The 68835-nt window shown below is 35.1% G+C and overlaps 9 protein-coding genes, 1 long non-coding RNA gene, 2 other non-coding genes and 1 pseudogene across 17 annotated transcripts; 7 read left to right on the plus strand and 6 right to left on the minus strand.

Moving 5' to 3' along the window:
* Positions 1–7052: 7052 nt before the first annotated feature.
* LOC125208023 (rRNA 2'-O-methyltransferase fibrillarin 1-like) lies at positions 7053–9466 on the minus strand. Its single transcript, XM_048107566.2, has 7 exons — positions 9315–9466; positions 8880–9223; positions 8687–8782; positions 8520–8597; positions 8254–8430; positions 7519–7587; positions 7053–7444 (listed from the first exon to the last, which is right to left on the minus strand). The coding sequence occupies exons 1-7, from the start codon at positions 9340–9342 to the stop codon at positions 7268–7270; spliced, it is 969 nt and encodes a 322-aa protein (XP_047963523.1). The 5' UTR covers positions 9343–9466; the 3' UTR covers positions 7053–7267.
* On the minus strand, positions 7963–8033 carry LOC125208690 (small nucleolar RNA snoR60). The gene has a single exon (XR_007174172.1). It is a non-coding gene; the product is annotated as a small nucleolar RNA snoR60 (small nucleolar RNA).
* Positions 9467–15019: 5553 nt separating the features above from the next.
* Positions 15020–15718, plus strand: LOC148923359 (uncharacterized). Of its 2 annotated transcripts, none has more exons than XR_016132337.1 (2): positions 15020–15319; positions 15481–15718. XR_016132337.1 is itself a non-coding variant. In XM_089060004.1 (2 exons), the coding sequence occupies exons 1-2, from the start codon at positions 15199–15201 to the stop codon at positions 15606–15608; spliced, it is 330 nt and encodes a 109-aa protein (XP_088916130.1). In that variant the 5' UTR covers positions 15020–15198; the 3' UTR covers positions 15609–15718. The 2 variants fall into 2 exon arrangements, 1 of the variants encoding a protein (XP_088916130.1); XM_089060004.1 differs by having other exon boundaries at positions 15400–15718.
* A 7707-nt stretch (positions 15719–23425) lies between these two features.
* On the plus strand, positions 23426–26883 carry LOC125207235 (uncharacterized). The gene is made up of 2 exons (XM_048106491.2): positions 23426–23710; positions 25184–26883. The coding sequence occupies exons 1-2, from the start codon at positions 23618–23620 to the stop codon at positions 26492–26494; spliced, it is 1404 nt and encodes a 467-aa protein (XP_047962448.1). The 5' UTR covers positions 23426–23617; the 3' UTR covers positions 26495–26883.
* Positions 26884–29456: 2573 nt separating this feature from the next.
* Positions 29457–30021, plus strand: LOC148923360 (uncharacterized; annotated as a pseudogene).
* Positions 30022–30606: 585 nt separating this feature from the next.
* Positions 30607–31976, minus strand: LOC125203145 (uncharacterized). The gene is made up of 2 exons (XM_048101440.2): positions 31410–31976; positions 30607–31322 (listed from the first exon to the last, which is right to left on the minus strand). Exons 1-2 carry the CDS (start codon positions 31803–31805, stop codon positions 30816–30818), a joined length of 903 nt encoding a protein of 300 aa, XP_047957397.1. The 5' UTR covers positions 31806–31976; the 3' UTR covers positions 30607–30815.
* A 10329-nt stretch (positions 31977–42305) lies between these two features.
* LOC125206386 (mitogen-activated protein kinase kinase kinase YODA-like) lies at positions 42306–48327 on the plus strand. 2 transcript variants are annotated; one of them, XM_089060456.1, is made up of 13 exons: positions 42306–42521; positions 43236–43797; positions 43914–44651; positions 44786–44873; positions 44948–45010; positions 45317–45477; positions 45579–45654; positions 45825–45884; positions 45985–46092; positions 46175–46411; positions 46545–46589; positions 47069–47160; positions 47356–48327. In XM_089060456.1, the coding sequence occupies exons 2-13, from the start codon at positions 43241–43243 to the stop codon at positions 47852–47854; spliced, it is 2724 nt and encodes a 907-aa protein (XP_088916582.1). In that variant the 5' UTR covers positions 42306–42521; positions 43236–43240; the 3' UTR covers positions 47855–48327. The 2 variants fall into 2 exon arrangements, with proteins under 2 accessions (XP_088916582.1, XP_088916583.1); XM_089060457.1 differs by lacking the exon at positions 46545–46589.
* A 32-nt stretch (positions 48328–48359) lies between these two features.
* LOC148923361 (short-chain dehydrogenase TIC 32, chloroplastic-like) lies at positions 48360–50634 on the minus strand. Of its 2 annotated transcripts, none has more exons than XM_089060458.1 (8): positions 50369–50634; positions 49964–50195; positions 49801–49880; positions 49559–49712; positions 49398–49476; positions 48982–49087; positions 48788–48834; positions 48360–48672 (listed from the first exon to the last, which is right to left on the minus strand). In XM_089060458.1, the coding sequence occupies exons 1-8, from the start codon at positions 50484–50486 to the stop codon at positions 48511–48513; spliced, it is 978 nt and encodes a 325-aa protein (XP_088916584.1). In that variant the 5' UTR covers positions 50487–50634; the 3' UTR covers positions 48360–48510. The 2 variants fall into 2 exon arrangements, with proteins under 2 accessions (XP_088916584.1, XP_088916585.1); XM_089060459.1 differs by having other exon boundaries at positions 49003–49087; positions 50369–50630.
* Positions 50635–51600: 966 nt separating this feature from the next.
* Positions 51601–51809, plus strand: LOC148923362 (small nucleolar RNA U3). The gene has a single exon (XR_016133100.1). It is a non-coding gene; the product is annotated as a small nucleolar RNA U3 (small nucleolar RNA).
* A 106-nt stretch (positions 51810–51915) lies between these two features.
* On the minus strand, positions 51916–54148 carry LOC148923363 (uncharacterized). Of its 2 annotated transcripts, none has more exons than XM_089060017.1 (6): positions 54031–54148; positions 52957–53679; positions 52802–52860; positions 52599–52727; positions 52385–52520; positions 51916–52322 (listed from the first exon to the last, which is right to left on the minus strand). In XM_089060017.1, exons 2-6 carry the CDS (start codon positions 53659–53661, stop codon positions 52023–52025), a joined length of 1329 nt encoding a protein of 442 aa, XP_088916143.1. In that variant the 5' UTR covers positions 53662–53679; positions 54031–54148; the 3' UTR covers positions 51916–52022. The 2 variants fall into 2 exon arrangements, with proteins under 2 accessions (XP_088916143.1, XP_088916142.1); XM_089060016.1 differs by having other exon boundaries at positions 53943–54133.
* Positions 54149–57548: 3400 nt separating this feature from the next.
* Positions 57549–59085, plus strand: LOC148923364 (large ribosomal subunit protein eL36z-like). The gene is made up of 4 exons (XM_089062039.1): positions 57549–57680; positions 57982–58086; positions 58543–58742; positions 58869–59085. The coding sequence occupies exons 2-4, from the start codon at positions 57985–57987 to the stop codon at positions 58897–58899; spliced, it is 333 nt and encodes a 110-aa protein (XP_088918165.1). The 5' UTR covers positions 57549–57680; positions 57982–57984; the 3' UTR covers positions 58900–59085.
* Positions 59086–59525: 440 nt separating this feature from the next.
* Positions 59526–61061, plus strand: LOC148923365 (uncharacterized). Its single transcript, XR_016133050.1, has 2 exons — positions 59526–59603; positions 60744–61061. It is a non-coding gene; the product is annotated as an uncharacterized LOC148923365 (long non-coding RNA).
* A 982-nt stretch (positions 61062–62043) lies between these two features.
* On the minus strand, positions 62044–67147 carry LOC148923366 (uncharacterized). Of its 2 annotated transcripts, none has more exons than XM_089061205.1 (10): positions 66652–67147; positions 66349–66435; positions 65079–66055; positions 64901–64989; positions 64698–64801; positions 64503–64602; positions 63988–64063; positions 63773–63887; positions 63169–63700; positions 62044–62638 (listed from the first exon to the last, which is right to left on the minus strand). In XM_089061205.1, the coding sequence occupies exons 1-10, from the start codon at positions 66953–66955 to the stop codon at positions 62167–62169; spliced, it is 2856 nt and encodes a 951-aa protein (XP_088917331.1). In that variant the 5' UTR covers positions 66956–67147; the 3' UTR covers positions 62044–62166. The 2 variants fall into 2 exon arrangements, with proteins under 2 accessions (XP_088917331.1, XP_088917332.1); XM_089061206.1 differs by having other exon boundaries at positions 66349–66446; positions 66652–66792.
* Positions 67148–68835: the final 1688 nt, after the last annotated feature.

The raw sequence follows: 68835 nt of genomic DNA on the forward strand, positions 1-68835 counted from the left end.
TAAGTCGGCAATACTTGCAGTGTTAGCGGTTGCATTATCAAAACCAATAGAAAAGACCTTATTGCACAATCTATATTCATCCAAAACTTGAATAATTAAAGCAGCAATTGCGGGTGCGGTGTGTGGCGTAGGAAATTGTCCAAAAAATGACATGTAATGCCCATATAAGAATTTCTTTGAAAAGCATCAGTCCACACATCAGAGCAAATGTTTACTTTGTGACCCAAGGTGGACAAAAAACGTGTTACTTCTTTTTGCTTCTCAAAAAATTGTCTGTTGTTAGATCTTTGATGTGAAATTGCGGGTATTCTTTTAGCACCGACATTAAAAGCGGTTTGCATAGTAACTTCATATTTTTTGTCATCAAAAAAATTGAAAGGCAAATGCTTCATTGCAGCTCATCTAACCATAGCATCTTGAGTGACTTTATGATCATATTTAAAAAGAGGCGTACCTGTTGTTTCAGACGCACCGGACGAGAAGTTTAGTTGGGTTTGGGATTTGACGGTCCCATATTCGATCGGATGCTTTGCCTTTAAATGACGATGGAGAGTACCATAGCCCCCACCGGCAAAAAAAGGGGTAGGATTTATCGCAATAGTTACAATATGCGACAAATTCATTGGTCTCTTTTTGAGTGGTTGCATCTTGTACCGGGACTTTTTTATAATGTTTAACAAAAATATCCGATTTCAAAGCCTTCTTATTAGCCTTACCCCGCTTGGTTTGAGTTTCAGGAGGAGGAACCGCTTCATCATTTTCACCAACTTGTCTGGCGCTTGTCGGAGGATATTGTGCAGATCCTCCACCATTACCACCGTCGTCGTCGGATGATAAATTCACGCTACCATAAGAGTGATAAGACTCGTAACCTTCGCCGCCGCTCATGTTGCTAAGTACCATGGCAGCCCTATGATCTTCTTCGGCCTACAAATATTATATATAAAGTTATAAACGGTATAAATAATGTATAGTACCAAAAACAAGAATTTGTAAAATTAATATTCGAACAACTTACTTGCAAACGCATAGCGGTTTGTCGGGAAACCTCATCCATAACCTCACGACGACTAGGGCGCCTTGATTTCCGACGACCACTTTGATCTTGGTCTTGGGCAATTCCCTTGCCCCGATCACCACCACGACGAGATGAAGACATTTTTTGCAAATTGAAAAATAAAGAGAGAGTATAACAAAGTGAGGGATGACCGGATGATTATGATAGACAATTGAAGTAAATTATAAGAACAATTTGCACAAATATAGTAAACAATTTGAGCAATTAAAGAGAATGGAGATAGAGATGAGAGAAATTGTGAGATTGAGAAGAGAATTCCTTGTTAACACAAGAATGGGGTGAGTAGAAATGAAGGGGAGAGGGGGTATTTATAGGAGAAAAAATCAGATTTAATAAATAAATAAATAAATTGAATTTCGAAAATTTGAAACCGGCCGGTTTACCGCCTGAACCGCCGGTTTCTGGCCGGTTTCTGACACGAAACCGCCGGTTTCTGCCCGTTCTGCCACCCTACGCTGCAACCCTACGCCTAGACCGCCTGAAAAGCTGCCGGAACCGGCGGTTTCTGGCCGGTTCCCGACCAAACCGCCGGTTTCCTGTCCGTTCTGCCACCCTACGCCTGCAACCCTACGCTGCCACCACCTGCCGCCTGAAAAAGCTGCCGAAACCGCCTAACCGGCGGTTTGGAACCGCCGGTTTCCAGCGAACCGGCGGTTACGGTTCTTGATTTTCCGCAAACCTGAACCGGCCCGCCTAAACCGCCGACTCCTATCCGGTTTCGAACCGCCGGTGACGGTTCCAGGCCGGTTCGGTTTGGTGACGTCTAATCAGAACTAGGGTTCTTCTTAGAGAGTGACGAGCGAGAAGAAAGTAGAGAGAGAGAATGACGTTTGAAGTTCCAAGTCTATACTTAGTGAAAATTGGAGTTTGATTATTCATATTCAAAATATTAAAAAAAAATTAATTATTTAGCTAAATAATTAACATAATATTAACCAACTAATAATCTCAGATTAAGTCTAATCGAGTCAAATTTTCACTAATTGACGGTTCCGTCAAAAAAGGATGCAAATGATACCATTTTTCATTTGTTTTGGACTTACTTTTTAAAAAATGAATGTTCTGAACCAAAATCATAAATCGGCCATATGTTTAGGACAAAAATAGAACTATACTCTTTTGGATAAGAACCAAATCAAACCCCTAATCGTATTATAATCATAATTATTATTATTTTTATGCATATTGAAATGTCATTTGTTATTTGATATAGATGACCAGAGTCTATACTACTTTTATTAATTAACGTAAAAATGATATTGTTGCGGGTAATAATGTTGAAAAAAACCCACCTAATAAGTTTACTATATATCCTAGTCAAATATGCGCCAGAAAATTACTTAAGAGGCATTAATTAAACTAGTAAAAAAGAAAATTCTAGCTGTTGAAAATAATTTTGATAGCTAACTAAAGCTATAAACTAAACTTCGATAAAATTTCTTGCTATCCTGAAATCGACGGAATATTATTTTAGTACATCAAGAGCTAATAATGCGCAGTGGTGTATTATTATTTGACATTATTTAATTTGTCAATATGAATTAGCACAACATTTTCTTTATCCTTTTAACGTTGAACACAGCTTCTTCTCAATTCCCTAGGAAGTCAAATATTGGCTTGATGTTAATATAGCAGCCTTTTTAAAGTACATGAATAACAAATAAAAACTAAATTGTTCTTGTAATTTTCTTTTGAAATTGACTCGTCTCCACCTAAATTAATATTATGTTCTTTGTCCATGGTGACTCTTAAATAATAATGGTCCAGGTAAAAGCACTGATTGTAATTTGGTCCCCTACAACATGATTTATTTATGGAAACAATTATTTAAAGAAGACAAAAAACACGGTACGTATTATTAAATAGGTTAAGGAAGTGGCTTGAAAACTTCAGTTTGAGAAATTTCGCATCGGATTGATAAGATAGCATTTGGTTATATCTAATAGGTTAAAATAAACATAAAGAAATTCCTACCACTACTAGAAATAAGAGAAAGCACAATAGCATGTAAAAGTTTAATCATACAAACCCATAGAAAATTATAGTATACTCTAATATTAATATTACAAGCTAGCATCTTAAAATTGAAATTCCCTAGCTAGTAAAAAACATATTAATATTAAAATTGCATAATAACACGGACTACTAAATTATGAAATGAATCAAGCCAAGTATAAGACTGATTATGGTTTAAGGCATGCGCGCATTGCATGCTATACAAACTTAAACTATATTTTTAAAAAAAATTAACTATATATTACTTGCCAAACTGAGCTTTTATATAGACCAATCATCTCACACAAAACATCCTAACCTCCAAATTATCACCTAATATAATCACTGTCATTACCTAATGTAAATAGTGTTTTCTTGCCATTAATCTGTATTGATTTGTAAGCCACACGCCACACCTTTTTGCTCTACCTAATTTAGGTTTAGATTAGTGAGGTTAATCTAACATTCCAGCTTTATTAATATTAATCAAGTTGATTTGCTAAATACATAAATTAGGTCAACTTTAGTCGATTTGAGCACATTAATTCGAATTCATAAATCGAGATTGAATTTTTTTAATATAAGCAATGATTTACTGCCATTTATTGAATTTCATGAATTCTCAGTATTTATTTTGGAATTGAAAATAGACAAATCTGAGCCATCGAATTTTTAGTTCTACTTTTGTGTGATATAAATATTAAGTTATCTTCCTATAGTCAATTATGACTTTTGTGTGAGAAATGAACCCCGAAAATATAATTAAATTTATCTTAGAAAATATTAATGCAGAGAAATTAACTTGAAATTTAAAGGTAAATCAATAACATTCAAACTAATAGATACTGCATGCTAGCAACGCTATGTGAGATTATATAGTTTAGCAATGGTTAGTAGGGTCATTAGTCATAGGTACTGAATTTATTTGTACATGAAAGAAAATTTTAAACTGAGGAATGTAATGGGGGGCATCCCACACAGATTTGCTAAAAGAAAAAGTCAGCCGCAAGTCCAAAACAGGTCGAGGGACAAAGCCTCGAGAACAAAGCGAACACAAATCAGAGTAGGACTGAATTTATTTTTTTTAAATTAAAAAATATTATCCTCCCTTCATTCCATAATAGATGTTACACTTTCATTTTTAGTTTTTATCACAAAAGATGTCATTACCCTAGTATTACATCTATTATGGGACAAATAGAATAATAGAGTGCAATATTGGTAGGAACTTTTTTTAAATTTTACATTAATTAAAATATTCTTATTAAAAAATGAGATTCAACTTACAAGAGAGAAAATTTTATTATATATAAGTAGTAATTAATTTGGTGGATGAATCAAAAATGAAAAAAAAAATAGTACAACCACTATTTTTCATTGTGTAATACTCCTATATAAGAGTATTAGATCAAATACGATCACGGCCAATCCAATTTGAATCGATGTAAGGGCTCAACTTGCATTTCTATTGAATAAGCAATATCGATTAATTAGCTCATCATATTATGTAGCTAGGTTGTATATTCATTTATACGCGGTATATATGAATCATATGAATATGATTCACTTATATAGTGTATATAATACGAATAAGTTTACAAAAAAATTGCCATCAAACAACCCCACCCATCCTGAAGTATATAAATCCGAAAAATTGTTGTAGGCGAGATAATGCTATTATTTTTTTAAAAATTGGTTGTTGATAAACGTCAAAATGTAGTCAACAACACGGCCGAGCATTTTATAAATTGGTTTAACATTAACATTTAGACTAAAGTTGATGGGCCATTCTAGTTTTTATATACTATAGTATAGAAGGATAGTTTATCCATATTGACAAAATGAAATTTTTCAACATCGTTTATATATACATTATATTCTATTGTGCCTATATGATGCCACCTCGTATGAGGTATTATGTGTACACCATATTGTGTGTGAATAGTCTTATAATTAGTTAGACAAATGAAATCTTCAAAACCAATGAAATCACGCAAGTAAAAAAAATTGATATTATAAGCATCTTTAACGTATGTAATTTGAAGCAAATGATGAATTGATTTCACTAATTGAACAAATTATCAACCGTTGGATTGTTGCATCTCATACCACGTGTCAACCGGTAATCCGGTAGAACTGGTGGAGAAATTCCGGTATTATTCGATGATATTATAAAATACTATTACTTATATTTTTCCAGAAATAAAATATGTACTAACTTGTCAATTGAAGATCATATGTATACTGAAAAAGCAGTGCAGCCAAATTTGAAGTAAACAATGTCAATAAGGCTTTAGAAACAATAAGAATAGTACTAACAATTTTCAGAGTTAGCTTACATGTTACAACACATTCATATGGCGTGACAAATTATTCAGTTAGAAAGTTCTTATTGTAATATTCTCTTTCGATAACTAAAATTGTGTTAAAGTACTTTGCAAGGAATATTTCAAGAAACTGGAATGCATTCCCACTCACTGCGTTAGGCAGGTGATGCATCAAATTATTATATAGATCAGCCATAAAGTAGTAAATATTATCTTGGACAACGACGGATCCAGGAATTGAAACTCGTGGGATCGACTATATTACTAAAATATTAATAAATACAGTATAATATTTAAAAAAATACTATATTACTTATAATTTAAATACATTTTCTAATAAAATATTTTTATTTTTAAAGTTATATAGAAATTTTTTTTATAATCACTTTGATGTTTATCAATAATTAAAAAAATCAATAAATAAAATAAAATGAAATGAAATTATTGTTAATTTAATGAACAAATCTATCTTTTCCTCTCACATTTTAGGACACAAAGTAATTTTAATAGTGGGCCCATTTAGCCCATTCGATCAAAAAAATTATTGATTAAAATAAGAATTAAATGTGTCTTCTTCTTCTTGAAAATATACGTAATACGTCTGAACTCTCTGCCAGTCTGCCCCCTCCGTCTTCATCTCTCTCATCTTCTACCCACTTATATTCCCTATCTCCCCTTTTATTTATGGCAAAGGCCAAAGGATTGTGGTTGAGATCCGCCGCTTGGGATCAAGGCGGAGCTCCGTGGGGTCGAAGATCGAGTTGCGCGGGATCTCGGAGGTCAAAGAATGGAGTTTCCGGCAGCACTCGTCGGACCACGGTGGGGTCGGTCGACCCCAATCGATCCCACCTGGGTCCGTCATTGATCTTGGATATCTGACAAAAAGTTAACAATTTCATAAATTAAAAACATGGGATGTATTTTTTGGAGATGTATACAAAACTTCCCCACGTCTCATTAAAATCCAAAAAATTTCCTTTTCAGATAGTCCCATTAAATATGAAACGTTTTTCTTTTTAGATTATTCTATTAAAAATGAAAGCTTACCTAAATTGAAAAACAACATTTATCTACTTTTTCTTCTTTTTTGCTTTATTTTCTCTTCAATAACTTATAAAACAATGCTATATAAAATCTCAAACTAAAATGTTTCGGTTTTAATGGGAATATGGAACAACTGTCTTTCTCAACAAAACCATAATTAGAACAAGTCTTTCAGGTTCAAGGCCCAACATAAGAATAGTTGTTTAAAGCCCACATCAAAGACGGTAATAAATACTGATCGAATTAAGTACTCCCTCCATTTCGCCATAGTTGAGGCGAAACTTTTCAGCACGGAATTTTAGAAAAGAATATTAGATGTGTTAAATAAATACATAAAAAAGTAAGAGAAAGGAAAATGTTAGAAAATAAAGTATAAGGTGAATAAAGCAGAGAGAATAAAGTAAGAGAGAATAAAATAAGAAAGAGAAAAAGAAAATTACTACATATAGAAATGACTCAACTGTGAAGAAACTTTCTGAAATGAAAAAATGATTCAACTATGAAAAAACAAAAGGAGTACTATTAAAGGACAAATAAGATAAAATTATACTGTTCAGATTATATTTTTGATGTTTTAATATTTAAAAGCTTAAACTGAAAAACCAAGCTTAGCCTGAAAATCAATAGGCGTAGAAGAGTACCAGTAAAATAGGATTGCAAAAATATCAAATTTACTACAACCGAATTTTAACCATTTCCTACCAAAACTGACCAAAGATCACAAGGACCAAATTTAAGCAAACCAAGTACACTCTAACATAACAAGTTTGATAGGTGTTAAAAAGCCTACTGAAACTAGGATACAACAAAATTAGATATTCCATCAAGCTCCAGCCTTCTGTTTCTTTGGTAGGCGATAAGCTCCAACCACACAAGCATGATCTCGTTCAAATGGTTCAAGAGTAACTTGTTCAGCAGGTTTGAATTGTTCCGCCTGTAATTTCTTTACTTCTTGGGCAAAGACGGCCTCAGCCGGGACGGTCGAATCTATGCAGTTAGCCTGGAAAATGTAAATGATGAACACTGGGAATAATGGGGGGCTTAAGTGATCTAAAAGGAATCAATTATACGAACCTTGATAGATATGACAAAATGGCCTCCAGCTTTTAGGAAATAGGATGCATTTAGAGCCAAAATTCTAGCCTGTAATGTATGAAGGTAGCTCAAATGACCTCAAGTTGTAAGACATGCTGTGCAAGAAAAAAAGTGTCCATGTGTGCAGTGATGTCCGAAATTTCTAACTATATACACTCTGAAGGCCAAATACATGCATTCCCTTTGAAGGGGCAATAAATATCCATGGAGCACTCCCGCACGGAAGCAATCAGACCCTATTGACATAAACACAATTTCTATGCAGAGTGCTTGCAACTTACAAATTACTAGAAAGTGCTTACAACTCGGAAACAAGATATCCAGTAGTGGAAAAATACATGTTTGGACTTGTTCCAACCAAGCCAAAAACTAAAAACAGAAAAATAATTTTTAAAAAATCACATGGAAGAAAAAAGACAAAAGTGCATCAGAATCTCGGTTTTACATCATCCAAGAGGTCTTGAAGGGGAATCCGAGTAAATCATCATTTGCTCACATCAATTTATGTGATATAACAATAATGAAAACAACTGAAACCAAAAAGTAGGGCGCTAAGATTTAAAAAAAAAAGTGAACTTTAGAAACAAGTAAACTTATACATATGGTATGAATCTGAAGTAGGAATATAGAAAAAAAGGGTTAATACAATAGGTGGTTAAACACGAGACAAATGCAATACATAATGGGAAATGAATAAGAAAAAAGAAAGCAAACCTGGTCAGGCTGAGCAACATCAGAGAAAATAACATCAACCATGCCAACAAGCATTCTATACTTAGCCGGATGCCTTGCATCCTCAATGATGGGGATAACATTGGTTCGTTTCTTAGCCATGTTAACTAAATCTCTACCACTTCTGTGAGAAAACTCAACAGCATAAACCACACCCTCCTACCATAACAAACATAACAAACTTTAAAACTCCAAACAAAATAAAAGAAATATAACTGTTCACATCTGTTAAAGAGTAAGCTACTCACAGGGCCAACAAGGTCAGAAACATGAGAAACAGTTGTTCCGGAAGCAGCACCAAGGTAAAGAACACGTGCACCAGGTTTCTATATCCAATCAAAAACATGTGGAATATACAATAAGAACACTACAAAAATTGACAAAAGCAAGTGAAAATAGCATTAAATACACTCACAATCCAAATGTTGTCGACTCCACCGAGAATTGCAGCAGCCAACTTGGAACGGAAGGGATTCCATACTCTGTATTCAACCTTGGTTCCATCTTCGTTCTGGTAAAAATACGACATACATAAAAATTAAACAAAAATTAACAAATGGATCCGATTGGATTGTTAAAATAGCATTTCAATCAAATCAACGGGATACCTGAACGGAAACCCTCTTCTCGTTGTATACGGCTTCACCAGGCACCAAATTTTTGGTGCAGAGAGCATCTTCTTTCCCCTTAGCAATAAAAACACCGTCGTGTCTGTGTGGCTCAACCACAACCTTGCTTCCTCCTTTCATTCCCGCTCCTCCTCTTCCACCTCTGCCGCCTCGTCCACCTCTACCTCCGGCGCCTCTGCCGCCGCCCCTGCCACCACCTCGCTTCATTCCGCTACTTCTACCGCCGAAGTCGCCACCGCCTCTACCTCCGCTTCTCCCAAATCCACCTCGTCCACCGCTTCTGCCGCCGCCATCTCCACGGCCGCCCCTAAAGCCTCCGCGTCCTGCGAAAAGATCAAATTGATTTCAAATTATTTGATTATTCAACAAGTTCTGTAAATGCATACGAAAAAATGTGGGATAATAGAAACAAACCTCCTCGGGTGGGTGTTGTTGCAACCATGGCTGCTAGAAATAATACTAGTGTGAAAGCAACGGGATTAGGGTTTATCGGAGCAGGCGGGGAATGGGGATATGCCGAATGTTTATTCCATTTATAAAGATGAGGGAAAATGTGATTCTAGGGTTTAGGGTTTTCGGGAGTTTGTATATATTTCCACAGCCATCCCCTAGTTTAGCTATTTTGTAGTATGGCCCCAACAGTTCTTATTCGGGTACCATTACAAATTAGGAGTAATACTTGTATTAATATAATATAGAGAATATTTAAATAAATTAATATCTTTAATATTCCACATATTTTATTGTATAATATATAAAAATGGGTCACGTTTATTTTAAAGTATACGATTACTTTGTCTTTGCGTGAACTGGTTATGCAATATATAAATGATACTCCTATTGTTCATCCAATTAAATATAGAAACAATTAATACACAAGTCAAAAAACCTGATAGAGTATTAAAATATAGTCTTATTAATGAATCAAGTATTTGAGTAATACTCGATAGAGTTGTGATCAATGTCGAACCCTTCTTAAAGACCGAACTAGAGATCAAATTAGGGCCCTTCATTTTTTTAATCTTGTGGCTAGGATGAATTTACAATTAAATTAATATTTTATTCAATTAAAACTTGTTGAGGGGTATTTTAGGAAATCAATTATTAACAATCATAATGTTATTCTCTTTGTCTCAATTCTCACACAATTCTCGCAATTCACGATCACGACCTTCTTCAATCTTCTTCAATTTGCCGTCAACAATCTTCGTCGATCTTCTTCAATTCACGTTCAATTCAATTTCAAAATATTCACGTTCAATTCACGATCTGCCTTCAATTCACGATCGCGGTCTGCTTCAATTCACGATCTGCCTTCAATTCACGATCGCGGTCTGCTTCAATTCACGATCTGCCTTCAATTCACGATCGCATTCTGCTTCAATTCACGATCGCGTTCTGCTTCAATTCGACAATATTCTGACTCTCATGGAGAATATCGACGATCTGACACTTATTTCTCTACGCAGCCTAATTCTCGGAGATCTACTTCTCACGATCATAAATCTTTATCTTCGCCTCTTAATCTTTCTCAAATCGTGTTGCAATGTTTATCGAATCGTGATTCAAATCTGAATATAAAGCTTGAGAAATTTGCACAATGAAGCCTGGCGTGAAGAACTCCGATTATTTTGTGCGTGGGTAATTCCGATTTCTTTCGAAGCTTAGATCTGAATTTCCATGGAGAATTCAACATCCCAGAGCATGGAGCATGGATGATGTGAATGATCTACAAGATACAGATTCAGATTCAAAGCTAGAAGAAGAAGAAGACAACTTATTTGAAGGTTCACGTCTTTTATGATTTGTTTTATTGGATACATGATGTGTTTTTAATTTTTGATGCAGTTTTTTAACCAATATGATGAAAAACCTCTTGTTGAACCTTGTTGATGAATATTTTTTTTAATTTTTTCATGTCTGCACTATACACAGATCAATAATGAAGTAACAATTCATTTGAATGAAGTAATCAGCATGTCGAATGAAGTAACAAGAACTTAACTATGTTGTATGCATAAGTTTGCGTATAGCTGTATACCTAGCAAAATAAAGTAGCAACATATTCGAATGAAGTAATAACATGTCGAATGAATTTAATACCGGTTAATAAGAAATGCTAATCTGAAGTGTATTGTATGCATAAGTGCGTGATGAATTATACTTTTATGAACTAATCTTCTCAATCGCTGCCAAACACAGACACAACAAATATGTGCCCAAGCAGAAATCCGTCGTGGTTGAATCTCCCAGAGGTCCTCTCCTTCACCAAGAAATTGATCACACCGTCGGAGCTGCCAAAGTTGAGGAAGCACGATGCGTTCTACAGCAACGCGCTCAGGACCAGCACGTTCACCGACAACGATTGGAACTAAAGAGTCATCCTCATCGTGTGTGAGCTTTGGTCGTACACGCGCCGCCATAGCTTCATGGAGACGTCGGAGATATATTTCATCGAAGAGAGTTGTCGAAGCCTGGTCGAAAATGTGGCAAATGTGGCGAGATTGGTCAGCATGATTCAAGGAATTGTGACAAGATACAGGAGTTAAAGAAGAAGAAAAAGAGGAAACAACAATGTTGAGGCTTGTTGTTCTGTTCTGTAACAGTAGTTCTGTTCCGTCGTTTATTACTTCAGTGGGATATGTTTTGTTCTTCATTTTTTAAGTTCTGTACTTCAGACCGGTAGTTTCTTATTTCATTTACACTTTGAATTTGAATTGGTTTAAACTTTTTGCAATCTTAAAGAGTATAGACTGAATTATTTTTATAATGGCTTATGTTATTCTTTATTATTATGCTGAAAATATTTTTTAGTTTTATAGTTTAGCTTATTATGAAAATAGATCATTAGCTTATTAATTGATACGAGGTTATTATATCATTAAATAGAATATTTAGGTCATTTATATGTGCAAATAACATAGCAGTTAAATTTAAACCATAAACCCATACAACGCAGTAAATAGATACTTCATAATAAAAGTCTGATACTTCATTATTATAGATTTCCACTTCATTATATAATTTATTACTTCATTCTACAAATTACATACCCAATGAACTATATCTATTATCCAATGCGACATTTAAATCTAATATAGAACAACATTAATAAGCGAAGTACTTTATTTTGAATTGCTCAAAACAGATCTATGTATATTTCAAAACTTAATCTGCTAAAATCTTCATTTGTATGTGCAAATAACACTTCAGTTACCATAAACTCATACAACGCAGTAAATAGATACTTCATAATAAAAGTCTGATACTTCATTATTATAGATTTCCACTTCATTATTATAATTTATTACTTCATTCTACAAATTAACTACCCAATGAACTATATCTATTATCCAATGCGACATTTAAATCTAATATTGAACAACATTAATAAGCGAAGTACTTTATTTTGAATTGCTCAAAACAGATCTATGTATATTTCAAAACTTAATCTGCTAAAATCTTCATTTTTTCTTTAAATATGCTGCAATCATTTTCTCAACATCTATTATATGGCATTTGCTTTCCTCCTCGTAGTATGCTGCTGTAACTTGTTTGTTGTTGAAGCTTGTATGGCTGTTATTTGCTAACATCTGCCATTTGTATACTAAGATCCTGGAAGTAAAATTACATAACAAAATACTTCATTAAATAAGATAGTTAATTCATAATGAACTAGATCTTCTACATAATGAACCAAATTATAAATATAATGAAGTAAAAAGTATTCAGTGTTTGACATTGTAAACATGGATCAAACAAGTAAAGGGATCATGTCACATGGTTGTATGTTGTGTGTAGTAGGGTGATAAAGATTTTTAATCATGTAATTTAGATTTATACATTGGTTCCATAATCCTTTGGCTCATTATCTATATGCGATCTCACATTTGATCCATGTTGAACAACACATAGTGTATTAAAATCCTGATATTGATTTAGAAAATGATTCATTACAAGGACAAGCTATTTCATTGTTTGAGATGTATACTTCTGAAAATTCTGATTTTACCTTCTCCATTATATTAGCGTTTGAGTTTTCCATAAGGCCTGTGTCAACACTGAAGTTTGATGGCGATGTAACATTTGACATTTGTACATTAAGACCCTGTCAGTAGTATTATATAAAAAATAGTTCATTCAGTAAGATAGTTACTTCATCATACTGAAATATTACTTCAAATAGAGTTAATAAAAGGCAAGGTAAAAAATAGTTCATTTAGTACGATAGTTACTTCATCATGCTGAAATATTACTTCAAACAGAGTTAATAAAAGACAAGGTAAAAGATAGTTCATTCAGTACGATAGTTACTTCATTATACTAAAATATTACTTCAAACAAAGTTAATAAATAGTGCATTCAGTACGATAATTACTTCATCATACTGAAATATTACTTCAAACAGAGTTAATAAAAGCCAAGGTAAAAAATAGTTCATTCAGTACGATAGTTACTTCATCATACTGAAATATTACGAGTTAATAAAAGGCAAGGTAAAAAATAGTTCATTCAGTACGATAGTTACTTCATCATACTGAAATATTACTTCAAACATAGTTAATAAAAGGGAAGGTAAAAGATAGTTCATCAGTACGATAATTACTTCATTATACTGAAATATTACTTCAAACAGAGTTAATAAAAGACAAGGTAATATTTTACCTTATTCAAATCATCCACTGGCATGAATTGTACAGGCTCGAAGATCATTATATGCAATATAACATGAATTCATAAATTTGTGTGATAAGCTGAACATGAATCTATAACTACGTGTGACAACCTGATCTCTGCTTGTGATGTAGTAGTAGTAGTAAACTTTACAGATCAATGTAATTAAATTTTACAGATCAATGTATGTAACTTTACTGTAGTAGCCAACAATATACCAGCAAGTGTTTGTGTCATTGCATAGATATTCTAAGCATTATTATCATCAGCCCTTAACCTCTATAGCAAGTTTCATACAAGAGCATTATAAAATCGAGTAAACTAAAGCAGCATCTGACGAGACGAAGACCAAACAAAATGATTGTTTTTATATTAGGGCTTTAACTTCTTTTTATCAAATTACTACTTCATAACAAATATTTTTTATACCTTCTTCCTCAGGAATTTTTCTTCCAGTAGCTATCTTCTTGCGGTGATATTTTAGTCCTAGATCTGTTTTGATTAAATCGGAAACAAATTCAAGAACTAGATGAAGTAAATTAAGATTAAACATCTGGAAAGCTTAAAAGTGTATTACCTTCACCAGAAGTTCTGGTGGAACGCAATTGGCGTCCACTATCGCCCGAGGACTTCCTTGTGTCAACCATTTCGATTTTTCTAGAGAAACAACTTTGAATCGTCTATTTGGAGTAGAAGATGAATGTTGATTTAGAGAAATAAATCAACGTAGATTTGGAGAGAGAAATCATCGTCAATTTAGAGAGAGAAATCAGCGCGATTTGGAGGAGAAATTCGTCGATTTGGAGAAGAAATAGAGAGAGAATTGAAAACGAACACTGCGTGAGTTGAATGAGAACTGTGTGAATTGAATCAGTTGATTCAAAAAATTTACCCTACATGTATTTTGACCAAAATACCCTTGGATTGAAGTAAATTAATTACTTAATGAAGGAGTGAAATTATTAAAGTATGGGCTAATCTCATCCATTAAAAACTAAATCTAAGGGTCCTAATTTGGTCTCTAGTTCGATCTTTAAGAGTGAATTTGTGGATAATAGGACTCATACTCGATATCCAATCGAGTTACCCAATACTAGAATTATTTTAAATTTCATTATCTGATGACTAAAGTCCCTTTTTGGTCCATAATATATGGCGATTTTTTTATTTTGGTCTAGAACATTATCTTTTGAATTATTTGATCCGTCACAAATAAAAATTGGTCACATTTAGTCCGAAACTGACGGAACTGTTAAATTTAACATTCAACTATTTTTATATCGATTTTGACCGGATTAAGGGTTTTAAAAATTAGATGAGATTGCTTTCCTTTTATCCGGTTTTTAGTCTAGCAAATAATCAACATGAATCACGTCTTTGTCTTCTTCTTGAGGAAGATATCAAAAACTCATCAATCCGGATAAGCACCTAGAATGAACATGAGGGTATATGTATATAGATGAGCACAATCTGCAGATAATTGGAACAAAAAGGAGAAAAGACAGTTTATGGGGAGAATTGAGAGAGAGGATTTGGGCGGTTGCTTTTGTGGAACAAAAAGGAGAAGAGAGAGAGAGAATGAGGAGCACAATCTGGACAGAAAAATTGAGAGAGGAATAGTCTAATGGCGGACGGTTGCCGGAAATGTCTAATGGCGGCGGATATGTGCCGCCGCCTTCCGAATTCGGGGTATAACAGTGCAATTTGCAAATCCAAATCGAAGAGCTCACCCGATATTCCTTCAGGTAGTTCAATTTTTAATCAATTGCTATGAATTGAGAAAAGAAGTAGTGCGGACATTTGGGGATTTGTTTGGTTGATGCAGTGGAGCATACGTTTTTGGATGTAATTGATGGGTCAAATTCGAAGAAAGAAGTGAGGGTGATAATCGAGTTGAATTTCACAGGGCAATGTGAGATGGCGCGAGCAAATGAGGAGTACAACAAAATGGTGAAGAAGCTGCGGGAGATATTCGTGGGGAAGATGGAGAAGCTGATGGCGGTGTTGAAGATCGTGTGGGGCATCGATTTTTAACTTAATTAAACATAATTATTAATTTAATCCGGTTAAAATCGATATAAAAATCGTTTAGCGTTAAATTTCAACAGTTCTGTTAGTTTCAGATTAAATGTAACACATTTTTATTTGTGACGGACCAAATAATTCAAAAGATAAAATTATGGACCAAAATCAAAAAATCGTCATATGTTATGGAACAAAAAGAAACTTTAGTCTTATCTGATCTATCTCAAAAATTGGATATTGAGTTTCCAATACATAGTATTGGGTCGGTTCGGATAAACGTATTCCAAGTTTCCAACCCCTTAATCATTATACATGCGGTTTAATGGTTCATTTGTTTGGGAGTTGTACATATATTATGAATAATTACTTGATTCCTTCGCAGCTATGACAGTACTACAAATATGGAGATGTATTTCGGCGTGGCTGAACTTTTTAATGCTTAGATTTTAAAATAATGAATAAATAACTACTCCATATCAAAGGCTCCAAATTTTATGACTATAATACATCGATATGGAAATAGTGTCGCCGTCGAACTTTAAGTTTATCGATCAAATTTACGTGTTGTTGCTCTAGGTTGCGAATTACAGTACCCTCTCCGTCCGCAAAATGTTGTCCATGTTTGACTCAATACAGATTTTAAGAATGTGAAGAAATGTGACTGGAAAAAGATAGTCGAATGTAGACCCCATATTTACATATTAGTTTTACAATAGAATGTGAGAGTAATGAAAAGTGGAAAGTAGAGTCCATTTACCAAAAGTGAAATAAAAGCAAGTGAACACTATTTTACGAACGGACCGAAATAATAAAACTGGACAATATTTCATGGGACAGAGAGAGTAATATTTTGGACTGAGAGGTAACTTTTATTTTAATGAGGTGAACTTATGTATACGTTAAAATATATAGCTTTTTTTTTTATCTATAGACCAAAATGAGTAGTTATTTGAGAATAATTTTATTTCATGGCCGATCACATATGAGAGGAAGCCCAACAGTGGGCCTATGTGCAAAGCCCAAAGCCTGCTAATTAGGGTGTGCAAAGTAGAGAAGTCAAAAGGGCCAACTTGCTTGGGCCCAGCCTATCGTAACGGGCTGTTGAACAATGTGGTTACATGTTACATATTGACATATTATACTTCGGTCTCTATTAAATATCTCATACGGAGTATATATTTTCTTATTTTGATGGTCCCCAATAAATATTCCATTTTATTTTTGCTATTTTTCTAGATGGATGGACTTCTCATTTCACTAACTTATTATACTCATATTTGTTAGTATAAAACTGGCATATAAAAGCAAAGTTCACATTTCATTAATTTCTTTCATATGTTTAACTTATTGATTTATACGGTAATTTTATATTTATAATAAATGAATACCTATACAAATGAGTGTTATGCGATGCGTGCCATATGAACATTTAAAGTATTCTATGTGATTTACAATTTTATTACTTTTGTATTTTTCAATTAAAAATAATTTTATTGATATTTTATCTATAACAGTATCTAATTACTTATATTAGTAAATATACTTGTATTCTGAAATCTACTTATGATTATTTGTGTTTTGGAAAATCAGAGTTTTATAATTTATTCTTCCCTTTTACAATTCATTCTTCCCTCTGTCCATCATTTAGATCGATTGACCAACTTAATTGGTTTGGTTACAATATCAGAGCCCACCAATCACTCTAGTTACCCAAAGTGGAGTATTTGAGCATTGGGCTTAAGCATTGGTAGTGGGTTTACTTTTATCTCTTTCTTATCCACCAAAATGACAATAGAGTTATACTTTTCTCTGTTTCTCAATCACACCAAAATGCAAACAAGCATTTTTTTAAATGCTCTGTATATCCTAAAAATGAATTAATTAAAACGTGTTTTGTTTGGTTTTTGACCCTTAATTAACATGGTTCACCGTTCACCCTTCTTCTTCGACTAAAAAGAACAACATTTCAAAACACGAGAATATCAAAAACATAAAGTCGCAACATTTTGGTCGCACAAATGCCTTTAATTACGGAAATTGATTATTATACCAAGAGAATGAAAACAAGTTTAAAGAATTACGAGCGTTGGCCAAATAAAAAAATATTATTCCGTTTCCCGAACTAATCCATCTTTTCGTAGTTTATGTAGCGAGGAAATTAACTACTATGGTTTTTCTATTAATAAGTAGAATATTGAATGTCAAAATTATTTTCAATAACATATAAAGATCTCGTATTTGAAAAGGGAAACTTTTATAGTAGGAGGAATGAGTTATGGATTTTGAGATATCGTGAAATGAAATCAATGATAACTAAAAAAAAGTCGCAATATCCAAAATCCAAATCTTGTTCCCGTCCTAAATCTAATCATGCCTAAATATATAATTAAATAAAAAACTTTATTAAATTGAAAGTAAGAGAGCTAGATGCTTCATGGGCTGAGGCCCTAAGAAGCTAAAAAATCAAATAAAAAGATATGCCAAAAGTCAAATTTCTTCTCAACGTATTATTGAGATCTTATGAAATGCGATATAGTATCCCACAACATTAAAAAATGATTAAAATAAAAGAGAAAAGAATAATTAGAGATGAAGCACTACCTACTTGAACATGTGGGATGCTGGTTAAACTTTTGTCTTGTGGGGCCACAAGCCACCCCATAAGATGGTCAGTTTGTGAGATGTCTCAGTGGATGCACGTCTCTTTAGGTCCCACCAAATTTATTTAATTATTTAGTTATCTTATTTTTATTTTCCTATTTTTTTATGTGAAAATTATAAGGAAGGCTACGACTTTATGTTAAAATATTTTGTTTGGAATTCCTGAGATGGGCCTAAAAAGTGATGATGATTACTACTGCAGTTCGTGGGGGTGAAAAAGGTGGGATAAAAAGGCAATCGCAGTTATTAGAGAAAAAGCATCATGAAATCTATGTAGAAAGTTTGTTAAAGTAAAATATACTTATTAATAAGAGAGAGGACTCAACAAACCACTAGTAGTCTATAACTGAATTTATTCTATCCCTATCTCTTATTCAAATAATAATTTTATTTAATTCCAACCATTTTCACGTTATTGTTTGACGCATGAGACTGATCAATATGACTTGAATTGCATCACACATAGACCATAGTTGAAGGCGTCGATTGCAAACCTTTTAAGGCAAAGAAGTTTATTAATTCATTACTAATTTGTTGTTGATTAATTGTCTTTGATACACAACTGTCGGCTTGTCTGAATGCTATTGCAATTTGCAATTTAGTCAACATAACCGTTTTTTATAAAATTTATTCGCTGGGCATTGGGCAATAAAGAGCCAGTCTTCACTTCAATCAAAGGTAGACTGGTTGTAAATGAGTATGATTTGCATAAATTATAAAATAATCAATTTCAAATTTATATTACATGATTGAATAATACTACTCCTACTACAATCTTGCTATGCTTATAAAATTTTGTATTGTAGTTAAGTAATACTCTCTCCTCCATAGGAGTCGATGTTATTGTGAACATGCATGGATTTTAAGAAATGTAAAAAATAATAAGTTGGAAAAAGCTAGTAAAATATGAGACTCGCTTTTTTTATATTAATTTTATAATAAAATGTGAGTAAAGTGAATTAGTGGAATGTGAGACCTACTTATCATTTATGGTAAAAATGAAGTGAGACTCTTATTGTGGAACAAACTAAAATGACAAAGTGTGACTCTTATTGTGGGATGGAGGGAGTAAAAAAATTAGTAATAATAAAACTCCACAAAGAATTGAGGTAATTACCATCATATTTTTGTATTTATACTCTATAAAAAATGAAAATTGATCACTTGCTTAATCATACTACTAGTAATTGCTTGAATATCCGCAAAGAGTATAATTCTCTAAGATGGCATTTGGTTCGTCACATAAGATAATAAAAAGACATAATATGAAATAGGCTAAAATAAGATTTGTGTAGTATTAAGTTGGTCATGGAGAAGGAGGTAAAATGCTTAATCATGAGAGACAATTTAATATTAGCATTATAGAAATAAGCCAAGAGACATTGTCACGGATTGAGTTTTTGAGAAAAATTAACTGAATAATATAGTTAACATTAGACATGTGATAAGTAAAAATGGCAACCAAAAGACCCCAAATATTTATAATTGTAGTATTACTCTTTTGTTCGAAAATATTTGGGAATAAGATAGTTTTAGATGAGAATGATTGAGAATAGTTGTTTTTTGGAAGGGTGAAGGAGAATGGAGTGGTGGAAGTTGTGATATCTTTATCAAAGGGGGAAAGAGATAATGTGGAGGTGGAACCACTCGTGCAAAAGTAGTTAAACTATGGGAAAGTATCTGTATTGAGAAAAATCAAAAAAGTGTGTCATTTTCTATCACACGAGGCCTAAACCCTATAGCCATCTCTCATCTCACTTTCTCTCTCTAGAATAACACCATCCTTCCACGCATCTCCATCTAAGCACGTGAATGCTTTTGACGAAAAGCCCCATCCCTATTTAATTTCCAAGCTTACTTTAAACATAGATACTATAGTAGTACGTAGTATTAAATTAGGGAAAATACACTGCTTTTAGGCCTATTTTTAACATAATTCAAGCCTCCTAAATTTCAGCTAATAACAATTTAAGATGAATAGTTTATATGTTGAAAGTGTAGTTACCGCTCAATTTTATGTGTGTCTTTGCATTGATTTTGTGGAATTTATACAATTATTATTGAACTTTAAAATAACAATGAGTAATTTTTGTAATTCGATTTTTTAATTTCAAGATCATTTATTGAGAATCGTGAAAAGCCGGGATATTTTCTGATTTTTACTACTGAATATATTCATGTGTCATTTGTATGGCTAATAATCTGTATCTCTCGGAAAATACTCCCTCCGTCCCTGATTAAAAGTCATACTTTGACCGGGCATGAATTTTAAGAAATATAATGAAAAGTTGGTTGAAAAAGTTAGTGGAATGTGAGACCTATTTTTTTATAGGGGTAATTGCTTTTAAAATCACCAACTTTCCATGAATTCCGGTTTTTCCCATGAATTTTAAAAAGTTCGTGTAATGCCACGAACTTTATTGTCGGTTGCTATTTTCCCATGTCAGGTTTTCCGGTCTGATTCAAACTGTTCGTTTCCTATTAAGACAATGTCCAAATTCTTTTATCTTACTATCGTTATCTTTGTCTTTGAAATAGCTTCGTACGGTACCTTGTACGCCTCAATCGGAACTCGGATCAAGAAGTTATGGCCATTATGATAGTACAAGGTCGCACAAAGGTCGTAGCCTTCATCAAATGGCCATAACTTCTTCATCCGAGTTCCGATTGAGGCGTACAAAGTACCCACGCGAAGCTATTTCAAAGACAAAAATAATGATAGTAAGATAAAAGAATTTGGACATTGTCTTAATAGGAAACGAACAGTATGAATCAGACCGGAAAACCTGACATGGGAAAATAGCAACTGACAATAAAGTTCATGACATTACACGAACTTTTTAAAGTTCGTGGGAAAAACCGAAATTCATGGAAAGTTGGTGACTTTAAAAGCAGTTACCCCTTTTTTATATTGATTTTATAATAAAATATGAGTGAATTGAGTTAGTGAATGTAGGAAGGACCTATTCACTATTTATGATAAAAATGAAATGTGACTTTTAATTGGGGACGGACCGAAATGGAAAAGTGTGACTTTTAATCGGGGACGGAGGGAATAGTAAAAAAAAAATTGTTTGATCTGTCTATAGGATCATATACAAATCCAAATTTAAATCGCTCAAAAAAGTAATGTGCACGCCAAATGAACAAAATAGACAATGATCCAATGATAAATAAATAATTAATTTGTTTTAATTTGTTTTGTTCTCAAAAGCAAAAACTCTCTCTCTCCTCTTACTCAATGTAATCATCAAAAAAGAAATAGGAGGTTTCCTATTTTGCCCCTTCAAGAAAAGTTGTTAATAATCAAAACCCAATTAGCAAAAGGTTTTAATCAAATCAGTAGAATTAGCGAACTAGTAGTTAGGTTGTTCAGGCAGAGATGAATTACTCGACGATGAGTTGGCAATAAAGGCCACCAATTTCACGAAGGTCACGTGACGTGGAATTAAAATTGCAACGCGGTGGGCGCACCCAACCAAACATACGCCACATTAACTGCGCAGTGCGCACCCTCCGCCACCTGGCGTCAGTTTTGCCATTAATAGCCGATTCCTACTCTTATCCTGCGCGGCTCCAAAATTAGGATGAGGTGAGGGCTAATTTGTCAATTTGCGATTTTTTTTTTGTGTTTGGAACCTCACACTATCTGCAAAACACCAAAAAGCACCATATCCTAATTAGTTTTATAATCCTTAGTTCAGCCCCACCAACTCGCATAATTACAAAATAACAGCCACATGAAGAGAACCTTGCCATCTTTTTTTTCAATATAAATGCTACACTCCCACCCTTTTCATCAATCATAAAATATCACACACACCACATGCACAAATATATTTTTTTATTCACAGTATGCCTTATTGGATGTTACAAGGGAATAGTTAAGCTAGAAAATTCAAGGTCTATATCACCCTTGATATTTGTGTGATTTCACGTACATGGGTAGAATTACCATTTTGCAAATTTCGAAAGTGAGTGTAGATTATTCTCGTCTTAATAGAAATTTATGATAAATATTACTAGTACAAAAAAAACAACAATTGACATTCAAGTGAAATTAAGATTTTACCAATTAAATGCATGATGAATCTTTAACTTACCTTGAATTTCATCGTTTAAATTCAAATAAAATAATAATTTTCAAAAGATTAACTACCTCAGGAAGCTTATTACATATGCTTATGCTTTTACATCTAGGTACCATATAGCTTATTACATATGCTTATGCTTTTACATCTAGGTACCATAGTGATACATATAGACACTCAAAAATTATTTTTGTTTTTTTTTCAGCTTGTATTTAGATAGCATACCGATATATATATATAGATGAATATAAGAGGATGTTTACTTTCTAAAATTAGTCTAAAAAGATAACTAATACTCTCCCATCTCATAATAATGTCACACTTTCTTTTTTCAATTTGTGCCATAAAAAATGGGATTTGAATCACTGGAGATAAGTACATCAGAAATGCTTAGCCCCATATTTCATTATTTTATTCATAAAATAAAATATTAAAATATTAATTTCTGTTTTATACTATAAAATAACAGGATTGTGAGGAACAATATCCCCTCTCTCCACACCAGTGAATCCAAACCCAAAAAAATGTCACATTTCTTTATTTGTAAAAAATTCTTTCTCGCATTAATTTAAATGACTATTTTCTCTTTCCACTTAACACAAATAACATCTTCTAAAATCTCATACTATTATCCAAATATGTCATCTGCTATGGAACGAATAAAGTACTATTACTAACCTAAGCTCTTATTTACTTGGATGGATTAGGATTTTGGAATATCATTTGGGCTAATTTCTACTCCATGACGCAATAGTAACACTAGAGAACCTTTAAATGCTAATGAAACCAATAATTTATTTTATGGATAGTTAAAACTTAAAAGTAAACAGTCACATAGTAACATACGATATTTACAATTAGGTAAAAGAATATCTGAAGATCAAATTAGGAATGTTGAAATGTCAGACCGGAAATGAATGTAAATTTGAATTAATAGATTTTAAATTTAAAACAAGCGCAATAACTTCCGTCACATAAATTTCACTATTGCGCAATAACTTCAGTCACAAATAAAATGGGAGTGTTTATGAAAATAAAAATAAAGAAAAGGGCGAAAAAAGAAAATAATTGTTTGTGGGTTCATTTATAAAGTCGCCGTTACTTGGTTTGTTTGTGTTTGTGTCTGAGCCTCTTGAAATATGCCATGTGATCTTGCTTTTGCTTCACACCCATCTCTTTGATTGACTTCCGACGAAAGCCACCGGGGCCCCGCATCAACGCGCTTTCCAATCGCCGGAATAGCCGTCGCTACGGCTGCGAATTACCATGAGCAACGTGCACAACAGCGTGGACACCGTAAATGCTGCTGCCACCGCAATTGTTACCGCTGAAAGCAGAGTTCAGCCATCCACGGTTCAGGTGCGTCTGTTTTCTCTTCTCAATCGTTTGAATTGCTCACTGAATTGTCCTGTGTGTGATTCTCGGCGTCGATTTTTGCTGTTTTGGTATTTTTTTTCCGTTTGCTGATCGGGAAATCTGGTTGCTAACGCTTATTCGTGATGAACTTCTAGAATTAGATTTGATGGTAATTTGAATCTTTTAGATCGACTTATTTGTAAATGGAATCTTTTTGATATAATGATGGAAATTACTTTTGTTATAGTTGCAAAGCTTGCGCTATAATTGGAAGAAATCTAACTGGAAAAAGGCTCCCTCGAGTTAAAGTGTACAGTGGCAGCCAAATTTGACCTTAATTTGAAAATTACAGATGGTAGTTGTGTTTTTCAGAAATTTATATACTCCATGTCTTTGAGCTGTGAATTATGTGTGATGTCCTTGATACACCATGACCATAACATCGACATCAGTTATAATTTTTAGCAGAAAGATCAGACTGCAAAGTTAGGCAGAACTCAGATTGGAAAGACTTGTGATTTTCCCCATATTTCCCCAACTCAATTGCTACCAAAACCTAGTTATTTGTGACACAGATCAAATTGAGTTTATGATCTCTTGAAGTTGAAGCATAAGGGTTGCCGATTTCTGGAATGTTCTTTAGATGGAACACTCTTGAAGAATTATTGTAGGGATTGGAGCAGAAGAACAATATTAGCCTGTATTTTGATATTATGTCTTGATTTAACAAGGTTCTCACAGTCAGCATAAGCAAGAAACTATTTTTTGCCGAAGAGCGGTGAAGTTATCTTATGGTTCAACCTGGCTAGAAAAAATCACAGTACAAGAAATGTTGAGATAAGGCTGTTTGATGGATTTTTATATGTAGAAGGTAAAGAGCATGATTCAGGCTTTAGTCATTCTCGCAAGGTTCATATAATGGAGACTGTCCCTTAGGGAGGTCAAAATATGGCATTGAAGTGTGAATATGGAGAATTCAGAAATGTATAGCAAAGCAACAAGCTACTGAATACGTGAAGTCGCGTACAGGCACTCTACAATAAAATGAAAATTGCGAGTGGGGAGATGGACATAGCAGGTGCATCTTGGAAAAGTTGGGAGACAGCTTGAGTGTATTAATTAATTACTCTTAAGGAAAACATAATGGGGGGCGGGAGAGTGTTATTATCAGGCTAATAATTAAGTCTTTCCCGTGTTGTTAAGAGTGGATAAGTTAGTTAACAGTATAAAATCTTGATTTCTTTTTTTGATATTCACTTTAATGTTGTGTGGATGTAATTGTTTTGTGTTAGAAGCTTTGGGGCTGCTGCTAGTGAGTAGTTTTGTTTTTAAGATCTGAGTTTCAATGATAGTTGAAGATGTTTTCTGTTGGCATGGTGTGTATCTTTTTCAAACTGCTCTTATATATTTAGCTACTAAAACATTGAGAAATAGAAGATGCAATAACTGATCATGCTTGCATTCGTTTTAATCCAGAAAAGAAGATGGGGTAGCTGTTGGAGCATCTACTGGTGTTTTGGTTCTTACAAACACAGCAAACGAATTGGTCATGCCGTTATTGTTTCTGAACCAGCTGCACCTGGGGCCGGGGTCGCGGCCCCTGTTTCTGAAAGTTGGAGCCGCCCTTCCACCCTTGTAATGCCCTTCATAGCCCCTCCATCTTCTCCTGCTTCCTTCCTGCAATCGGACCCTTCCTCTGCCACTCAATCACCAGCTGGTGTACTGTCCCTTGCGTCCCTTTCAGTTCATGCTCAGTCTACTGGTGGAACTGCACCGATGTTTTCAATTGGCCCCTATGCTCATGAGACTCAGTTAGTATCGCCACCTGTCTTTTCTACCTTCACCACTGAGCCATCAACTGCTTGTTTCACTCCACCTCCTGAATCGGTACAAATGACAACACCTTCTTCACCAGAAGTTCCCTTTGCCCAGCTTTTATCATCATCACTTGCGCGGAATCGGAGAAACAGTGGCACCAACCTGAAATACAACTTATCCCAGTATGAATTCCAACCTTATCAGTATCCAGGAAGCCCTGGTTGTCATCTTAAGTCACCTGGCTCAGCAATGTCCACTTCTGGAACCTCATCGCCCTTCCCTGATAAACGGCCTATTATGGAATTTAGGGTGGGGGAAGCGCCCACATTTCTGGGGTATGAACACTTTCCAAATTATAAGTGGGATTCAAGAGTTGGTTCTGGATCATTAACTCCAAATGGTTGGGGCTCAAGGCTAGGCTCTGGAGCTTTGACACCTAATGGTGGGGAACCTTCATCCCGAGATGGCCACCTTCTGGAGAACCAAATCTATGAAGTGGCATCACTTGCCAACTCAGACCATAAATCTCAAAATGATGATCTTGTAGTTGATCATAGAGTCTCTTTTGAACTATTCGGTGAAGACATTCCTACTTGTATCGTGAGGGAGCCAGCCCCGTCTCATAGAAACGCATCAGCAGATCTCCAGGAGGCAACAGCAGATGAAACAGATAAGAAGGTTTCAGCAACCAAGAATGCACATAGCTTCAGAGAGCAATTGAATAGGGATACTGCAAATGAAGTTCCGGGGGTGCCTTCAGAAGGGGAGGGAGAGGAGTTACATCAGAAACATCGTACAATCTCACTAGGTTCGAGCAAAGAGTTCGACTTCAACAATCCAAAAGGAGAAGTCTCGGAGAAATCCACTGTGGATTGTGAGTGGTGGATCAGTGAGGAAGTTGCAAGGGAGGAAACAGGCCCTCGGAATAGCTGGAGTTTCTTCCCGATGCTACAATCAGGGGCCAGCTGACACCAAGCATTGTAAATCTCTGAATGAAGGTGAGAAACTCGAAAACTTTATGGTTATACAAGCAGAAAACATCGATTTAGTTTCGTGTGTAGATTTTGCAAGCTTGTTGGGTTAGCGTTGTAAATGGATTCCAGTACCTTGCATCGAGAAGAAGGTATCTATAGAGACCTAATTATGCCTGGTAGAGTAAGAATGATATCAAGATTTTTCCTTGTATTTCCAGAATTTTAGGTGCATACTATGAAAAATATTTTCATGTATAGGTGTCATGATTATTGACTTGTATTCTGGAAACAAGCTCTCTGTGCTTGTTTCTCTTGACTTTGGACAGAACGGTCCTGCTTCAACAGCCTATCCCTCTAATTATCCAATATCCTTATTTACTTGTTTTTCTATTGCAAAAAAGTGTTATACAACTTTTTTTCCTGCAGAAGCATGTTCTTTCCATCCCCAAAATGTTGTGCTAAAGATTGTAAGTTTGTAACTGTCTGTGCAGTAGTTAGCAACTAACCCCTGGTAACAAATTTATAGTGTGATAATATAATTCTCACGCCTTAAATTTTTTTTTTTTTTGTTTTCCATCATTTTTTGCTAATTGAATTTCACTCATTCTTGATTCTCTTTTTCACTCCAGTGAGGGATAATATTACTATACCAATATCTCATGATAATAATATCCGAGTGAAAGAGAAACAAGAAAAGATGCATTTTTAATTGAAAAGGAGCGAAAAGAAATGATGAATTTAAAGAGCGATTATTATCATTGGGGTATATATAATAAATTGATTTTTTCTCTTCTCTTTTCCACGATAAATATACAATTAGTGAGAATGCAATTTACCAAATTTAAATCGTACGTTGGGTTGAGGTCTTGTTTACTTGTATTGATAAGTCGTAAGTACATGATTAATAATTTAATCCCATGTGGTCCGAGGTATATTTTGACTGTACACCTTTTATTGGAAGCAACTTACTACTATATCGTATTTAAACGATCTACGACTACGATTAAAACACGTCGCCTAGTTAAAATTCTACATAGGAAAAATTACAGAGCTCACAGAAAGCTGGTGTGGATTTATCACATGATGGAGTAAAAAAATGAAATTACTAGATTATTTGTTTTGTGTTACACTGTGCATTACTAGCCCAACCTAATAACAATTCATTTATAAATAAAAAAGTTTAGGCCTGGTCCAAAACTTTATCGTTCCTGGTTATGCAGCAGTCGGGCTTAAAATCGGGCCGGGACAATTCTTACCTATAAAAATAACATAAGCCTGAAACATAGGCCTAGTATTGTCTTGGGTCAGGCCTAATAAAAATTACTACTACAACATTTGACGAAAAAGTGCATTTTTCTGGCCCAAAATGTAGTTCTACCATGCAATAATGTTTGGTATGATGGAATGGAATGGAGGTTAGAATGAAATGTCAGTTTTCTTGGATTTCCTTTGCATTTTCATCCATTCACTCATTCATTCTCTCACACCAAGCAAATGAATAGAATGGAAGTAGGAATCACATTCCATTCCATCATACCAAGAAGCTCTTAGTTTCGTCGTGTTTTTATTTTGGTTAGTCCATCAAAATTAGTCTCATGTCAAAAATATAAGGGCCTCTTCAATTTCCTACTTAGCTACTATTCAGATTTGTACCAACACCAGAAATGAGGCATCATGGCCCACCATATCAAGAATATAATATGGAGTTTAGTTATCACGATTTAACTCTAGATTGGATGAATTAAATAATTAATTTAAGTAATGCATATTACAAACTGACCAGATTAACCTCGCCTCAAAAATGAAGAATTTAGCTCTTCCCTCTGAAATGAAAAAATGGGCGGCGAATTTGAAACTTTCGGCGACTTTCCCCTCTTCAAATAGTTTCCCACACGGTAGTCGACACACAACGTCTGTGAGAAGATCGAATTTGCGATTCCAAACACACCAAGGTATGCATTAGTCCAATTGATTTTAGATTAATCTCCTCTCCATTCGATTTCCTCTCCGGAGATGAGTTGATTTCACATTGCCGGCTCATCTGCGTTTATTAAATCTATGTTGCTTGCATTCTTTGATGTGAATTTATTTTGCACTAAATGATCCATATCGATGCCCTGCTTTTTTTAATCTTGTGAATCTGGCTCTGAATTAACCTGCGTGGAGTCTTGAATGTTTATGTGAATTTATTTTGCTTCAATTCTCCATATTGATGCCGTACATTTATACATTTGTGTGTTGGCACTGAATTGACCTGAGGAGAAACAATAGACATTCGTCCCTTCTGCAGCAAAGTTTGTGTTAATACGAGGTTTTAAACTTGAATTTCTTTGCAGCAAAATGTCTTTCGCGAATCGTGTAGCCGTGAGCTCTGGGTTCGGTTCTGGTAGTCAGGGTTTGTTCTCTTCCAGAATACGACACAATAACTTGGTTGTATCGTGATTATTCAGGTTTTGAGTTGCTGAGATGTTTACTTAATTTACTGACCAGGGGACACTATGCCGGCGAAGGCGAAGTTCAAGAAGGGCGATCGTACACGACGGATGTGGACATCGCGCGAGGAAGAGATACTTGCAGCAACATTAGTGGAGCTCGTTGCGCGAGGTTGGAAATCAGACAATGGGTTTCGCGCTGGTTATCTCCAGAAAATCGTAGATAGCATTCGTGCTGAATTCCCAACCTCAGATATCAGGGGTACACCACATGTTACATCCAAACTTCAAGCTTGGAAAAATAACTACAACAGCCTTCGAAAGATCTTGGCACGAACTGGGGTTGGATTCAATCCACATGGGGATTTCAAGATCGACTGTGATGACGAACAATGGGAGCAGATCGTTCATGTGTTATTCCTTAACTCGTTCATGATGAGCATTTGATTTTGATTTATGTTACACTTATTTGATTTATTAGTTGAATGTGTACTCCCTCTGTGAGTGTAGGCCGACAAGGAAGCCAAACTCATGAGGCATAAGTCTTGGCCATTTTGGGAAACATGGAAGCTTATTTTTGGCAAGGATCGAGCACAGGGAACTACGACTGAAGACATTCCGGATGCTGCTGAGCGAGCTCGTCCACAAGGAACCTATGGAAGTGAATGCAATGAAAATGATTACCATCCAAGCCTGGACGACATCCCTGTTGAACAGACTACTCCAATTGCTGAACAACCGGGTGAGCTCAGGTGCAGAACGCCGCTGTACTCCCCCTTTGAAGAATGGCTCCCACAAACGGAAGAGCGCCAGCACAGATGATGCATTTATGGAGTTTCTTGCGAACCTTCATGCTGAGACTAACTCTCGGCTTGAGGTTATTGCTGCTAGGATTGGCTACGAGTTTGACATGGGAAAGGCACAGAGCGAGGTGTTTGACAAACTAGGCACGGTTGAAGGACTGACCCTTGGTGAAAGGTATGAACTTTGTGACATTCTTAGTGAGAAATCACAACGTCTCCGAATCTTTATGGGTATGCCGGAAAATGCTCGTCTTGGATATGTGAAAAGGTTCATCGACGGAGGCTAGTATTTGAGTGATCCAGCGCATGAAGTGAAGCTGTTATTATCTACTACAATATGAAGCATATTATTATATGAATTAGGGCAGCAAGTGCATATGATCAGTTGTGAATATTTTGGTGGCCATAGGATCATCTAGCTAGTTTCTATCTATTATAATATGATGCATATTATTATATAAATTAGGGCAGCAAAGGATCATCTAGCTAGTTGATATCTATTATAATATGATGCATATTATTATATAAATTAGGGTAGCAAGTGCATATGATCAGTTGTAAATATTTTGGTGGCCATAGGATCATCTAGCTACTTGGAGCATTTTTCATTTTGTGGGCAAGATAAACTGTTCTGTAACGCCCCAAGATGGATTGTACGTATCTTCCCTCTGAATGATCCTTATGAATATTTTTATATTCCACATTTTCAAATTGTCTCCAAAGATGGACAACATCAAATGTGTATCAGAGAGATTTTAACATTACATTGGTAGAGCCGAAGGATCGATTTTCAGATTCAGCATAGAGCATTGAGGAACCTTTCCATATTATTTGTAAAGACAAGTTTAAATACCAACAAACATTCAAATATTCATTCATGGCATTCTATAATACAAGTTTGAAAATTCACACCATGACTAGATTGATCCAACCGACTAAAAACAACAACAGGAGTAAAACCATGACCATAGTTCCTAGATTTACCTTTCTAGGGCCTTCAAAAACAGGTGAAAAGAGTCCTCATCCACATTATAGTATACGTGAATTTATTGGACGTGATGCCCTATCCAAGTGAACATCATCATGGACGCCTTATGTTGTGAGGATACCAAGATCGGGGTGAGTTCGATGCGCACGAGCTAGCTCGAGTTGACTTGCTTGAGGGCCCAGCTTCACCTAGCCCACCACCGGGGCAAGCTGCCTTCATAGCATGAGACTGAGGTAGGGACCGAGTCTTTTCAAAGCGTGTGCGAAGTGATCCATCCAGAGCAAGATCTATGAAGCATATTCTTTTGTCGGTGGTGGACTCATTATCGGTTGGTGGAGGATCATCAAATAGTTTGCGGCGCACCGGTAGAGGATGGGGTATGGCCGGCGAGTTCACCTCCTCATTCACCTCATTAGTGTCATTGATGTACGGCTCACCAGTTGGAACCTTGACCGTGTCATCAGAAATTATGACCACCTCATTCTGGCGTTGCCCTTCCACCTCATGCTCAACCTTCACATCTCCTAAACCAAATAAGCATGCTAGCTTCGTCCACTCCGGCTCGTCGTGGTGATAGTACGCACCGACAAACCAATCATACTACCAAAGAATTGAAACATTAAATTAAATTCAAGTTACATAAACAAGTACGATAACACGATTAAGACAGAGAGAATGGGAGAGCACCTTCATGATTTTCTCCCAAAGCTCGTCGCTAGCGGTGATAATTTTGTTGTCTTGATCCCATTGTGCTCCGAACGTGCGAACCACAGCTTTGAAAACACGATACCGCCTATGCATTATGACCATTCTTTTGGCCAACTCTTCCTCGGTGACAACAATACCCATTCTAGTCTGGAGCTCTTGCGCGGCGGTCATGAGGAACCAAGACGGGAAATTATTACCCGTCCACCGAGTTTCCTTCTTCATGGTGAGCATCGTGTCTAGCACGATGGAGTCGGTAGCCGCGGACCAAACACCATGGTAGAGGTAGGAAGCTTGGTTCGGTGGAGTCATATTTACAGGTTTTCGAAAAGCCTTGAAGGAAAGTGGATGGTGGTAGCATGCTACGGAGGTGCACATTATATACTACCATCATCAGAGTAATTAAATGAAATTTAGTAGATGGATTGAAATGTAACTACCCATATACCATCATTGCAATGTCTGCAAGCAAGTTCATTCAATTCACGCTGTAAACACCACTCTAATCACCACACTAAATGCGGTCTACCGCCATTTTTGGGTGCTGACATTTCTTCCTCACTTGATGAAAGAGTATAATTCCAAGTTAAACAATTATTTAAGATAGATTTCATGGTTGAAGTTATACCATTTATGTATTTTAGATAAATCATTCTGAGTGCAAGAATGAGAGCTATTATTTACATTTGGTGAGATGTCTATCTGCCACATGCCATGGGACGTGGCACATCTAGACCTTGTCATACAAATATGAATTGTATTCATGTTTGTATTAGAGAACAAAACATCACTTAATGATAATAATAGAAGCCACCTAATAAGCCTAGTACGACAACAGTGTGCAATTAATTACTTTTGATTAAACTACACCATTATGCTTGATAAGTGTCTGATTTCAATGATAAAAAAGTGAATATATATATAGTTGCTTCGATTGAGGCATAATAGTATGTATTTAAAATATATTGTATACAATATCATTAAATTAAAGTTAAATTATTTAAAACATTAATATTAACATCCTAGTGCATTTTCACGACAAGCTAGTGAAACATAAAATATTAAGTATTGATTAAGATTTAGAAGATGTTGATATTCAAAAGTGGATATTTATTTTATTGATTTGGATAGTATTGGAGAAGTATTTCTTTTTATTTTGCCATATTATTTGTAATATTTGGATATTTGACAAAAATTAAAAGTGCTTCATCTGGTCAATTAAAAATTGAATGGAACAGTGAAGTTTTTTACTTTGATATACACTATTTGGTCTTCGAAACTTATCTATTTTCATTGGTGATGTTTTTGTTGTTGTTCTGATTTTTCAAATTCAGTATACCATCCATTTTTATTTATCCCAGAATTGCTGTTTGCACTAGAGATCAGAAGTTACACAAGGAAGATTGTACTTGAAAATATAGAACTTTTACAACTTTAGTTGTGTGAGAATAAATGTGGAACTATACCTACTCAAATTTATTACATTTATCAAACCACTAATCAGTTGTCATGATTTTCTTGACAATTGAAATTTACAAGATAGCGTCTGACATGAGTTGAAAATATTAGTTGATTAAATTGCCTACAATAACTCCATTTGTCCTCGAGCTTATAAGTGAAACCATAAAATTTGACTATTACTAAAAATGAAGAGGCTAATAATCCAGAACTTGAAATTTCCATAAGCCAACATGGAATTCAAGCTCTCGAGGAGTGTCAAAATACATACATACCATACCATTTTTTAACACTATACTACCAAACGATTTGAGTGTTTACGATTAGTAATCAAAAGGCATAAGGTTTGTTGTGCCATCCACGGAGCAACTCATGTGTCACATGACTTTGCCAATTAGACAGCCAATGAGCAGCATCATCAATGCTATACAACGCAGCGTAGCATTCTTCCCAGCAGACGCAGCTCCATATTTCCCTCACCACACTCACAATGCGGGACTTCAACGCCCATTTTTTGAACTCTAACTCACAGTTGAATACATTAGAGATCAGAAGCACACCATGAACATAACATGCTAATATAATATAGAATAACAAGGATGAAGTCATGTTGTAGTTGTCCAGAAAATTAGTACATATTGTTCGACAAAAAATCCCCGACACATCTATAATTTTTTTCCTAACGATTGTTCCACATGTTCATTGCCAAATTGTCACGAGTTTGAGTCCATTCTTGGGTTGGTTCTATGCAATCCACATATTCGGCCCCAATGAATGCCCCATCCTGTGTTACATTGGGTATGGCTCCGTCTAGCTCGGCCTCCACTGGGTCGATGGCCATTTCACGGCGCACGAAATTATGGAGTAGAAAACATGTCATGATTATCCGGATTTGTGTGCGAATAGGGTAGTATGCAACACTTCTCAAGATTGCCCACCGCATTTTTAGAACAGCGAACGCCCGCTCAATCACGTTTCTCGCCTTTGTGTGTCGTAGGTTGAACAATTCCTTTGAGTTTTGGGGAGCATCCGTCCCTGGTGCCTATTCCTTAAGATGGTACCTTACACCTTTGTATGGTGTTAGGAACCCATTGTTATTAGTGTATGCATTGTCGCACAAGTAATAGCAACCTGTGAGATAAACGACGTCAACATACTTGGAAGAAATTGGAACATAATTTACAGCACACTCTTAGAACATGTTATACATTCCCATTTAATAAACATATAATTAAATAAAGAGAGGAACAAACCTTGTGGCACCTTCAGGCCGTTCGGACGAGATACGGCATCCCTAAGGACACGTGAATCCCCTGCAGAGCCTTCCCATCCCGGTAATACATACATAAATTGCATGTCGCGGTCGCAAGCTGCCAATGTGTTTGTTGCAATATCACCCTTCCGCGACCGATATCACGGCTTATCTGCAGCACTTACTAGAACATTGATGTGGGTCCCATCGAGAGCACCAATGCAACCCTGCAGTGAAATTCAAAAATCATGTACGAACAACAATTACTTCATAAAGCCTGAAATAAGTAATGGCAAAAAATCCATACCTTGAACCACCTCCAGCGGTGGTCAGTGCAATCGTTGGGGACAGGGTTTGGCTTACTTAGAAGTTCAGAATGAAGGCTTAGAATGGCACCCAACACCCGATGCACGTAATAACAAACAGTAGCCCCGGATCTTTTGAAGTCAAATCGAACTATCCTATTTTTTTTGTGGTGAGCAAGGACCTCCAAAAATATAGCAACCTGCTCTTCAACACCAATGACTTTACCGACTGTCAACCCACCACGTTCACCTAGAATCCGACACAACTTGCCAAAGGTGTTTCGGTCCATGCGAAGGTTCGAAATGCAGTCTTCGTCAGTTAAATGTATGAGGCGGTCAAGGTGTTTTACCTGATCCGGTATCTTGTTTATGACACCGTACCTCCTAGCCTGATCTAGTATTTGTCGCTTCTCCCTCACGGTGCGTGCCTTCCTATATTTCATAATTAAAAGTGTGGTCTCCATGCGGTACATATCTGTTAGGTCTTCAAGCATCATACACAGCTCGACCGTTTTAGGTGTTGGGGGAATCATCGTGCTTTTTGGGTACTATATGTGGAAACCACATTTGACATTTGAACAATGTTCACAGAGTAATTAGGTGAACTAATGATAAAGCATTCAACAACAAAACACATATAATGCAACACTGCATACAGTTTTGACTACTACTAAGTTTTAATGTTTTGCTTCAAGATTGATGACACAAACTCAACTCAACGAAACTCTATGAAGCATTTAAATACTGTATAATATCTACAAAATAAAATAGTTTAACCAAATTAACTCCAGAGTTGGGAAGCTTACTGATGAAGCTGCAAAACCTTTCTGTGTAGTAGAGTTCAGCTTCAGTCACGATTCGTGTAGCACCCCTGAAGATTGCCTTGAGATATTGATGCCTATTTAAATACCAATTCAATTAAATCAACAGAACAGCACAAGCACTTGGGTGATTCAGATTTTTCCCTTTCACGTATCAGTAGAGCTACGCTAAATTATAAATTAATAAAGACAACTCAATCGAGTCAACCAAATTGTAAGACAACAATGGTCGGAGAAGTTACAATGAGATCTTGCGAGCTCTAGGAGACGAATTCTTGGCACGAATCCCGAGATCCTTCTTCAAGACGTTCGCGACGAGACCCCCCCAGAAATTTTGTATCTGCAACAAAAGGAAAACGTGATTAATCCATTATAATTTTCGATCGACGGAGGGCAAAAACACCGCCTACCACTATGGTGCTGCTACTACTTTTTTGGCTGTAGGAGGAGGATGAGTTCTGCAATTTGTAACCCTAAATAATTGCAGAAGCAGATGAAAAAGAAGCAGATGAAAAAGAGGGAGAATTCGACATATTCGAGGGCAAAACTGTAATCTTGTCTCCATTTCTGGGTTAGTGGGCCCAGAATGTTTTCAAAAACTAGCTCGTCACTAAGAATTTTTTTTCGCTGTTTCTGATTTGAATAGTGTGGGCCCGGGCCATCTCTAGGGCCATGCACAATTGAGTAAAGGAAAGTGAACATTGGATTTATCCCATAAACAAGCCCAATTCTTGACATATCGAAGAAACTGAACAGGCCCTAAAATTACTTTATTTTATTCATTTTTTTTCTTTTTCTCTATTATTTTACCCACTTTATCGATTTCTCTTTTACATTTTATCTATTTTTTTACCCTTTTCCTCTCTTGTTTTACCACTTTATCTATTTATCTCTTAATGGAGCACTTTATATCCACGTTATCTATTTGTCTGTCATACTCTATCAATTTTATATTAAAACTCGTGTATTCTACATGTAAGATTATTTTGGTGGAAGGTTGTCAGTCATACTCTATCAATTTTAATATTTTATATTAAAACTCGTATAATCTACCGGTAAGATTATTTTGGTGGAAGAAGGGAGTACATTTTTAGAAAAAAAAAGTCGACTTCTTTGACTTATTTTTGTTGCAGATGAACAAGTTAGACTTCTCCAGTAGGTTTTTTCAGTATTGTTCTTGGACTTATAACGCAGTCTATTTTCAGAACTTCAGTCTTCAAAAATATGTCATAGTTATGTTTTGATATTTCGTCCGTTTTTTCCGTGTTTCAGTTTCGTGGTATGATTATTCATTTAAATTACTCTTTATTTTTGGGTTGAACTCTAAACTAAAATAATACTCTAATTAATACACAAAATATTGCAGACTATTTTTTATATTTACCCCGCCTATTTTATTCACAGTTTGTCCCTCATACTTTATTAATTATGCGTTAATCTCGTGATATTCATAAATGAGATTATTTTTCGTAGACGAATGGAGTATATGATATACTTATACCATATGACAAATAAAAGTTAGTCAATTGAGGGGGTGTCAACTAAAGTCAGAGCAAATTTATTAGAAGCGGACTTGCAATGCACCGAAACATGAGAGAAACAACAGGTCTAAATAAATACTATATTAGTGGGGTGTTCGATTTGCAAGATTGTATCTCAGATTAAATATGTAGTGTGTTTGGTTCATGAGATACAATCCTACAATTCAATCCTAGATGGATAATCATAAGATATTTAGTCATAACTAGCCCCCTATGAGTAAAATAATTTCACAACTCAATCCTAGATTGTATCTTGGTATTATTTGGTACAGTATTATTTTATATAGGAAACCGAACAACATCTAAGGTGTTTCAGTTTACAAAATAAAATAGTATCGAGATATAATCTAGGATTGGGTAGTGATTATCCATCTAGGATTGAGTTGTGGTGTTAAATCTCATGAACCAAATACACTACTTATTTAATACCGGGATACAATTTTACAAACCGAATACGCCCCTCCAATTAAAATAATCTCACAACTCAATCCTCGATTATATCCCGATACTATTTTATTTAACAAACCAAAGACCACCTAAGACTAATGATTTAGGACCAAATCAAGTGTTTGAAAGGAAGAAGAGTTTGGTTTAGAATTTAGTACTCCTAAGTAATAAGTCAATGAGAAAATAAAGACAGGAATACCTAACTACCAGATAAACATATTACATATGAACCACAACCAACATATGCCAATTTGTATTTCCTAGAAATTTCATTTTGTCGATATGAAATGACATAATAATAATAATAATAATAATAATAATAATTAATAATAATAATAATTATTATTATTATTATTAATTATTATTATTATTATTATTATTATTATTATTATTATTATTATTATTGCATATCTGAATTTCTTAGCAAATAGGTCGATGGTGATACCCAAGAGTGATTCTCTAACATTTTTCTACGATTTTTAATATCACGATTGTTTATAGTATTAATATTAGGGAAATTGGTCTCTAAAACCATGAACTTTGCTTAAAATTTGGTATTTCCCATGAACTTTGAAATTGGTATATAATATCACGAACTTTGCATTTTGTTTGGTATTTCCCACGGCATGTTTATTGCTATATTTCACTAACTTACGAGGCTTTTTTTATCATACTTGGCACAATTAAATCAACGTAGTTTTCAACATGACTTTTTATGCTACATGTTATGAACTTAAAAAGTGGTTTCAAATATTATAAAACATATCAAGGTTGTCTATATTAAATAAGATTTTGATGAAAATATCTTATTTGAGTGAGTTTGGGAAATACCAAACAAAATGCAAAGTTCGTGATATTATATACCAATTTTAAAGTTCATGGTAAATACCAAATTTTAGGCAAAGTTCATGATTTTAGAGACCAATTTCCCTTAATATTATTAGTTTTGATGGATACATGAATTTATATAAAAGATTCTAATATTTGATCATCTATTTGATTGAAATAAATAAGTAAGTAAACAATTATATAAATAAAACCGAATAATACGCTTTGAATAGTTAAAGTTAAATACAAATGGGCAATGATAAATGTACATAATTGTATCTACATGATCGAACTTTTTTTTTAACATTTTACATGGAAAATCGATTTATAAACATTAATTGATTTAAAATAAATTTCATACTAATCATTTTGACATTTTACATTGAAAATCGATTTATAAAAATTAATTGATTTAAAATAAATTTCATACTAATCATTTTGTAACACTTAGAAACAAAATTGAAATTTTAACATAAATATTTATATATTTAAGAAAAAAAATTATTTTAATTAATTTGAATCAAGCTCGAAACCATGTCACGATTTGATATCAAATTTTTATATCGCTTCTTTCTTATTGCTACATATAATACAATAAATAACAAAACTATTTTTAATTAAATTCAATTAAATTTAAGGATATTATGTACATGTACAATTTATATACATTTATCTTTTCTCAATACGAAATATGTTGTGGAGTGGTATTATTTCTTGTAAGATCACTCCATATCAAAATTTTCCATATTAATACAGTACTATGATTATTTTGTTACAGTTAGCTATCTTAGGACATATTACTCTAATTACTTGTAATTCATACTATGAAAACTTTAATTCTGACTAATTCCCTTCACATAATTCACATATTTTTCAGAACAAAATTGGATGGGATCAGTGAATGCAGGGGCGGGGGATAAGGTGCATTTGCCCCTCCTCAACATACTTTTTTTTTTATCATTTTTTTTTAATAATTTTTCTAATTTTTTCAATTTCATCTATAAATGCTCCACCACAAATTCTTAAAATTTCTTTATATAAATATTTTTGTCCCTTCTGAATTAAATTCCTGGCTCCGCCTCCGAGTGAATGTATTAATCTTAAAGTGGTTGAAGAATATATATGCCCAAAAAAGTTAAACACGTTATCTTTGCAAATTAAAACTCACGTTTATAGAAGTATATCACATAATTTTCGATGTCCTACTAAAATTCCACTATTTTAATGGAGTAACATTTGTTATATCATAAGTGTAAATTACCTGACATATTATGATTAACATTAATAACAAAAAAATGGAAGCTGGAAAAAAATATAGTACATTAATTACTATTACCTCTGTCCCAATATAAGTGACTTACTTCTTTTGGACATGAGATTTAAGGAATAGTATTTAAATAAGTTAAAGTGGAGAGAGTAAAGTAAGAGAGAGAGAAAAGTAGGGGAAAGAAGAAAGAATAAAGTAAGTGCAGAATAAAGTAAGAGAGATGACTTTTTGCTAAAAATGGAAATAGGTCAATTATAGTGGGACACCCAAAAAAGAATACAAATCACTTATCTTGGGACGGAGGGGGAATGATTTTGGAATGTTTTGATTGATTATTCTAAAATTATGATTTATGATTTTCAAAATAGTATAATTTTTTTTTTATTATGAAGGTTATCATGAAGTACATAATCATCAATTCTTATTTTATAAAAATTATTATTAAAATAGTTGAACTCCTGGGATATCGTAATATGTTGTGAAGTAGCTAAATGAATTCCTATTTTCTAGATTTTAGCATCTTTTATGAGCAGTGAACTGATTTTAAATTATTCAATATAAGACTAAAATATAGTATTTGATATAATTAAGATTTAGGGTCACTCGATATAAATAAGTACTAGTACAACTGTACAATGTTTTACAGTTGATATATAATTTTCACGTGACTTATAAAATGAAAATCATAGCACCATTTTTTTCAAAAATAAAACTGCGTCCTCTGATTTCTGATTTCTCCATACGTAAGACAACCAATTTTATGATATGTACTACTCCGTACAAATTAAAGGCAAAGTTTGCTGAAAACAGGAATGTTATATTAGCAAAAAAAAATTAATTCATACAAAGTGGTCTTGCATTGTTCCAAAAACTACGTGAAAAAGTAATTATTGATAAATATATGTTTTTTAATAAAATTGCTATTTGATTCACATTGACTCGTTTTGCAATTTTGAAATGAGCTTTTTTTAAACACAACAATGCTCAATAATCAATTTGTCGTAATTAAAACTATTATTTCAATTTTTGTACTCCCTCCGTCCCACCATATGAGTTACATTTGGTGTCACCCGGATTTTAAGAAATGTAGAGAATAGTGAATTAGAGAAGTTAGCGGAATATGTGACCCATTTTTCAATATTGATTTTGTAATAAAATATGAGTGAAGTGAGTTAGTAGAATGTGAGGTCTACTTAATATTTATAGTAAAAGTGAAAAATGACTTTTATTGTGAGATGGACCGAAAAGACAAAATGTGACTTTTATTATGGAATGGAGCGAGTAATTAAAACTATCCCAAAATTTAAAGCTACTGAACCGAAATTTTCAGATTATAGTCGGTACTCGTTCAACTTTCAAGACTTTGTTTTGAGAAATCAAAGTTTGGCTTGATGGCCATTTTTGTGAAAATATTTAATTGCAATTTTTTTAACATTGTTTCCACATACGACAATACACAACTAATTTAAAATCATACTAGTAGTAATTTTAAATTTAATAAGCCAGGCATTCCCAATAAAAATAATTCTATTTATCAATAATGTTGAGTTCCAGACTTCCTTTCACCTTTTGCTTCTTTTGTTTAATGTTACTACTTACTACTACTACTACTATTGTTCATGTCTTTGTCTGAAGAATGACAAATGTAAGCAGCAGTCTAAAACCTGCGGCGATTTGGCAGACTATAATACTTACCTAATTTAATTTGTTTTTTTCTGCTATTAAATCACTAATCACTCGACCTATATAATTTTGTTGTATCAATTTTATCACGACATCGTCGTATGTGTCACTATCAAGAATACTTTATAAGTTATGTATTGTTGTTAATTAGAGTCATATATAAATATTATTTTAACCGCACATATTTGTTTGCCTTAATGATTAGTTGCCTATTACTTTAGTAAAAAATATAGCATCACATTCACTGCGTTTTGACGTATAGAAATGACAAAAAGAATTGAATTTTAAAACACGTATGGCCAAATTTATAGGAGTATTTGATACCGAAATTTTTATTTAGTTTTCTTTTGCATACATGAAAATGGATGAATATAACTCCAATTTTTAACATTGATTAAAAGTTACTCTCCCTACTATTACGCTGAACTCAATATAGAGCCAAACGTAACTATATGTATTCACCATATTCTAATAATATTACAACAACTCGAAAGAACATATATTGGTTATTCATCGAGTAAATACAATAATAAAACCCATAAATACTCTAACCCACCAAATTCTATACTATTTGTTTGAATTTAAATTTAAATTTTAACTATTCAATGAAATACCACATCTTAAAATCACTATGAATTTCCACATACATACATGATGCATCTAAACTAAATAGATCAAGTGAGTTTGATACGTTGTGACGAGTCATGTACTTCCATAAATACCCATATTTCAAACTGAATCCATTAATAACCCTAGTAAATTTCCTACATATATAGCATTTTTATTTAAAAAATCCAACATAACATATTAATACTATAATTACTACTAACGGATCTATGTAGATGTTGATTTAAAATCTAAAACCTGCCAACAATTCAATTCTAATTATATTACCTGCCCTAATTTATTGACTTCATCTAATTAAAATTTGGACCAATAAACAATTAGGCAACATTTATTACATTATTTGAAAATGACCGAAAATGATCTTATTTACAAACGACGCCGTTACTTTCAGGTACTATGTTGTCCCTATTAAAATGAAGTGAGTGTTCGAAGTTAATTCACTACTAAAAAAATAAAGTACAAACCTCAAAAGCAACCAAAGCGCACCGGAAAAAAAAGTTTATCCCTCAAAAAACGAAAAATATCGTAATAAAGGTAAGTATTGAATTCCATTTAAAATTATTCCACCAAAATTACAATAAATTAGTGTCCTTTTTCTTTAATGAAAAATAATAATTGCAATAATTGGTGCTATTATTAAATTCTTCACTCACAATATGCACTCACTCCATTCTCTCTCTCTATGCGATCTCTTGTGATAATCTGAATTCACACTCACAACACAAGCACTTGAATTATTACGGCGTAGTCCTTAAGCACTCCGGGGCTAGGGATTTGATTAAACTCCGTACACTCAATTTTGGGATAGATTATGCAGAATGTTTGTTGGTTCGCTCTAGGGATGTGAGAGAGCTGCCAAGTTGAGGTGAGATTTTCAATTAGTTGCTGCGATGATTTCCTGTGCATTAAGCTATTTGTTAGGTATTGTGAGTGTGAAGTATGGTTAGATCTGTAGTAAGAAGCTCTGATTTTGGATACTGGAGATAGCGATTGCATTTTGTTGCTGTACTAGTTTTCGGAGATCATGAGCATCATTTGATCATATTATTATTCGCGGTAAATTAGAGAAGAGAAAAAATTTTGGAGTTCTATTTCTAGCGTGGGATGGAAAGATTGCTCGATTTTGGGTTAATTAAGGAGTAATTTTTTCTAGTTTTGACGAGTTCAACATTTTGAAACTTAGCATGGTTCAATAATTATAATAGCGGGCTCCATTGTCATTGTAGTAGTCAATGGGAAAGTGCAAGATGGAAATGCATCCCGAAACCACTTATTTTTAACCAACAATAAACTATAAAGAAGGAAAGAAGGAAGAAAAAGAAGAACTATGATTAATGGATTTTCTTGTGTGGATCTCTAGCTTTCTATTTATAGACACTTATATTGTGGGATTGGTAAATATCTTTGGTTCTGGAGTGAAAAAATTGATGCGAAAGATAGGTTTCATGACAATTCTATTTTAGTGGCTCCGATAGAGTGGAATGTCACGGTGATAGAGTAGTTATTATTGTAATAGACTTATGATCAACTTATGTTCCCACTGTGTTAAAGCTTTAGAGTCTGTACTTTCCGTTTGCAGAAAATATGCCTTCATGGTGGGGAAAGTCATCGTCAAAAGAAGCGAAAAAGAATCCTACCAAGGAAAGTTTCATTGACACATTTCATAAGAAGTTCAAGAGTCCCGAAAGTAAATCATCTGGTAGATCAGCAGGGTCTAGAAGACGTTCAAGTGACATTGGTTCAGAAAGAGGGACTCAGTCACGTGCTCCGTCGAGGTCTCCATCACCTTCCAAGAATGTCGCGCGATGTCAAAGTTTTGTGGAAAGGCCTCAATCACAGCCACTTCCTGTGCCAGGCCTCCGCCCAGCCAACGTTAGTCGTACTGATTCTGGAATAAGTGAAACAGCAAAACCAAAACCAAAACCAGAAAAGTCCAAACCATCATTATTTCTACCTCTGCCCAGGCCTGCATGCATCCGTCAGAGACTGGAACCTGCTGAATTGGATGCTGAGTTGGCTGTTGCTTCAATTTGTAGTGAGTGTTCTATTGAGAGTGATGATCCAGTTGATTCACGTCAGCGAAGTCCTCTTGCAAATGACTATGATATTGGGTGCAGGACTGCTGCAGGCAGCCCCTCAAGGTGAGTGGGTTCTGAAAATTATATCAGAAGTGCATTTTTTCATTTTGGTTTTACTTATGTATAATATGTGGTATCTATCTTTCTAAATTGAGTCTCTCGTGTGTTTCTCCATGAAGCATTTCTCTTAAGGATCAGGCTCCTGTAGCACCAATAATTTCTAAAGTGGCACCTGTTCCTGTAAACCTTTCCTCCAATAAACATCTGAACTCTTCACCACCAAGAAGGCGGCGACATTTGAATGGTCACATGGCAAATCTACAAGTTCCGCAGCATGGTGCCTTTTCAAGTGCTCCAGATAGCTCAAGGTCAAGTCCTTCTAGAAGTCCAATGAGAGCCTCTGGTTATGAGCCAGTTGCAAATACTGTTTATACAACTGGGAAGCTTTACACTGAGTTTCCTTTTCTTGGATCTGGCCAATGCTCACCTGGGTCAGGTCAGACTTCGGGCCATAACTCAATGGGAGGAGATATGTCTGGGCAATTATTTTGGCAGCCCAGTCGAGGGAGCCCAGAATATTCTCCAAATCCTAGTCCTAGAATGACAAGTCCTGGCCCTAGTTCCAGAATTCACAGTGGTGCAGTGACACCACTTCATCCTAGAGCTGGAGGGTTACATTCTGAGTCTCAGGGTAACTGGCCTGATGATGCGAAACAACCAAGTTATGCTCTGCCACTTCCTCCCATATCAGTTTCCAATTCCTCACCATTCTCTCATCAAAATTCAGCTGCGACCTCGCCTTCTGTGCCTCGTAGTCCAGGAAGAACAGAGAATCTAACAAGCCCTGGCTCACGCTGGAAGAAAGGGAGGTTGCTTGGTCGAGGCACATTTGGGCATGTGTATGTTGGGTTTAACAGGTGTGATAACGTGTTTCTGTTTACCTCTGAAAGCTCTTATTTTTTTAAAATAATAAATCTCTGAAGCTTACTAAATCAAATTAGTGCATTTTTATTGTTCATCCTGAGTAATCGGTTTGATCTATCTGGTTCAGTGAAACTGGGGAAATGTGTGCCATGAAGGAGGTTACATTATTTTCTGATGATGCAAAATCGAAAGAAAGTGCAAAGCAGTTGGGACAAGTGAGTCTTTTGGCCTTGGAATTTATTGGAAGGTAAGTTGAAGATTCTTACATAATCTTCTATGTTTCCTGCAGGAGATCATGCTGTTGAGTCGCTTGAGACATCCTAATATTGTGCAGTATTATGGATCTGAAACGGTCAGTTTTATTCTTGAAATATATTATTGATGGTGTAAACTTTTATAAGATTCACTGGAAACTAGAATTGCAAAGTCTAGTTTCTAAATGCCTTGGTTTTTAATTGGCTTAAACACCTGACAGTTAAAAAGAAACGTTGCACATATTATTAAATGTCTGATTAGCAAATTTGTGGAAATGCCATAACTAAGAGGTCTTTTTTATAGAAACCACTGTGTTTTTACGTAAAAATTCATATTCAATGGTGCACTGGTCACTTTCCATAATCTTCGGCTGATTCTGTATTGATGATCTACTCCTTAACAGGTAGGGGATAAATTATATATATATCTGGAGTATGTATCTGGTGGTTCCATCCATAAGATTCTTCAGGACTATGGAAAACTAGGAGAATCAGCCATCCGCAGTTACACCCAGCAAATTTTGTCAGGGCTTGCATATTTACATGCTAAAAACACTGTGCACAGGTGAAGTGGGTTTTTTTGTTTGGTCAATGTGTTGTCAGAATTTTCATGCAAATGTGTATCAGTAAACATCATCGCGCACTTAATGCTTCACATATATGCAGGGATATTAAAGGAGCCAATATACTCGTGGATCCAAATGGCCGTGTTAAGCTGGCAGATTTTGGGATGGCAAAGCATGTAAGCTTTGTACTCTTCTAGCTAACTTAGACTAAATTTTAATATCCAAAAAGTTGTGGCAAAGAATATTGCTTATACTAGGGTCAGGATCCTCCTGGCTTTAATTCTTCTAGTGAAACCTGCGATTTTATTTTCATTGGTTATGTGTTTGATAATGCTTTTTTTTACAGATTACAGGGCATTCTTGTCCTTTATCATTCAAGGGTAGTCCTTACTGGATGGCACCTGAGGTTAGTCATTTCTGATATTTCTTGGATCCTGAAAATGAAATCCCTTATGGGCTCCTTTCTTGTCTTGCAAAACTAAGTTAATTTTTTGCTGTTCACTTAGGTTATTAGGAATTCAAATGGATGCAGCTTAGCTGTTGATATATGGAGTCTCGGATGCACTGTTATAGAAATGGCGACATCAAAGCCACCTTGGTCCCAGTATGAAGGGGTCAGTACTTTGAGCTCTGTGGTTGTAGATTTGATGTTCAGTGTATTGATGGGTTATCTGACTTTTCACTTTGGTCTTTAAGGTCGCAGCTATGTTCAAGATTGGAAATAGCAAGGAACTTCCAACAATTCCAGATCACCTCTCAGATGAAGGGAAAGACTTTGTGAGGCTATGCTTGCAAAGGGTTCCACAGAATCGCCCTACAGCTGCTCAACTTTTGGAGCACTCTTTTGTGAAAAATGTTGTGCCTCTAGAGAAACAAATACCTGGTCCAACCTCCTCAGATCATCCTCCAGTGACTAATGCTTCAAAATCTGTGGTATTGCTCCTAATTCATCTTGGCTTCCTGACTCAACTAAGGTTTTTAAATGCAACTTGTCATCATTTTTTGTAAGGAGGATGATGCTCTAACGTGTTGTTTCTATCTTATGTTTTGGCCTTAATTGAAACAGTCTTCATGTGTGCTGCTAAAGGTCCTCAAAGTTTGGTGTCTGAAGGTTGTAATACCCTCATTGATTAATGAAAAATGTGGTTAATGCATTCTATGATATTTTACTAACTGGATATGCATAAACATCTCATGATCGGAAAAAGCAGAACTGTATATGCTTAAGTTCATTGTGATTAGCGTATTGTCTTCTTGCTTGAGGTAGATTTATTTGACTATCATGTTTAGAGTCTTGGTTGCTAATATATGGAAATGCAAATGGCTTATTGATCCTCAGCCACCGACATTGATCTAAAAGTAAATTACGAAGTTTTTGGTTTGAGATTCCCAATCCAAACCCTCCTTTATAACTCAAGGAAACTCCTGACTGATAGAGAGAGATCCTAGAATGTTTCGTATGGACAAGGTCATCAGTTGGGATATATTTGATCATATATTGGAGCTTTAATTTGCACCACTATAACAGTGCTTGCATTTTTATGTATTCTTGTGTATTTATTACTAAGACGTTCTCTGCATTTCTTATAGGGCAAGGGTAACACAAGAAGTCTTCGGCAACCTGATACAGAGAGACTGTCTATACATTCATTTCGAGTTTCAAAATCTAATTTCCATTCTAGGTCTCTCTCTCTCTCTCTCTGTATGCATGTGTTCTCCTGATTTGTCCCTTTGTATAATTAGGCTACTCGTTTCCGCCATGTAAAAGTAGGACATGAACAATCTTCTTACCAAAGATAGTTCACACCTTGGTTCGAAAGAAAATGTTTTAGTAGTTACGATGTTGGACTTATATTTTGTTTTTATTCACTTTCCAGTGACATGTACATTTCAAGGAACATATCATGTCCGGTCTCTCCAATTGGGAGTCCTCTTCTACACTCAAGGTCGCCTCAACACCTAAGTGGAAGAATGTCTCCTTCACCTATATCAAGCCCCCGCACGACATCCGGTTCATCCACACCTCTTACTGGTGGTATTGGTGCCATCCCATTCCACAATCAGCCTATGTTATCGAAGGAGGGTTATGGGAATGGAAACTTGCAGTTGCCCCCGCGCAGCCACTCTTACTGGGATCCAGACATTCTCCGAGGTGCGCAGTCAGGATCTCATGCTTTCCGGGAACTGACATCCTATGATAATGATGCTCTTGGAAAGCAATTCGTAAGGACTGCGAACGGAGAACTTTATGATAAACAGTCGGTGTTGGCTGATCGCGTGTCTCAGCAACTCCTCAGAGATCCAGCCAAACTAAATCAGTCACTGGATCTCTCCCCTTCAGCTGCATCGCAGTGCCACCGTACACCTGGATTATAGCTTTATTCATTATCGACAAGATTAGGAGTTAGGTGGTTGAGCAGTCACTTTTTTTGGCACACTATGCAACCTACCATCACCCATTGTTTTATTTGTTGGGGATGCTATTTTGAACAGCAGAGATGAAGATGCTGAGCAACTTGCTTTTTGCAGCACTTACTGTCACACAAAATCACCCCCGCCCCGCCTCTATTCTCACCAGAGTCGCCACTGGTTCACCCCAAAACGATGAGTGAGCTTCCAGACGACGATGCATCTTCTAGAAAGTTCGTGTCCTAATATGAGACTTTGACATGTAACTGACTGGTCCTTGCTAGAGCTAGTGAGAGGTTGATTGGCCTGGGGATTACAGCTTCGATTGTATAGTCATTGTTAAATCTTTAGTCTGCGAAAAAAAATGTATATTCACATTATTGAATAGAAGGGTAGCAATTATCACCCAGATGATAATAGCTGTAGAACTATTTATATTACAGTATGCAATTGTTACTGCACTAAGAGAAAATGGAGATATAACCAATCCAGATTTGCATCAACTCTCTCAAATTGTACATTTTGTCTTTGTGCGTGTGTATGCGTCTTATTTTGTTTGGTTTACATATAATGATTTACTCCTATTTATTTATCTTGTTTGGTATACATATAATGATTTACTCCTATTTATTTATCAGGTCCATTGTATAATCCCAAAGTTTAGCAGCCAAATCTTTGTCAGTAGCCTTGGCATCTGCCTTGTCCAAATTGTTGTTCGAAAAGTATTGACCGCTGATGCCTTTGAGCTGTGGATGCAACGCCACATAACAGGTAGTTGAGGCCCCCTTCATATTCAGCAACACACATCAGTTTAACCACCATAAATCACTTGCAGAAAATTCATCACTACTTTTGAACGTTTTTGGGTTTTTCGCCTTGATTAGTATGCACTGAACTTACCTGTTGAACGTTTTTGAGCACCAGTCGACCAACGCTGCTCACTAAACCTGAACAGACAGAAATAATTATTCTGAGTTGCAACCATGCCTTATACTATCATTGTACAATGAAGATATGAAACTGAAAGATGGGGCATTGTAACATTCTCAAAATTGAGTCTCAGTTTAAGATATCAACACATGAAATGACTTTACCTTCGAAAATGCCAAGATTACCTTCAAATATACCAAGATGACGGAAAAGATTGGTCGTGATTACTCCAGGATGAACTGAATTTGCTGTTATGTCTGCACCCTCTTCCTGTTCAAAAGAATTGATGCAGCACGTCAACAACTTCGATATATAAGATATAGAAGAAGACTTTATTAGCATGATCAACTTAGTGATTGCTAATTGAGATCATTCTATTTCAATATCCTCAGAGGGATCTGCTTTATAAATGGAATAGATGAAATAGAGCTCTGTTTCCCCCAAACTTGAGCACATACAATTATTTAACTAATTATAGTGTTTTTTGGTCCCTTTAGCTTAGCATATATCATCATCTAATTCAAGTTATGTTCAAAATGAGTCTTTCACAATAATGGAAGAAAACATGCTTGCAGATTACCTTTAACTGTCTAGCCAGCTCGTTAGCGTGCAGTACATTAGCAAGTTTTGATTGGCCATATGCGTAAAGCTTGGAATAACTGCATATGTTAGAGATGTAATACTGCAATCATACACCTTATTAATCCTCAATACATCCAAATAATTAAATGTCTCGCAGACCTTTTTTCATCGTTGATTTTGTCAAATCGGATTCCTTCTCTGTACGAACTACGATGAGCCACTGAGGAGAGGTTCACAATCCTCGCCTCCCTCTTCGTGTCACGGGCTGTCTTCTTCATCGTGTCCAGTAACAAGTGTGTTAGAAGGAAATGACCTGAAAACAACAAATATGTAGGAGTTTCTTCCAACACTTAAAGCTACATGGAGTATTAATTAGTAGTAGTAATTTATTAGGCTAATACCTAAATAGTTTGTAGCAAACTGCAGCTCTATGTTGTCTGGAGACAGTGTGAAAGGCGGCACCATTATTCCAGCATTATTACTGACAGTAGAGAGAGTTGTTGGGAAATTAGCATAATTAGCACATGATTCACATTGGTAATATGATGGTTGTTTGTTTCTTACATCAAAATGTTCAACGGTAGACCTGAAGATTTAAAGTGGGATGCAAAATTTCGAACAGATTGCATGGAGCTGAGATCTAACTGAATGGCATCAATCTTAGCAGATGGATTCTCTTTGATGATTCCTTGTTTCACTTTCTCTCCAACACCCATATTTCTTATTCCCATCACAACATGAACACCACGCTTTGCAAGAACACGTGCTGTTTCTAATCCTATACCACTTGATGCCCCTGCACTTTCAATCTTCAAATTATTTAATAGTACTACTAAACTTGGGATAATTTGAAGTCCTTGATTGATTTGATTCATATCCTATTGAGAATTGCTCAAGCATGTAGTATGTAATAAATCTTGAATTAAATATTTAAAAAGAGGGATAAACTAGGCAAGAAAAGGAGATGACCTGTAACAATGGCAGTGAGGCCAGATGCATCAATTCCATAGGTTACTTCCTCAGCTGTGGAAGAAGAAGAAAATCCAGAAGGCCCATTTCTCTTGAACAGCCACATATCTTTACACATAATCTCACATCTCAATATACCAATTCCTATATATAGAAAGATTGTGTGTCAACATTTTAATTTAATGAAATGAAGTAGAGATTCTGACTCAGACATTTCATGAAAAATAATCATCTATGGTAGTATACGCTATACAATATACATAGTTAGGCTGGAGATTGTTTGTCTGTCTCTATGTAAGTGGGGTTGCATGGAAAGGGATATCAAATATGTGGCGGCCAAAGCCTACACCTTGCACCTTCTTTTTCCATCTATTTTTATTGTTACCTCATCTCAATATTTGAAGTTATTATGTAAGTATGGATAATGACGATACTATATTATGACATTGCTGTTTGCGTCCATTTTGTGCGTCTAGACTCGACTTCAGTCGCCCCCTCATTCATTGGAATTCAATGTCCTATTAGCCTATAAGTGTTGAATTTGTACAACTACTAATTAAAAAAACTTAATTGGGTGACTTAATTGCATATTAGACCTAAAATTTTTTAATATCATATTTCTTCCATTCCAATTTCAATTTGAATAGTGAATTTACTTATTAGGAAATTAGAAGGCTGTGAAACATATTAGTATTTGAATAGTTCTCATATGTAGTGCTACTAATATTAATTTTGACGCATGACGTCAGAGCCTTAGCTTTGCCAACGCTATAATGAAACCAGAAACCTTGATTAAATTTGAAATTTTGACTTTGGTTGAAGATCCGAAACTAAATACTAGTACCAAACTCTTTCATAAGATTTGAGAGATTAATTTTTGTTACAAATTGAAAGATTGAGATAAGTAGCGCTTAACTCTAATTAAATTATGACATGACATCTCTGCTAAGACATAGCATGAGAGTTTGATAATTGAGAAATTGTATTGGAGTGACACCGTGTTGGCCCACACATCAAATGAATATCAAGGTGGTATCGCTCTCTCTCTTTATACTATTCAAATACCTCGTTTTGAATTTTTAGATCGTGACACCAGTCCTGCATAAAAAGGAAAGAAAGAAAACTTGCTTACACATAGTCCGCGCAATTAAAACTGTGAGCATCAGTATCCCACATCGAAGATTTACTAAATTATTGACTAGTACATAGATTGACAGAAGGGTGAAGCCATCTTGACCTTACTTGAACAGGATCTGTTCTATAGGCTCGTACCTCTGTATCCTTGATTTCTAAGGAGACAGGAGACCATGTTTGGACGATGAGCACTGGCTGCCTGGCTAGACAGCACCCTGGGTCAGGGTTCTGGCTCATTGTGCAGTAGATGATCGTTCTGGGTTAACTTTGGTCTAGCTTGGATGGCCAGGCAGTTGTCTGACAGACTTCTTACCTTTTTGCCACGCCATGATATATATGCTGTCTGTGTGTATTTACCGAGTCTGATATAATTTGTTGAAATGATATAGAAAATGCAAGATACTTTGGCAGCATGAGAAAACAAGATCTATTGATATATGGAGCCATTTACAAATAAATGTGTACACAAAACCATACAATAGTCTGAAAAAGGTAGTGCACAAATGAAATACAATAGGCATCAGTCAGCAGGGAGTGGCTTATTAAGCAACACGCGACCAGATTCATCCTTTTCAAAAAGGCGCTGGATCAGCTCGGCCCAGCTCTCTTTAGCCCTGGATGATGATTCCGCAGAGAGGTTGGAATCATCATCTTCGAAGGTTCCATATTCAGAAGGTAAAAAAGCATGAGGCACTGCCAAAGTCACGGCCCTTCGCAGAGCAGCCTTGTGCTCCTCATTGTGCTCTTTGTCCAGTGTTTGCTGCCTCTCCATCTTCTGTTTTGGGGGAATCACCAAGCTCTCCTCTTTCTCTTGCATCAACTGTTATCTCAAGTGAGACAGAGGTAAATTATTCGTGAAGGAATGCCTTGAGGAGAACTTACTTCCAAGGCCGTTGCAGCTTCTCTCTCTATGCAGATAATGGCATGGTCTGAAGTCGCGTTGCAGGAAAGAACTATGTGCTCAAATCTGCCATCCACAGGCACGGCAGTCCTCACAACTGGAGGTAATACTCCACATCTGCATTCACATATCACCAATGTTGAGATTGTTTTGTAGTATTATAAACTTAGTTTGGATAAATTCATGATGATCCACCTGAAAGGTTTTCTCTCAACAATGTGGTAGAGGCGGCCAGGTGCATACAGCCGTCTTGGATCTTTGAGCATCCTCTCCTCCGGTATGCATGTATCTCTCATGCACCTCAGGCATAAAATACATGGCAAACTGTTCAATAAGTAGACACATATTATTACTTGTTTATATGAAGTCTATAAAAATCGAGTTTGCCATTTCTTCACCAGAATAGTGACTTGAAGACATCTTCCAAAGGCGTGGCTGTTCGAGGCAAGAAATCATCCTGTTTCAGTAGACAGGATGACATAAATAATAGTATATCCCTTTTGATTTCTCATCAGTTATGAAAAAAGATGCAAACACCTCTTTAGCAACTTGCCTGCAGCACTATTGAATTGATCACATCAGCATATCTCACGGCCAAGTTGAGCGACATGCATCTTGCAGGCGCAATAGCATAGCACCTCACCCTCTTCCTCTCGATATTACCCAACCTATCGCGGTTCTGCACTACAACAATAGTCAACAAAGCTGCCACACCCGACCCCAGGGAGTGTCCTGCAAAAGTCAATCTGTAGTTTGGATATCTTTCAAGTGTCTCCTTCAAAATGTCACATTCCGCATCCAAGATACACCCGGCTGCTTTCAGCAGTCCGTTGTGAACGTAACCGCCATCAAATTTCTTCTTCCCAAGCTTGTTATCAAGCAGGACTGCATAGTCACTATTCTTTGCCATGTTTAGGCCTCGTATGGCAAGAACTATGTCGGAATTGTGGTGATCAAGGTACAGCAAGTATGGAGGGACTAAGCCACGCGTATCCTTGTAACCCCGTTTCAAGATCACACAATCAGGGTCGATTCCGTAACCTCCAGGAGGCTCCCAGAGAGGCCGTCTGAGGTCATCCTCGTAGACAGCCATTATGTAGCGACAGAGCCTAGGCACAGGCTCGAACTCCTGAGGCGCGGCTAGGCCCCATTCCTCACTGTCATGAGCTGCATTGTGCAGGCACCTCTTCCACGCCCACCGCGCACATCCTATGCAGTACACACACTCCAGAAGAGGCACACCACACAGAATCGACATTCCAATCTTGCCCAATATCTAATCAAAATTGTAAAGGAGACATACTAACTGATACTAAAGGAATCAATTATGTAAACAGTAGTACCTAATTTGTTTGTACCACAAATTTTACTTAACAGACACATAACCATTTGTCTTTGCACTTACAAACTGCTTCAAACCAAATACAGCCCACAATTGAAGTAAAGCATAAATATCAGAGGAGTCACAACCGAATCAAACATAGGCAATTATCACCACATGGTACAAGAAGAGCAAAAAGAAGTATGAGTGGTCATTACCTGATCCTTGACTACTCCCAATCCATTCCCAATTTCACAACTGATTGAACAAAGTAAAGATCTTGGGCATCACAGACAGCACACTTACTTGGATTTTCAAACGGGCACCAATAAAAAAGGTGAGCTAAGCTAGTAGGTGAATGGAAACAGCTCCAGCCAATAACTTTGGAATTTGCCACCTGCAACAAGGTCAACTACCAATGAGCTGCCATTACTATTTATTAAAAAATAAATCAAATAAGACGGTTTAACATTATTAGATTAATAAATACTCCATAAATTATTAATGACTTAAGAATAATGGATTTTGATTCTTTATTACTAATTTTTAATTGACTATAGTATATTGGAAATCAAGTCATGTGACTTATTGTGATAATAGCAAACCTGATACTACTAACAATTTAGCAGTGGATAAAATAGTTTGATTCATCAAGTTGATTGAATATTTCGAATTATCACAAAGTACCCCCACAAATAACTTTAGTAAAACAATCACTAGTAGGAGTATTTACAATTTTGTTATTTTAACTCTATCTTATCTTTTTATTTGTCTTGCTGTAAACCAGTTTCACCACTCATGTGGTTTTTCAATTTAAAGGAATTAAATTAAAAAATCGATTGAAAGGTCATTTTAGTCGGATATTTTGTTAATTTATTATTGGAGTCTAGATTCATAAAGTGAACACGAAAATGTCAATTTAAATAAGTTTCGTATTTTAACAATTTTTAGGAAAAATAAACTAGCGAGGGTTTTTCCCTCTGATATCTCGACAAAGCATTTAAATAATGTTATCTCTTTCATTGCATTTATTTAATGTTCACTCTCTTCTTCCATTCCTTTTTCCCCTCTGATATTTATGATCCAATTCATCTTTGTGTTCGTCATTTTTAATTATTATTTCTTCTTCTTTATACTTTCATTTTTATTTCATTGCAATTCCAAGCATTTCTACTATTACGAAAATAATAATAAAACTTAGTATTACGCACTTTACATGAAAATATAATAAAATAGAAAATGCTATATTATAATTATACGTCCATTTTCTTTCTTGATGATACATTCACCAAGAAATGAGAAGAAAAAGTTCAATATGTCAGTTATCTAAATACAAAAATATGGCATTTTTATTAAAAATAAGTAAAATGTGACTATAATACTTCTTTAAATACGAAGATAATAGTCAATAATTTCAAAAAGGTAACAAGGTATAAGGTATTTATGAGAGAATGTAAAGGAGATACACGTGGAAAAATGTGTTGACTTTTATTAAAAAGGAAATTACTTTATTATTATGGAACGTACTAAAATGACAAAATGATTCTATTACTATGGAACAGAGGTAGTGATAGTAATTCGCCAAATAACTCAAATGATATTTTATAACATGTTATAGTAGTATATTACTTCCATCTTTGGATACCTTTGTAATGACTTATGATCCCATAGTTTGTTTCTTTGAAACCTCTAAAACACACATCTCATATTGAGTTTTGTTATTGTAATGCACCATCATCTCATTGCTGATATAAGAACGTATCAAAAGTTTACTATTAAGTTTTCATCATTTTTCTGTATTAACAAAATTTGCAATCTATATCAAACTAGAAACTAACAATCTATATTTAAGCTATTTGCCACATTAATTTCATAAATAAACTTGTTATGATATTAAATAGCGAAAATTTCATTAAATACACTATTCTTTTAAACCAAATTTGTATGATTACGTTTTATTTGTTTTGCTCATTATTTTATAATTGTGTGCTTTTATTTAATCTGTCTTCACCTATACGTACATTAATATCAATCTAGCCCGAAACTCACGGGTCGACCCGAGTTACCCGGTAAAATAATAGGGTTAGGTCCGGAAAATCACAACCTATATTCAACAGCGGGCTACACGGGCTAACCCGTTCGGATCGGCGGGTTATACGGGCTGGGGGTTAGCCCACGGATTGAGCATTTAGTATAAAAATATAATTAAAATTTTGGATTATATACATATATGAAGTATATTTGGTAATATCAATATTAAATGTAGTACATCATTTGATATGAATAATATATGGTAATTATGTTTCCTCTCTCAAATTGAAAGGTAAGGTTATATGAAATGCATGATTTCCATTTAAGTGTAGTCAGATTCATGTGTGCTATTAATTAAACGATATATTTATCTATTTTGTTTCAATTTTCAATTGCTATTATTTTCTTTCTCTTGGTCACTTTGATAATACTACTTTACTATTTGCGGTCATCTACTTTTTAATAATTTAGAATATTGGATTGGATAGAAAGTAACATATAAGATTACTATTGACCCGAATAACCCGTGGATTAGCTCGAAACCCGAAGATTTAGGGTTAGGACCGAAAATTTATAACCCGAAAAATTCATAGCCCGAACAACCCGTACCCAAATAGCCCGACAACCCGAATGGATTGGCCCGAACCCGAGCGAGTTAGCCCAATTGACATCCCTACGTACATACTTATATTTGTCCAAATACAAAATATCAAATAAAGAGAAAAGAAAAATTACTTAGAAACCTTACAATAATTAGATACAATATATACATATAAGAAGTTCTATTAATTAATAACGAGAATATAGACACTTTTCATATTTAAACATAGTTGTAAATTACCCATACATAAATATTTATATCAAACTGAAACATTAATAATTCTTGTCCTAAAAGGAAATACTTTCTCCATTCCAAATAAAAGTATTATACTTTTTTTTTCACGAATTTTAAGAAATATATTAAGAAATGTGAGTGAATAAAGTTAGTAGTATATTGTACTCCCTTATCCTATAAGAGCATCTCCAAGGAAGAGGGTAAATGGAAATGTATATGGAAATAACTACCATATTTACCTTTTATTCCAAAAAAAATCATGCTCCAATGAAAAGGGTATATGAGGAGGTATTATACCTTCTTTCAAATTTAGAAGGTATCTAAACTCTTCTTAGTAGAAAGGGTAAAATGTTAGTTATTTTTAGTTGCCTTTTTGATTTACCTTCTTTCCTTTGAGTACATTACTTTTTAAGAAGATATAATTACCTTTTTGAGAAGGTAAATTAGAAATAAACCTTCTCAATTTACCTTTCTCTCTTGGAGATGCTCTAAGAATAAACACTATTTTCTTTTTAGTCAGTCCCACAATAGTATACACTTTTCAATTTTGAATATTCTTTTCTTTCTAATGAGGTGATATCCACTAACAATATTTTAATTATTTTTTCTCTCTTACTTTATCAATTTTGTATTAAAACTCGTGCTGAATCCAAAGTGTATAATCTTCGGGAAGGAGGGAGTATTAGTTTAAAAAAATTGTGAGTGAAATAAGATAGTGGAATGTAAGACCTATTATGATTTATAACAAAAATAAACTGTAATATTTATTCGTGGACGGACGGAAATAGAAAAAACTAGTTCTTTTTTTGCCGTTTGCAATTGATATTAAAAAAAATTAAATTGTACTTTCATGGTAGGAAACGAAAATTAAAATTTTACATGGAATACAACTTGGGAGTTGGGAGCATTTGAACTGGAATTGAAAATGTTGGGCTAGTAGATGTGTACCGGCCCAATACAAGTACTAATTGGTGTGCAAAATGTAGCCCAACTTCAAATTCAACGATCCTATAAAAAAAAGCATTCTTGTAAACCCTAGTTTCATTCTTCTACCCTCAGCCAAGCGTCGTTGCAAGGCAGATCGGAAAAGGTACGCTCACCATTTTACTCTCAAATTGATTATCGTGCTTGCTTTGTTAATTTACCTTTGGTGCTTTTCGAGTCCTGCCAATATCAAAATTTTAATTTGGAATAACAACCTGTATCTATTTATTCTCCTCTAAATGTTTCAGTTTTCTCTCTCATATTATTATTGAACTCGTTGCTTTAGACACTGTGCTTCGCGACTCTGTCCGTGAAGGGGTTTGTTAACTTTGCTAGGACTTTCATTTGATTTTCGAGTGTATTGTTTAAGGAACTGGAATTGATTTTTCGTTTGGCGTGGGATTTAGGTAATGGCTCCGAAGCAGCAAAACAGTGGGATATTTGTTGGGTTGAAAAAGGGGCATGTCGTTACCCCAAAGGAGTTAGCGCCACGCCCGTCTGAGAGGAAGGGTGTAAGTAAAATTAAGATTATATGTGAGATCATTTTGATGGACTTCTATTCTGTTTGATTTTCACCAACATTTTATGTTTCCATTTTCGATTGCTGCCAGTCTTTGTCAGTATATGTGATCGAAGTAGGTTTTCGGTTTGTAAATTGTTAAAAAAAATAATTGAATGAGTTAAGTAATTCAGTGATTTCCCACCTTGTCTGGCCTCTTCGTATGCTATTATGCCATAAGATTTCTATCATTATTTTACCAACAGCTGAATTATACATTTCCCATTTCAAATAGTAATATTATTGTCTCGAGAGAAGAAATCACCACTAGCTTTGTTAGCTTAATGGACCAACTCTGTATGCAACTTTTCTCTTGATGCAGGATGTTGGTGCTGTATCTCATTACAATGTGCACTAGATTTGTAGTGTTAATTTTCTACTACTAAATTTAACTGTTAATGTTAACTAGAAAACAAGCAAGAGAGTGCATTTTGTGAGGAGTCTCATCAGAGAAGTGGCTGGGTTTGCACCTTATGAGAAGAGGATCACTGAACTTCTCAAAGTCGGGAAGGACAAGAGGGCTTTGAAGGTAGCTAAGAGAAAATTGGGCACCCACAAGAGGGCCAAGAAGAAGAGAGAGGAGATGTCTGGTGCTCTCCGCAAGATGAGGTCAGCTACATAAATTACTGAGTTGTTATGCTTATAATCGTTCACAACTTATTTTATGATTCAACTGAGTTTGATATGTATGTTGGTCTCTTTCTTCATTTTACTTATGAGATTTTTGTTATGCAGGGCTGCCGGAGGTGCCGAGAAGAAGAAGTGAGATCTATTTCTGTTATTTGCATTCTGTGAGATGTTTGGTACTCGTTGGCCTAACTTCAATGTTCTTTGTTCGTCATTTAGAAGTTTTGATCACAAACACACATATTTTTGTTTTAGCGCCAACTTATGTTCTGTTGCTTTTCTGATTTCTTCTTATATCAATGAAAACATGAGCTATTTACCCGTAGTTGACAGTTGATAGCTTATGTTCCGTTCTTTGTCTGGTAATTCAATGAAAATAGGCTTGAAAGTTATATTGACACGATGAAAAAGTTTCATTTTTTTTCTGTGCAACCTAGGTTTAAATCCAGCCATGATTTTATTCTGTATTACTAGTAATTTTGAAAACTATAAAGTTCGTTTGGCCTAAACTCTGAGGCTGTGTTTGGTATATGGAATTCAAGCTATGGAATTGGAATTGGGAGTTCTAATTCCAATTTTTCTGTTTGGTATCATAATTTTTTATGGATTTGGAATTGAATTCTAATTCCAATTCCATCAATTCTGTTATTTCAATTCCAAGATTAAAAGGAAAGAATTCAAAATCCACAATTACAATTCTACGGGTCAAAAATGAAAAACACGCGGATCCTATTGCGGGTCATAACAAAAAAACGGGTCACTCTTATTTTCTCTCAACTCTCTTCATCTTTCTTCTGCGATGACTGCGCCCTAATTAGGAGAGTTGATTTCAACAGCGATCAGGTATTAATCTCCAATGGAAACCTGAATTTTTCACCACATATTTTGTTGTATATTTGTGTTATTTTGTTTTCAGATTTGCCATTTCTTTTTCCGTAACAGTGATTAAAAATTTAGAAAGAGGTACACAGGTTTTCTTTGAAAAGGGCTTTAAAATCTTGGAACCAACCTCTGTGTTAGTTTGATTCATTTTACTTTGGGTTGTTGAATTTATGGGATGAATCATGGATGATTGATTATATGCATATTCTACATTTTATTTTCATTAGGGTTTGAGAGCAAAAAGAGGGCTATGAAATTTTTGTTGTTGCTTTATTTTTAATTTTTGTGGAAATCTTCAATATTGACACTCTTTGTCGATGAAAGTTCTCAACTCTACCTCCCCTCAATCTACATTTTTTGCTCTGGTAACAGAACAATCATGTTAGCGGATGTGCTCTGATAGTTAAAAAGAATGGAAGAGTGAGAAGCCTGCCATGTGTAGCAGAACAATCATGTTCCAGGCCATCATTTAGAAAAGTGCTCTGGTAGTTTAGGAGATGAGTTTGGGCCATGGTGATAGAATTGAAGATCTCTAGCATTATTTTGGGCTAAGCTTCTCCCTTGAGAACTTTGTTGATAATGATAGATATCGTTTCCTTATGAAACTCTTATTAAAACTGATGTGTCTGTCTTGAGCAGAGACATCTAGTTATGGGTATTTTTAACTGCAACACCAGAAAGAAAATAGTTCTATTCTACATTTTCTCCTTTATCATCTTCATCCTGTTTAATACTAGATCACATTTAGATTGTTTGAACTGTAACATATTGATGTAATTATGTTTATGCAACTGTAAATAGCTATGATCAAAGCCATTTCTTTTTCTCCGTGTATCATTTTCTTTTTCTTTTTAGTTGATTAGAATATGCTTGTTGCAATTTCTTGGAAACAGTTGGATTGTCTATTTATGAATAGGTAGGATAGTATAAAAACAAGTAATATTAGGAAAGAAAAGTACAATAACATAGAGAAGCTAGAGTATACCTTGATTCTTGTGGGAATATGATTATAACTATGTTTGAGAAAGAGGAGAGAGTATGATGAATCTACTCCATGGGAAGGCAAATGGTTTTGTAATCATGCATCGTTTCCCTTTGTAGGTTTACGGTAGACTTTATCATCACCTGCACAGAACTCCATGAAGTTACCAAGCCTCCCCAGCTCATATTGGAAACTGTTGGATTGTCTATTTAATGATGGTGGTGATGGCAATCTTGCTCAGCGTGGGTCGTAGCAACGACTTCCCGACAAAAAAATTCTTCATTGTAATTAAGATAGTTGGCATTCACATCTACATATGTGTATGGCTTCATTGTTTCTTCAGTTTTTGATTGGATATAACTATATAAGCGTTGTAGATTATTAATTGTCATGTTTTAGTTGAATTTCTATATAATATAGTCATAACTTTTGAATAATTTCTCATTTCTTTCGTTTTTGTTGAAGTGGCTCAGTGGACGATTAGTATTGTTGAATGTCAAAAGTGCGTTATTATATAATGATGAAATCCAATTCTAAATATGTCAATTCTTCAGTTACCAAACAAAAGATTTGGAATTATAATACAATTCCATATGAATTCCTTAAATATACCAAACAAAGGATTTGGAATTGAATTACAATTCAATTCCATAGAATTCCAATTTCAATTCAATTCCAATTCCGTATACCAAACGGAGCCTGATTTTGCATTTGATTAAAAATCCAATTTTATATATTCATACTATGTGTATTTACATACCATTAGAGATTAAAAATATAAATTTCTAGTATAAAAAGTCAAGATTTTATAAGTTCTGTTTTTAATGTCTCAATTACTACGTGATACTTCCTCCGTCCCATTAAAAATGCAACATTTGCTTTTCGGCACGAAATTGTATGTAGGGTTATTTTGTGAGTAAATGAAGAGAGAGTAAAGTAAGAGAGAAAAAAAAGTAGAGAGAGTATCGTTTCCATGTTTAGAAACGTTTCATTTTTAATGGGACAAATTAAAAAGGAAAACGTTTAATTTCTAATGGGACAGAGAGAGTAGTAGTTAGTATAAAACATGCATCATTTTCAAGTTCCACATGAACAATTTTATGGGGTATCAAATATTACGTTACAGTAGTCATAAAATATACACCATTTCAAGTTCACATGAATAATTCTATTGGGGAATCACAGACTTATCGAACTAGTAAAAAATAAGTTCTATTACATGTTTCATTTAAGAATTTGATAGAACAAGAAAAAAACCATACTTGAAAGTAGAAACACTAGTGTGGGACCAACTTTGAGAGTGTTTAAATCAGATATTAGGTGGTCAAACTTGTTAAACAGACATTTCTAACCGGAACTGGCATATATGATCACATTACCATACAACAATTTATTGCATCTTCTGCAAAAATCACTATGTGACAAACATTATTCCTCTTGGGCGTTTATTTTCTTAAGATTGTAAGCGAGAAAGAAGCACAACATCGCAGAAGCAGTATGCCCAGAATGAAAGGTTAAAAGTTCAGATACAGACTACAAAAATCATGCCTTAAACTTCTGTGACAATCTCTCCACTCCTCCTTTCCAGTCTCCAGCAACGCGCTTTGCACCTTCCTTAACAGCTGAAGTCAATCCGGCGGAGTTACGCTGAACGCCTTGTAAAGAACTGTCCCACTTTGACTTTCCAGCATCTTTTAGCTCCACTGCCTTTTTCTTCAAGCTAGATATAAATTCAACTATCATCTCAATAATTTTTGTTATTGTCTCTTTGCTTTTCCCTCTTACTTCATCTGCCATTTTCTTAAGTTTGTCCACGAGGTTCTCAGACCTCTCAATGGATTCTCCGACAGAGAACTGCTTTCCAGCAGCAATCCATGTATCTCCAGATTCAGCTTCCTCACGTAAGTCGTTGTCGACCACAACTTTTATGCCTTGTTGCTCCCATCGTTCTCTAGCCTCATCCAGAGCCTTTGCTTGCGCCCTTGCCTTTTTTGCCTCATCTTCAGCCCAGGCCCTGCACAGAAATACATGACAGTTATACTGACAAGTTATTCCAACTCCTTATAGATCTCGAACCATTGTTCAACTGATCACAAGGGGTGGTGGAGGAGAAAATATTTTCAAAAGAGTCTGGATAGAATAATAGGATGGACACTGCAGAAGACAAATCGACAATAAGGAGCTTCCATCATTATGCCAGAAAACAAGTTATTTTACCAAGTCCCTAATAATCCTTGAAGTATTATAAGCGCATGTTTGGTAGGGTAGATAACACATCTAGGGATGGAATTTTATGAACAATTTAGGTCATAGAATTCCATCCCTAGATGAGTTTAGTCTAGCATGAAACTAGGCCAACAAGAAAAAAAGTGGTCAAGCACACTAGTATTGCAAATATTGTTATGACCAGCACAGACTTCCTAAGTAGACCCATCAAAATTCTTTTATGTTGAATTAAAAAAAAAAGGTTTCTTTCCCCGAAATTCATAATTGTAATAAGAACGTTAAACATTTTTCATAAGGAAAAGATAATGAACTTCTCACCGTGCCATGGATAAGGCTTTGCGCTCAACTTCCAGCTCATATTGTAACCGTGTTAGTTCCTGACTCTCCTTTTCGGCATCTCTCCGAAGTTTATTCAGCCTTTCTTTCTCATATGAAGTCTCCATTTTATCGGTCATGAGGACTTGCAATTGTTCCTCCACTTCTCTTCTTAATCTAGAGAAAATTTCTAACTCTGAATCAACAGCAGCACGCTCTTTCATTAATGAAAGACTTTCCTCCTCCCTTGCAGCACTCAGTCTCTCCACTTCTCTTCTAGCTTCCTCAGCCAATTTCTCAACAGCATTGATCTTTTCCCTTTCCAGGGAAAGCTCCTTCTCAAAACTTGCATTTAGATCCTTCTCAACTTGAGCAACTAGAGCACTGTGCTCAGAAACAGCATTCTCTGCCATAGTTTCTGCTTCAATCCGTGCAAGTTCATCACTAACAATAGCAAAAGCATCCCCAGTTGAAAGTGCAATGGCGGCCTGGGCTTTTGTAACAGGTTTTTCTGGCTGGAAAAGTCTTGTATATCCTGTCATGTAATGCTAATTGTGAAGAAATAACACCTGCTTTAGAAAGATAATTCCCCCACAAGAAAACTCACCAAATGCAAGAGTTATAATACCCTGATCTCCAGCTGCTATGTCCGCTACCACTGCAGGCCATGCATCTGGGTTAATCTTGTCAATATCCATGAATCCTGTTAACTGCTGCAAGATCTTAACTCCACATATAACGAAAGACAACAGAGTTAGCAATAAGTTCATCAATGACTCGTGTAAATCAAGAGTAAGTTATATTCTATCATTATGTGATAACCTTTTTGTCAACCGCTGGTAGCTGCCTTTTTTCAAGAGCCATCTTCCAACTCACAAGATCTTGACGAGACAAGGAGCTGTTAAAAGAACAAAATTTTAAAAAAAGAAAAAGATAAAAATATTTAACAAGATTAGCAAAAGCCAAATGGTTATATCAACTCCATTAGAAAGCAAAACAACTTCACATCAAGGACAACCAGAAAAATTAACAATAAGACCGGGAACAAAATTTAGGGACAAATTCATATCTGAATGATGATGTCATCCAATGGAAGCCACCCAAAACAAGAATGGTGAGAGTGGACAAATAATCCTAAACTTTCAACTTACAAAAAATTCAATATGAGTAAAATAGAGGGACAATAAGTAATAAAATTTGCACCCATGAATCTGTAATGTCCAAGATAAAGGGAAGCATTCGTCTTTATCATTATGGATCCAATTTGTCAATTTTATAGTTAAATAGTTGAAAATTTGAAGTCATCAATCACAAGGAATTTAGCTGTATATATAGACCTTTCAGGAGAGAAATATAATGGACTAGTATCTTCTTTGTCGTATGATTGCATGTCATGTCTTGAAAGCTTGCTGGCAATAAGTCCAGCCTCCGCCAAGCCTGAAAACGTGTAAACTCGTTCAGCCATCAATATTCAAAAAACAAATAGTTAGACGTTCAGAGCTACGGATTGTAACCGAAAAGTTAGATTTCACCTTGAATGAATGGGAAATCAGGATCTTCAGGTGTAATGTCATCAAAGGCAAGTTCAGAAACATTTTCAATGTACATAGCAGGATAAACTTTGGAGGTTGTGTTCCTAGAATAATTCCAAACACTCCAGATTAATATGAATGCTACATTACTTAGAGATTCATTCCTAATAGACTAATATACGTCTCATTAGAACAACTTAAACCTGGAAAGAGCACTACTGGCTTGAACTAGCCAACGAGCATACTCCCGTCGTGTACATAAGTCTCCAGGTTGAACACAATCTTCAATGACCTAAAAAGCACAAAATATTTACACTTGGGAATGTGTGACCAAATCCCATCTTGTGCAGAATTCAATATCTAAAGCAATATTCAACAAACCTTTAAGACTTGCAAAGCAGAAAATGCTTGACTTTGAAGTTGATCAACAATAGCAGGAACCAAAACCTTCCCTGGAGGGGATTGCAGAGCTGGAGAGACAAGAGATGGAGCAGGTATGCCAGCTGAAGTGAAATAATTTCCAGGAACCGTAGAGTCAAAAAGGGGTTGGCTAACAATGTCATTTTGATTGTTTTGAAGATCTTGATATCCAGATTGATTGGAGTCTTCTGGTAAAGGTGTCTCAGTCAATACAGTTCCATTTAATGTTTTCTCTACCGACATTTCAACATTTTGATTAATAGAAACCTCATCAATTTTGCTTGAAATGACATCTATTATTAGGAGCTCCTTGCTTGGCTCAACATCCATTATGGAAAGCACGTCTCCTGACTTCAGAAGCTCTTCTTGGGTAATGCTTGTTCCAATAGTTGCATTGGACTCTGATTCGTTTAATATATTTGAAATTGAAGACTCGACAGAAGAAGGGTTAAGCGACAAGCTGGACTCTTGATTCAAGTTAGACAGCCTGTTCATACTGTCAGTGAATGAATTTTCTGAATCAGCAGCATATTCAGATGGTTCTAGTGTACTGGCATCAGCAGATTTGTCCAATGCTGGTTCAATGGGAGAGGAATCTCCATTAATATCATGCAGAGGATGTTTGTCAGTGGCTTCAGGAGAAACCATATTGCTGCTAACAGCTGATTCTGTTTGGACATCTACAGGACCAAAGCCTCCACCTTCCTCCGATGACTGCCTCAAACCAGTATCTTCACTGACTCTACTTTCTATAGCATCAGTATTTTCGTTAATGGAAAGAGGATCTCCATCTTTACCTGTCATGCTTTCTGCAGCATTACTACCCAGAATCTCAACTTCCTTCCCATATTTATCCCCCTCAACTTGATTCTGTTTGTCATCGAAGGACAAGGACTCTTCTTGTTCTGCTGTCAATTGCTCCATTTGTTCTCCAATTCCTGCACATAAGAGCTCATATATTCAAATTTAAATTGACCGCCACATCATCAATTAAAAGGGGCAGACATCAGGGAAACATTTATCATATAACATGTCAAAAGGTGACGATATTCCTGTAAAGAGATTGCAGGGTTGTAGTTACTCTTTGGAAGATGATTTATGTTTTTAGCGACATCATCATCATTTCCGATTTGCTAAAGAAATGTCAATTGTTTGACGGTTCTATCTGCTCCATGAAGCCCTATGTTTGCTAGATCTTAACAATAGAACTACAAAGGAAGAAATTACCCACTTGTAGTACTCCTTCTACTCATAGAGAATGCAGCAAATGTGATGCCAGCAACCAGAATCACCCCAGCAACTCCTCCTGCCAGTATCCCTGAAAGTCAACTACTTCACTAGTGTTATTAGCCAACAACAAAAGCCACCAGCATAAAATTCTATATGTATACTGAGCATACACTACACACAGAAACAGCAAATCATCAGCCTGAATAAACATATCCACTTTCAGGAGGCCAACGCTATTCAGGTAGAGCTCATCAAGAGTAAATTATGTCATCATACAGACTGGAGAAAGCAACATCATTCTTACCTAAAAGCGATTTCTTCTGCTTAGGATCACCAGAACGTTTTTCAGCGTCACCAGTCGCCCAGCCAGAGAAATCATCAGCCGCAGAATTCGAATTCGTCCAAGATGAATTGTCTGGACTACGTCGTTCTAAGCCGTTTCCGTTGACCGCGCTACTCCGTACAACGAGCGACGCGAGTTCCACACGGCGGCGATCGATCTTCGGAAGGCGAGTCTGCACAAACGCCAAATTAGGTTTCCGGCGAGCGAATGCGAATTTAAGCTGAAACGACGTCGGACAGAACGCCGTCGTGGCCACAGCGCTCATTTCCGATTTGTTTTGGGATATACGCCTCCGCGACTATCTATTCCTGCAGCTCAAAATTGATAATGTTGGGGTTTGGTGGGGATAATTTTTAATTTTAGGGGTTTTTTCTTAGAATCGCGATAGGGTTTTGTGTTCCAAACTATTGTAGGAGTAGGTTTCAATCGCTGCGTGCGTTCTTGTTACCCGTCTTATCCGACGAACCGCAAAATTCGAGTTTCAGAGATCAACCGAACTACCGAATCGGGTAATTTGGTTAGGTTAATAGTAAATCGCTTGAACTGTTAATCTCATAAAAGATGTTCAACATAAGCATAAGGCTTAATCCCATTTTTACGCTGACTACTTAGTTTCTTTTATGAATTTATTTTATAATTATGTTTTGAGAGGGAAAAATATAAGAAAAGAAGACAAAATCGGAGAACAGTGCAAAATTTCCTAAAATTAAAAGTTTGGTGTGTCAGATTTCATATTATGAAACAGATGTTAATTGGATCTAATCTAATAGTGAAATAACTCATTTGGGTAGGTTAGTCAATTCATATTTTTTTTGAAAGAAATAATAAGTGAAAAATGCAATAATCACATAAAAGAAAAAAATTCATTTCATCTTATATTCTGAATGACCATTCAATTAAATCTCAAAATCTAAAAGTTCATCCAATATAATCCTATATTCTGAGATCTATGCAAAAATTAGTATACTATTAATGATGACACATTTTATAGATATGTAATATCCTACTCCATTTGTTATTGAAAAGTATGAATTATTTTTTTTAGTATACGAAAAGTATGAATTATTTTTTTTTACTCTGTCATTGATATAAATTCTTTTTAGTACGTCTGTCATTGATATAAATTCTTTTTAGTACGTCTCGAAGAGTATAAACTATTTCATTTTTAGTTCGTCCTTAAAAAATATGAACTTTCTAATTTTGGAAACTTTTTTCTATCTAATGAGGTGAGACCCTATTTTTCACTAACAATACTCTATTTACTTTTTTTCTATTTCTCTTATATTATCAGTTATGCATTAAAATTCTGTTGAATCGAATGTTCGTAGTACTTTTTAGTAACGGAGGAGGTACTATTATTTAACCCGATCAATTCACATAGTGCATATGTAATTGTAATTGTAATTGTGATTGTGATCGTTTACCAATAATCGGTAGATAATCGAGACTATGCCTGTAAATTTAGTCCATGGGTTTCAGGTATACCCGATCCCGATCCAATACTCGACGGGTTTTGGGTACCCGAAATCTGAAATTATGGGTTCGGATACGGGTTTGGTTAGTTAATATTAGGATTTTTTGAGTTTAGGGTACCCGAAATCCGTATTAGGGTACCCGACTAATACCCAATTAAATCCGATTAATTATGTATTTGTGATAAATATTTTTATTTAGCATAGGGCCCCGTAGGGTAAATCTAGAGTAAATTTATTTAATCACATGTAGATTTATGCCAAAAATTTCTTTATTTTAAAATTAAGTAGTGTCTATTTGTCTATATGGAGTATATATATAGTCATAGAATCATAATCTAGAGAAAGCTAAAGCATAGAATTGAAGTTTAGACTTTTAATAATAGTCAATAAATAGTATTATTGTGTTATTTATAATAATTTCTCTTATTATCACAATATATTTTGTATAAAAGAATAAATTTGCAATACTAATTTCGGGTATATGGGTACCTGATTAGTTAGGTTCGGGTACCCGCAGCGGGTATTAGAGTACCCGAATTCATATATGGGTCGGGTATTGAGTATGATATTTTTGAGATTTTGGGTTCGGGTACCCGAATTTTCAGGTTTGGATACCCGCGGGTTTCCAAATTTACAGGCCTAATTGAGACACCAATATTCCAACAGTGAT

The sequence above is a fragment of the Salvia hispanica genome, chromosome 6 (assembly GCF_029641045.1).
Source record: "Salvia hispanica isolate PSC_SH4W2 chromosome 6, Shi_PSC_v1, whole genome shotgun sequence".
Lineage (NCBI taxonomy): Eukaryota > Viridiplantae > Streptophyta > Magnoliopsida > Lamiales > Lamiaceae > Salvia > Salvia hispanica.

Coding starts and splice junctions, on each gene's coding strand:
- LOC125208023 (XM_048107566.2), bottom strand. CDS start 9,342: ATGGTTGCAACAACACCCACCCGAGGAG. Junction 8,598..8,686: donor GAGTCGACAACATTTGGATT/GTGAGTGTATTT, acceptor GATTGGATATAG/AAACCTGGTGCACGTGTTCT. Junction 7,588..8,253: donor ATGTTGCTCAGCCTGACCAG/GTTTGCTTTCTT, acceptor CATACATTACAG/GCTAGAATTTTGGCTCTAAA.
- LOC148923359 (XM_089060004.1), top strand. CDS start 15,199: ATGGCGGACGGTTGCCGGAAATGTCTAATGGCGGCGGATATGTGCCGC. Junction 15,320..15,399: donor CTCACCCGATATTCCTTCAG/GTAGTTCAATTT, acceptor TGGTTGATGCAG/TGGAGCATACGTTTTTGGAT.
- LOC125207235 (XM_048106491.2), top strand. CDS start 23,618: ATGAGCAACGTGCACAACAGCGTGGACACCGTAAATGCTGCTGCCACC. Junction 23,711..25,183: donor TTCAGCCATCCACGGTTCAG/GTGCGTCTGTTT, acceptor GTTTTAATCCAG/AAAAGAAGATGGGGTAGCTG.
- LOC125203145 (XM_048101440.2), bottom strand. CDS start 31,805: ATGTGCACCTCCGTAGCATGCTACCACCATCCACTTTCCTTCAAGGCT. Junction 31,323..31,409: donor TTTGGGAGAAAATCATGAAG/GTGCTCTCCCAT, acceptor ATTCTTTGGTAG/TATGATTGGTTTGTCGGTGC.
- LOC125206386 (XM_089060456.1), top strand. CDS start 43,241: ATGCCTTCATGGTGGGGAAAGTCATCGTCAAAAGAAGCGAAAAAGAAT. Junction 45,655..45,824: donor ATTTTGGGATGGCAAAGCAT/GTAAGCTTTGTA, acceptor TTTTTTTTACAG/ATTACAGGGCATTCTTGTCC. Junction 47,161..47,355: donor AAATCTAATTTCCATTCTAG/GTCTCTCTCTCT, acceptor TTCACTTTCCAG/TGACATGTACATTTCAAGGA.
- LOC148923361 (XM_089060458.1), bottom strand. CDS start 50,486: ATGTGTAAAGATATGTGGCTGTTCAAGAGAAATGGGCCTTCTGGATTT. Junction 49,881..49,963: donor CTACCGTTGAACATTTTGAT/GTAAGAAACAAA, acceptor CTCTACTGTCAG/TAATAATGCTGGAATAATGG. Junction 48,673..48,787: donor TGCTCAAAAACGTTCAACAG/GTAAGTTCAGTG, acceptor CTGAATATGAAG/GGGGCCTCAACTACCTGTTA.
- LOC148923363 (XM_089060017.1), bottom strand. CDS start 53,661: ATGTCGATTCTGTGTGGTGTGCCTCTTCTGGAGTGTGTGTACTGCATA. Junction 52,861..52,956: donor TCAATTCAATAGTGCTGCAG/GCAAGTTGCTAA, acceptor CTACTGAAACAG/GATGATTTCTTGCCTCGAAC. Junction 52,323..52,384: donor AAGCTGCAACGGCCTTGGAA/GTAAGTTCTCCT, acceptor TTGAGATAACAG/TTGATGCAAGAGAAAGAGGA.
- LOC148923364 (XM_089062039.1), top strand. CDS start 57,985: ATGGCTCCGAAGCAGCAAAACAGTGGGATATTTGTTGGGTTGAAAAAG. Junction 58,087..58,542: donor GCCCGTCTGAGAGGAAGGGT/GTAAGTAAAATT, acceptor AATGTTAACTAG/AAAACAAGCAAGAGAGTGCA. Junction 58,743..58,868: donor GGTGCTCTCCGCAAGATGAG/GTCAGCTACATA, acceptor TTTGTTATGCAG/GGCTGCCGGAGGTGCCGAGA.
- LOC148923366 (XM_089061205.1), bottom strand. CDS start 66,955: ATGAGCGCTGTGGCCACGACGGCGTTCTGTCCGACGTCGTTTCAGCTT. Junction 64,802..64,900: donor GCCAGTAGTGCTCTTTCCAG/GTTTAAGTTGTT, acceptor GAATTATTCTAG/GAACACAACCTCCAAAGTTT. Junction 62,639..63,168: donor AAAGCCTTATCCATGGCACG/GTGAGAAGTTCA, acceptor ATTTCTGTGCAG/GGCCTGGGCTGAAGATGAGG.